Source organism: Stegostoma tigrinum, chromosome 11 (genome assembly GCF_030684315.1).
Source record: "Stegostoma tigrinum isolate sSteTig4 chromosome 11, sSteTig4.hap1, whole genome shotgun sequence".
Lineage (NCBI taxonomy): Eukaryota > Metazoa > Chordata > Chondrichthyes > Orectolobiformes > Stegostomatidae > Stegostoma > Stegostoma tigrinum.
The window spans coordinates 2,946,219-3,018,114 of record NC_081364.1 but is presented as its reverse complement, the minus strand read 5'-3'; the positions used below and the strand labels follow the sequence as shown (position 1 = coordinate 3,018,114).

The following is a 71,896-nucleotide window of genomic DNA, read 5'->3' as shown; positions in this document are numbered from 1 at the left end:
GGGTCAGTGCTGAGGGAGTGCCACACTGCCGGAGGGTCAGTGCTGAGGGAGCGCCGCACTGTCGGGGGGTCGGTGCTGAGGGAGTGCTACACTGTCGGAGGGTCAGGACTGAGGGAGTGCCGCACTGTCAGAGGGTCAGTGCTGAGAGAGTGCCGCACTGTCGGAGGGTCAGTACTGAGGGAGTGCCGCACTGTCGGAGGGTCAAGTGCTGAGGGAGTGGGCACTGTCGGATGGTCAGTGCTGAGGGAGTGCCACACTGCTGGAGGGTCAGTGCTGAGGGAGCGCCGCACTGTCGGAGGGTCAGTGCTGAGGGAGTGCCGCACTGTCGGAGGGTCAGTGCTGACGGAATACGAAGGATCAACTGGCAAGTGAGAGGCTTTCAAAAGTGAGATAACAAGAGTTCAGAGTCATATGTCCCTGTTATAGTGAAGGGTAAGGCTGGTAGAAGTAGGGAAGGATAAATGAATAAAAATATTGAGGTTTTCATCAAAAGTAAGAAGGTTGCATGCATTAGGGATAGGCATTTGGGATCAAGTGAGTCTCTTGAAAAGTCTAGGTGTGTAAGGGCATTCATAAAAGGGAAATCAGCAGGCCAAAGAGGGGAAATGAGATAGCCTTGACAGATAAGGTTAAAGATAATCCAAAGAGATTCAACAAGAATATTAAGAGCAAAAGAGCCACTAGGGAGTGAATAAGACTCCTTAAAGATTAACGAGGTAATCTATGTGTAGAACAACAAGAAATGGGAGCAATATTAAATGAAAATTTTGCATTAGTTTTTACTTTGGAGAAAGAAGTGGAGGGTCGGGAATTCAGGAAGTAAATATTGATGCTTTGAAAATAGCCCAAATTACAGAAAAGAGATGGGCTGGAGGCCTTATAAAATCATAAAGTGGATAAATCTCCAGGACCTGAGATGTAGATACCAAATGTATTCCAGGGTGTTGTGGGAAGCTGAGGAAGAAATTACAGGACACCCAACAGAGATATTTGTATCATTTACAGCCAAAGGTGAGGTGCTGGAGGAATGGAGGGTGGCTGATGTTGTGCCGTTATTTAAGAAAGGCCGTAAGGAAATGCCAGGGAACTGTAATCCGGTGAGTCTGACATTTCTGGAGGTAAGTTGTTAGAGGGGATTCTGAGGGACAGGATTTACACGCACGGACTGATTAGGGAGAGTAGGCATGGCATTGTATGTGGCAACTCAGGTCTGACAAATTTAACTGAACTTTTAGAAGAGGTAATCAAGAAGACAGATGGAGGCAGATCAGTAGACATTATCTGCATGGATGTTTGGAAAGCCTTTGATAAAGTTCTGCATCGTAGACTGTTTAGTAAAGTTAGATCACATGGGATTCGGGGTAACTTGCCAATTGGATACAAAATTGGCTTAACGGCAGGAGGCAGACGATGGTAGTAGAGGGTTGTTTCTTGGCCTGTAATCAGCAGTGTGCCACAGGGATTGGTGCTGGGTCCACTTTTGTTTGTAATTTGTATAAATGATTTGGATGAGAATTTAGTAGGCATGGTTAGTAAGTTTGTGGAAGACACTAAAATTGGTCGTAAAGTGGTCAATAAAGATTATCTAAGATTACAAAGTGATCTGGATCAATTGGGCCAACAAGCTGAGGAGTGGCAGATGCAGTTTAATTTGGATAAATGTGAGGCATTGCATTTTGGTAAATAAAACAAAGGCAGGATTTATGCCATTAATGGTAGGGCCCTGGATCGTGTTGTTGAAAAGAGGCCAAGGGGTTCAGATACGTAATTCTTCGAAAATTGCTTCACAGGTAGACAGAATGGTTAAGAAGGCATATTGGCATGTTTGCCTTCAACGTTCAGACCATCTTGAGTGTAGGAGTTGAGATGTTATGTTGAGGTTGTACAGCATGTTGGTGAGGCTGCTTTTGGAGGACTGTGTACAGTTCTGTACCCTTATATGGAAAGGATATTATTAAATTAGAGAGGGTTCAGAAAACATCTACCAGGATGTTGCTGGGATTGGAGGGCTTGAGTTATAAAATCATGGAAAGCATAGATAAGGTAAATAGCAAAGATCTTTTCCCTGGGGTGTATGAGTTCAAAACTAAGCGCATATTTTTAAACATAGAACTTTACAGCACAGTACAGGCCCTTCGGCCCTCGATGTTGTGCCGACCTGTCATACCGATCTCAAGCCCATCTAACCTACACTATTCCATGTACGTCCATATGCCTATCCAATGGCGCCTTTAATGTACCTGAAGTTGGCGAATCTACTACCGTTGCAGGCAAAGCGTTCCATTCCCTTACTACTCTCTGAGTAAAGAAGCCACCTCTGACATCTGTCCTATATCTTTCACCACGCAATTTAAAGCTATGCTCCCTTGTGCTCGCCATCACCATCCTAGGAAAAAGGCTCTCCCTATCCACCCTATCTAACCCTCTGATTATTTTATATGTTTCAATTAAGTCACCTCTCAACCTTCTTCTTGCTAACGAAAACAGACTCAAGTCACTCAGCCTTTCCTCATAAGACCTTCCCTCCATACCAGGCAACATCCTAGTAAATCTCCTCTGCACCCTTTCCAAAGCTTCCACATCCTTCTTATAATGCGGTGACCAGAACTCTACACAATACTCCAAGTGCGGCCGCACCAGAGTTTTGTACAGCTTCACCATAACCTCTTGGTTCCGGAACTCGATCCCTCTATTAATAAAAGCTAAAACACTGTATGCCTTCTTAACAGCCCTGTCAACCTGGGTGGCAACTTTCAAGGACCTGTGTACATGGACACCGAGATCTCTCTGCTCATCTACACTACCAAGAATCTTACCGTTAGCCCTGTACTTTGCCTTCCGATTACTCCTACCAAAGTGCATCACCTCACACTTGTCCGCATTAAACTCCATTTTCCACCTCTCAGCCCAGCTCTGCAGCTTATCTATGTCTCTCTGCAACCTACAGCATCCTTCGTCACTATCCACAACTCCACCGACCTTAGTGTCGCATGCAAATTTACTAATCCATCCTTCTACGCCCTCATCCAGGTCATTTATAAAAATGACAAACAGCAGTGGACCCAACACCGACCCTTGCGGTACACCAGTGGTAACTGGTTTCCGGGATGAACATTTCCCATCAACTACCACCCTCTGTCTTCTTTCAGCAAGCCAATTTCCGATCCAAACTGCTATGTCTCCCACAATTCCATTCCTCCGCATTTTGTACAATAGCCTACTGTGGGGAACCTTATCGAACGCCTTGCTGAAATCCATATACACCACATCAACCGGTTTACTCTCATCTACCTGTTTGGTCACCTTCTCAAAGAACTCAATAAGGTTTGTGATTAAAGTCTGAGGAGAAAGATTTAAAAGGGCCCTGAAGAGCAATTTTTTCACACTGAGGGTGGTTCGTGTGTGGAATGAGCTGCCAGAGAAAGTGATGGACGCAGGTATAGTTACAACGTTTAAAAGACATTTGGATAGGTGCATGGATAGGAGAGGTTTAGAGGGATATGGACCAAATGCAAGCTAGCTTAGTTTGGGAAACTTGGCGGCCGTGACTGAATTGCACCGGAGGGTCTCTAAGGAAATACAGCCGACACTGCATACAGCAAGTTCCCACAAGCAGAAATGAGATATGTGACCAGCTAACGTAGAACCATAGGAAATTCACAGCCCAGAAGGAGACAGTTTACTCCATCATTTTGATACTTAACATGTTGCTCAAGACTGTTGACTATTATTGCATGATGATTACTAATGATTATCGAGAGCTCAGCCTGAATGGGGATTTGAGAGATCAGCTATGATCCTCTGGAGTGGTGGAGAACGTTTCATGTACTGAATGGACTATACCCCTTCCTAGATAATAAAATGTGAGGCTGGATGAACACAGCAGGCCAAGCAGCATCTCAGGAGCACAAAAGCTGACGTTTCGGGCCTAGACCCTTCATCAGTGCTCCTGAGATGTTGCTTGGCCTGCTGTGTTCATCCAGCCTCACATTTTATTATCTTGGAATTCTCCAGCATCTGCAGTTCCCATTATCTCTTATACCCCTTCCTAATTGGCTTGTTCATACACCAGCAACAATGGAGCTGTTCAGCCTAACCATATCATCCTGCTCTTGGTCTATTTCCTTTCAATGTGTTTGGCTTTTCGGTATCGAGATTCCTTTCAGTCAGTGATTTCCAGATCCCCTCCCTCAGGGTCAAATATTTTCCTTATTATTCATTTATACGATGCCTAGAAGGCAGTTAAGAGTCACCCACATCACTGTAGACCAGACCAGGTAAGGCCAACAACAGTGAAGGAGCCACAGTGTATTTCCAAATCATTTGGTGAATGGCTGGCGCTGTTTGATACGGATGGCATAGATACAAGAGAAGGGAGCATGTAGATATTTTCTCATCATAGAAACATAAAAAATAGGAGAAGGAGTGGGCTATTCAGCCCTTTGGGCCAGCTCCACCATTCAACATGAGTTGATTATCCAGCTCACTCCCCTGTTCCCACTTTCTCCCCATACCCTTGAATCCCTTTAGCCTCCTGTACTATATCTAACCCCCTTCTTGAAAACATCTAATGTTTTGAATTAAAACCCTTTCTGTGACACAGAATCCCACAGGCTCCCCACTCTGTCAGGGAAGACATTTCTCCTCGTCTCAGTCCAAAATGGTCTAGCCATATCCTTAGACTGTACTCTGTCAACCTGACCACCAGGATCACCATTGTTATTACACATCTTTGAAGCAGGTGGGGCTTGAACTCAGACCTCCTAGCCCAGAGGTAGGGACAATACCACAATGCCACAAGACCCCTACAAGGGAGGGTTTATAAAAGGAACAGGCCATTGGAAACAGTGGGTAATGGGAGTGGAGGATTGGAGAAATTTCTTCTGCAAATCTGGGTGTCAGTCAATGTGATGAGCACAGTCAGTAACAGCTGTACATATGAGCTGAGCGAGTGTGGCTCTCAGTAAACTGTCAGCTGTTCCCACGCAATATATTGCCCTGTATTTGAATGCTAATATACAGACGAATTGAACAGATTGCATAAGCTTGAATAAAACAAAATTGTTATTAATGCTGAACAGGTCTTGCAAGTGGAGACATCCAGAGTTTATGTCTCAAGTTAGCGATAGGCTCAAAACTGAAGGGCCACCTCCTGGTCCTGTGTAACACATCTGCAGCATTCTCCAGCATCCGCAGTTCCCATTATCTCTGCATTGAGCCAGGGGGATTTTATTTTTCCAGATCCCTGTATGGATGTGGGCATCACCAGCTGGTTCAGCACTTATTGCCCATCCCTAATTAAGAGTCAACGACATTACTGTGGGTGTGGAGTTTTGTGTAGACTGGACCAGGTAAGGATGGTAGAAAAGTGAATCACATATGTCTTTCCTCAACAATAGTTTCATTCTCATGATTAGACTCTTAATTCCAAACTATTATTGAATTCAAATTCCACAATTTGCCATGGCAGCATTTGAACCCAGGCCCCCAGAACATTACCCAGCTTTCTAGATCAACAGCGTTTAGCAATAATACCACCAGACTGTCACCTCCCCAGTGTTCAGAGATAATGGGAACTGCAGATGCTGGAGAATCCGAGATAACAAAGTGCGGAGCTGGGTGAACACAGCAGGCCAAGCAGCGTCTTAGGAGCACAAAAGCTGACGTTTTGGGCCTAGATTTTTGGGCCTTGACCCTTCATCACTGATGAAAGGTCTAGGCCCGAAACGTCAGCTTTTGTGCTCCTGAGATGCTGCTTGGCCTGCTGTGTTCATCCAGCTCCACACTTTGTTACCTCCCCAGTGTTACTGGGTTACCAGGACTGTGGGCTCAGGTTTGTGTTAAATGCTGTGTAATGCTTACTGAAGCAGAGTTATGGAATTTCAAAAGTGACGGGGATTGAATGAATGTCATTAATTTTAAACAAGCTGAGTTTGGCTTTGGGCAGTCAAGCATTTGACAGCAAATCATCAGATGAAAAGGTTGTTGTGAATTTGAAGTCTGATGTATCTCAGTGTCCCTGGAATTAGTCAGATGGTTCAAGAAACTTGAAGGAAATTGGCACCAACTGTCAATCGGCTGAATACCCTGGATTCAGCCCTTAGCCTTTCGCATCGACTTTATTGTGGTCACCTTCAGCTCGCTGTGGAACACATCTGAAGTACTGCATATTATGGGAAAACATTAACTCCTCACTATGGGGACCACTGGGTCACTGTAATGACCCCATTCTTCCGAAGGTAGGGACTGCCTAGTGATCAACCACAGCTTTAAAGACACATGTGTTGTTCATTTCTTTTGCAGGGATTAATTGGCTTGTCTTTTTAAATTTACCCAAAATGTACAGTTTTAGTTTCTTCAGTTATACCTTCATCTCACAGATCCATCACAAACAGTTATTAACTAAATTACAAGTTACATGACATTACTCTGGATGTGAGGATATATAATGGTTCCTGTAATTACGAGGGACACTGTGTCACGGCATGTCTGAGCCAGTTGATTAAAATAACCTTAACCCAGACTGAGCACCAAAGTAGCATAGCCAAGCAATTTAAGGCACTGATTTTGATTTCCTGATTCTACAGATCTGAATCCCAGTGCTGCTTAAATTTGGGAGGACTCTTGCAGTGTACTGGCATTGGCCTTGCCTCTGGGCTAGAAGATCTGGATTCAAGTCCCACCTGCCCTTGATACATGCCCGATCAGGTTGATGTGTAAATAGTTATCTGCAAATGAACATTCAGACATCTGCCTCAATTAGAACCTTGCTCCCCGAAAACAACAAAGCACATCAGGTTTGATTATGCTGTAGCTGCTGCTCTTAGATATGTTGCAAGCCAATACTCGGAGTCCTCTCAATTCATGCTCTTACTGCTCCCATTTCGAGGTGATGGCAACTAGTTGATCCCTTTTGAAAAATCTCTGTTCACCTTTGCACCATTTCAGTCAATCTCTTCTGCATCCATTTACACTGTCTGTTTTGCTGTACTGATCACAAGATACACAATATGCCCATTGATTCGCAGTTGAGCAATGTCTCACTGTAATATTCTCAACCTTGTTTTCACTTGCCGTTTATCTGTAATCGCCTTCAGCACCACAAAACTCTAGAGTCTCTGCACTTCTCAAATGCTGTCTTGCACATCTCTCACTTCCATTGGTAACTGTACCTGAGTCCTAAGTTCTGAGGAATTCCCTCTGTAACCCTCTCCACTTGTCTCCTCCTGCAATACACTCCCTAAAACTGACCTGATGAGCCAAGTTTAACCAATATCACCTCAGCTGGGCTTGTCAAATCATGTTTAATAATCTCTCTTCTAAAGCTTCTGGGGTTGTTTCACAACACTAATTGTGCTACATAAATTCAAGTTATTTGGGTTTTTTTTTGTCTGGATACAGTCCACGGCTTGAATATCCTTTCAGTATGGAATTCTCCTTCCTTCTCATTCATGATTTCACTTGTTCTGTGTGAAACACCCACCATTTTCTTTTGAAAGTTCTCTTGAAAGATTTGGTTTGTTGATGAAGACCTTTAAATGTCAGCTTTTCCACAGTGAGTCTCAGTACATTTAACCTGTACTTTTAAGATATTTCTCTCTCAATTTTTAATTAGAAGCTCAGCAGAGTGTGGAAGTTCTGTCTAAGTGCCATTATGATCACGTAGCAGCAGTTTGGACACACTGTAGTAACGGAGACTTTGTAGTGATTGGGCTCAGACAAATAGCTAACATTTCAGACAATCGCACTTATTGCTTTGCCTTCAAACTTTTCGATATAATCTGGATGGCTGAGGAACAATCTTCATTTACACAAATTACTTCATGTGGCCTAGTGATATTATCGCCGGACTGTTAATCCAGAGACCCAGGCAATGTTCTAGGACCTGGCTTCAAAACCTGCCACGGCTGATGGTTGGGTATAAATTCAACCTTAATCTTAAAATAAGAGTCAAGTGATGACCATAAAACTGTTGTTGATTGCGAGGGTGGGGAAAAAAAACATCTGGGTCACTAATGCCCTTTAGGGAAGGAAACTGCCATCCTTACCTGCTCTGGCCTACATGTGACTCCAGACCCACAGCAATGTGGTTGACTCCGAACTGCCCTCTAGGCAATTAGGGATGGGCAATAAATGCTGCCCTGGCCAGTGATGCCCTCGCCTCATGAATGAATATTACTTTTAAAAATCCATAACAGGCAACTGGTGCTGTGTGCTTGAAATGAGTTGGTCAACATTGCAACCCAAATCCCATGATTTGCAGAAAACTAGTACGCAGGTACTAAAAAGGCAAATGATATTTCAGTATTGATTGATGAAGAAATAGTGTATGGATGTAGGGAAGCTACACCACACCTGGAGTATTGTGTACAACTTTGGTCCCTTTACTTGAGGAAGGATGTAATTACATTAGAGACGGTTCAGAGAAAATTCACTAGATTAATTCCAGGGATGAGGACGGGTTTAGCAGTTTAGGCATTTACTCAGAGATAACAAAGTGTGGAGCTGGATGAACACAGCAGGCCAAGCAGCATCTTAGGAGCACAAAAGCTGACGTTTCGGGCCTAGGCCCTTCATCATGCTTGGCCTGCTGTGTTCATCCAGCCCCACACTTTGTTGTTTCAGTTTCTCCAGCATCTGCAGTTCCCACAATCTCTAGGCATATACTCACATGGGTTTGGAAGAATGAGAGATAATTTAATTGAGGTCTGTGAGATGCTAAAGGGAATTGACAAAGTAAACATAGAGAGGATGTTTCCTAATGTGGGGCAATCTAGAACAAGCGATTATAACTTTAGGATAAGGGGATAGCAGATTTAAAGCAGAGATGGGGAGAAAGTATTTAGAGCCATAGAGTTGTACAACATGGAAACAGACGCTTGGTCCAACTCGTCCATGCTGACTGGATATCCTAAACTAATCTAGTCCCATTTGGTCCAGTTCCCTCTAAACCCTTTCCATTCATGAACCCATCCAGATGCCTTTTAAATGCTGTAATTGAGCCAGCCCCCACCACCTCCTCTGGCAGCTCATTCTATACGCACATCATCCTCTGCGTGAAAAAGTCGCCCTTTAAGTCACTTTTAAATCTTTCCCCTCTCACCTTAAACCCATGCCCCTCTAGTTTTGGACTCCCCTACCCTGGGGAAATGACCTTGGCTATTTGCCCTGCCTATACCCCTCATGATTTTATAACCTTTATAACATCACCCCCCAGCCTCTGACACCCAACAGAAAATAGCCCCAGAGTATTCAGCCTCTCCCTACAGCTCAAACTCTCCAACCACATTGAATTCTCCAAATATGTGCTGAATTACAAGCAGGCTTGAGGGGCTGAATGGCATCCTTCTGTTCTTAAGTTCTCAGGCATATCCTAATGGTTCAACTTCACAGCAGTTGGGGAAAAAAGGAACATTTCATTGATGCAAATAAAAATGATATTGTGTTTAATGTTCAGTCATTTGTAGGTTGATTATGTGTTTCTGGTGTCTGTAATCTGTGTGTGATTGGGTAAAACATCATGCAGAGAGCAAGAAAAATAAACTGAGGCCAACAGCTGGAAGCATGAGGGCAGACATTCTAAAACATTAACTAACGGTCCTGCACACATTGAACCTGATGTGTCACGTCTGCTTATCTCCAAGGCAAAACATACAACAAATCAGCCCATCCCTTCAGCCCATCTCCCACTGCTTTGAGATAAATGTGGATCTCACTGGTATGTTTTGGTGAAATCCCCCTGTTGACCTGCACATTGTATGTTGTGGTCATATTCACAAGAACCATCTGAGCTGCCTTTGGGTAGACTGGCGCAGTCATTAATCTTTCTGGCTATCAGTCTCAGTTACTGTTATGAAACAGGAGAGCTGCCACACACAGTCTTTAGCAGAAAACAGGCTCAATCTTGGAAAACACTAAGCATTTACTACTCAGCATCTAATAGCTATTGACATTACATCGGAGATACACAATGTTCTTGTGTGAAACTATCAAGCTTAACATTGGAGAAGCCCACATTACTGTTAATAATATTGATGTTAGCACTGTCCCTGGTAATGAAACACTGGAACACTCAAACACACAGGCTAACTCCTCCTAGCAACATGGGAGCTAATGACCTAATGGTATGACTGCGAGCAGATCAATCCAGCGATCCAGGTAATGATCTGGGAACAAAAAACAGAAGTTGCTGGAAAAGCTCAGCAGGTCTGGCAGCATCTGTGAAGGAAAAATCAGAGTGAATGTTTTGGGTCCGGTGACCCTTCCTCAGAACTGAAGTAGTCTCGGGACCCAGGGTTGGATCCTGCTATGGCTGATGGTGGAATAGGAACTTCATAAAAATCTGGAATTTAAAGTCTAATGATGAGCATGAAGCTGTTGTTGTCGCCCTTGCCTGGTCTGGCCTACATGTGACTCCAGACCCATAATGATGTGGTTGACTCTTAACTGCCCTCTGGGCAATTAGGGATGGGCAATAAATGCTGCACTTAAACAGTAATGCCATCATCCTGTGAATAAGAAAAAGTCTTTCATAAGTTGATGAGTCAAGTTTATCCCGATAGTTTAGTTTATCCTTCTGGGCACTAACTTCAATACACAAAACCTACCACTTCTTCACTTATTGACTCACTGCAACCTCTCCAATAATCAATAACTTTCCCAGTCAGTTTACTGTATCATGTGAAATATTTCCTAATGTTAACACTTCCCTTGTCGCTGTATACAAGCCTTTCCTATCAAGGCTAAAGACTTCACATTTTCAGGCTCTGGGTCAACCCTGTCAATGTAGAGCCTGGAAATTGTTGGTGAATTTTCCCAAGCTCTTTACAACATGGGCCTATGGGAAGAAATTCAGAAGAATCAAGATGTCAAGTAAAGTCTTTCTTGATGTCAACACCAAAAACTCAGACTTTCCAACCATGTCTCAGATATCCAAACAAGTGAGGGACGATAGGTCCGTTAGCATGGACTATCATTCATTATTAGTCTCATTTCTACCTGATCGCATCATATTGATGTACAGCCTCCCACTCTCCCACCTGCTGCATTGAAGCTAGATGTGGTGAATTTACCAAGGCTCCTCATTTCCACCTTCCAAACCCACAGCTACTTCCATCTAGAAGGACAAGGGCAGCAGATACATGGGACCACCACCCCGTGCAAGTTCCCCTCCACGCCCCTCACCATCCTGACTTGGGAATATATCGCCATTCCTTCACTGTCACTGGGTCAGAATCCGGGAATTTCCTTCCTAAGGGACATTGTGGGTCAACCCACAGCACATGGACTGCAGGGGTTCAAGAAGGCAACTCACCCCCACCTTCTGAAGGGGCAATAAATTCTGGCCCAATCAGTGATGTCCATGTCCCACAAGTGAATAAAATAACATTCCTGACATGGATGTGACACTCTGACATCCAAACATGTGCAGGTTAGATGGACTGGCTATGCTAAATGCAGGGATCACAGAGGTAGGGGCTGGGTCTGGGTGGAATGCTCCCCAGAAGGTTGGTGCAGACTCAACAGGCCAAATTGCCTCTTTCTGGGCTTTAGGGATTCCACGACTCTATAGAAATCAGACGGGTTCCTGACGATACCAGCTCACTGCCCAGTCCCCTGGACCCCCATCTTGGAAGGTACTACTGTTTCAGGGCATCCTGCAGGACAGTGACCACACACACCCCACACCCACGGATTTAGCACCCAACACATGCCAGCCTCTCTGCAACATCAAGGCATATCTCGGATCAATATGTTGTATGTTTCTCCGCTGCATGCTATGTTTTGGGTTCACCAATACCTCACCTTGCAATACTGCTTAAGAGAGGCACAGAGCTCACAGAACCAGGGGTTGTATCTCTCTTACTCTTTTATCATGCACTCACTTCACACTTACCTGCGAGCTCACAGCATCTTTGCTTGCCTTGTGTTCCAATGCTTTAGTCTCACAGCCACAGCTTAAAGGATCACACAGTGTTGTTGGCTTGTCTTCCCCTTTAGTGCAAACTCAAGGTCAGGCAGCTGGCTGTGTTTGTTAGCAATGACCAGTCACAGGATGGACATGTTGCTGAATGGCACAGTCCTATATCAATCTCACACCTGGACCACATGCCAACTACGTTTTCCTCAAACATTCTGCATACAGTTTGACCGAGTGGCCACACATCAATCTCTAATGGGACTGGTTCTTCGGTCAAGTCCAAAGAGACAACAATCAGTCGGAGGATCCCACCACAGTAAGTCAGAGGCCATTCCTGATTTCAGACCAGGGGCTGTGGCACTGTCGGTTGGCAGGGCAGGACAGTTAGGGTCAGGGGTCCTGAGCTCTGTGCTTCCTCAGTCCAGGGAGTGGGCCACGATCAGCTCGATGGCTCCAATGGAGCTGCCCTGGGAGTCACAGGGACATAGCTGTACAGAAATTGCATGCAGCCCCTTGGCTTCCATGGGGATGGATGTGGGGAGACAGGCTCTAATAGGCCTGGCATGTGAATTAGCTCAGTTGGCTGGACAGCTGGTTTGCAATGCAGAGTGACGCCAGCAGCAAGGGTTAAATTTCCACACCCACTGAGGTCACCACGAAGGTGACACTTTCCCAACCTCATTCCTCGCCTGAGGCGCAGCGGCCCTCGGGTTATAACCTCACTCTCTGTATCGTTGAGTGTGGCCCTCTGGGACAGTGGCAACTTTAGCAGTGATGGAGAGAGGCTGGATAAGCTCGGGGTGGCTTCTCTAGAGCAGTGACAGTTCAGGAGTGACTTGAGAAAGGTATATCAGATTATAAGGGGCAATGATGGGGGGAATAGAAAGCAGCTGTTCCCCTTAGTTGAAGGGTCAATAACAAGGGGGCATAATTTTAAAGTGAAAGGCAGGAGGTTCAGAGGGGAATTGAGGAAAACCTTTTTCGCCCAGAGGGTGGTGGGGGTCTGGATTGCACTGCCTGGGAGGGCAGTTATGGTGGGAAATCTCCCAAACTTTAAAAAGTGCTTGGTTCAGCATTTGAAATGTCATAACATTCAAAACCTACTGCAGGAAAGTGGGACTGGTGGAGGTTCAGTCTAGCACTGGCACACAGACCTGATGGGCCAAAGGGTCATCTCAACTGTACAATTCCATGATTCTATGTTTACTCGATATACCGTAAAATGGGCAGATTGACAGGTTATGTTGGATGGGTTAGGTGGTAATTCAGTGCAAAACATTAAGCGGGGTAGGGGGGGAGTACCAGGAAGGGGATTCTCCAAGACAGACAGACTGAGCTCGAGACTCACTGCTGAAGGTGTTGCTGCCTTTCATCGTACAGCAGATAACTAGTGGGCAATGGAGATGAAAGCAGCTGTGACCACACACCGAATCAGCAGGGTATGTGCTTCACTTTAAAATGTTGCACTCTTCAAGTTTCAGCGACATGAGGCCATTCAAAGGGAAAGCAGGTTTTGGGAACCTTGGGCAATTGTCTCATCCAGGAGGGACTCATCATGGCTAAAAGCTCCTCCTGACCACGTAATGCAAGATAACAAATAAATGTTGCACTAGGAATGTGATCGTAGGAACTGCAGATGCTGGAGAATCTGAGATAACAAGGTGTGGAGCTGGATGAACACAGCAGGCCAAGCAAACTCACAGGAGCAGGAAGGCTGATGTTTCGGGTCTTTTTCTGAAGAAGGGTCTAGGCCTGAAACATCAGTCTTCCTGCCCCTCTGATGCTGCTTGGCCTGCTGTGTTCATCCAGCTCCACACCTTGTTATCTCTGGCACTAGGAATGTTTTGTTGACCTGGAAACAGGGAGTTGAGCTGCCAAAGGAACCGTTACCTGCAAAGTACCTGCTGCCTGTCACAGAGCAGCAGCCCCTTCTTTGAGCCAGGGAAACATTGTGGAGGGCCCAGGGTGGTCCAGCTCTGAACATGTGATGTTGGTGGTGTAGCTACACAGATAGCCATACGGCCAGAGAGCATGCAGTTACAAATGTAATTGCAGTAAAAAACCACAGAATATTCACCTCCTCCCTTCCCCTCGCTCTGTCTCAGTGCAGTCCCAGATCCGATAGCTGGCCAGCGGAGGGTTTAACGGGGTGGTCCCCGGGGTGTTAGTGTCTGGATGGTCCATGCATACCCAGAGGTAGATGCACCCTCCTGAGCTTGGCCTCCCACAGGCCTGAGACGGCAACGCACACAATCGTGGTGGAGGGCTCATCCTCCTCCGCAATACCCTGAGAGGAGATTTCTGAGGGAGCCTGGATGTGGTTCCTCCTCCATCTCACTGCCTCCTGGTACCACACCATCCTCTTCAGACGGAGGGGTTATGCAGTGGGTTCAGGGTCCCTTGATGCTCTGTGTACATCTTCAGTGTGTATCTCCCTCACTCTGAGACTGTATGGTAACAGGGTACAGCCCTGTGTGTATCTCTCTCACTCTCCGACTGTATGGTAACGGGGTACAGCCCTGTGTGTATCTCCCTCACTCTGAGACTGTACGGTAACAGGGTACAGCCCTGTGTGTATCTCTCTCACTCTGAGACTGTACGGTAACAGGGTACAGCCCTGTGTGTATCTCTCTCACTCTGAGACTGTATGGTAACAGGGTACAGCCCTGTGTGTATCTCTCTCACTCTCAGACTGTATGGTAACAGGGTACAGCCCTGTGTGTGTCTCTCTCACTCTGAGACTGTATGGTAACGGGGTACAGCCCTGTGTGTATCTCTCTCACTCTGAGACTGTATGGTAACAGGGTACAGCCCTGTGTGTATCTCTCTCACTCTGAGACTGTATGGTAACGGGGTACAGCCCTGTGTGTATCTCTCTCACTCTCCGACTGTACGGTAACGGGGTACAGCCCTGTGTGTATCTCTCTCACTCTGAGACTGTATGGTAACGGGGTACAGCCCTGTGTGTATCTCTCTCACTCTCCGACTGTATGGTAACAGGGTACAGCCCTGTGTGTATCTCCCTCACTCTGAGACTGTATGGTAACAGGGTACAGCCCTGTGTGTATCTCTCTCACTCTGAGACTGTATGGTAACGGGGTACAGCCCTGTGTGTATCTCCCTCACTCTGAGACTGTATGGTAACAGGGTACAGCCCTGTGTGTATCTCTCTCACTCTGAGACTGTATGGTAACAGGGTACAGCCCTGTGTGTATCTCTCTCACTCTGAGACTGTATGGTAACAGGGTACAGCCCTGTGTGTATCTCCCTCACTCTGAGACTGTATGGTAACAGGGTACAGCCCTGTGTGTATCTCTCTCACTCTCCGACTGTATGGTAACAGGGTACAGCCCTGTGTGTATCTCCCTCATTCTGAGACTGTACGGTAACGGGGTACAGCCCTGTGTGTATCTCTCTCACTCTGAGACTGTATGGTAACGGGGTACAGCCCTGTGTGTATCTCTCTCACTCTGAGACTGTACGGTAATGGGGTACAGCCCTGTGTGTATCTCTCTGACTCTCCGACTGTACGGTAACGGGGTACAGCCCTGTGTGTATCTCTCTCACTCTCTGACTGTACGGTAACGGGGTACAGCCCTGTGTGTATCTCTCTCACTCTGAGACTGTACGGTAACGGGGTACAGCCCTGTGTGTATCTCTCTGACTCTCCGACTGTACGGTAACGGGGTACAGCCCTGTGTGTATCTCCCTCACTCTCCGACTGTACGGTAACGGGGTACAGCCCTGTGTGTATCTCTCTCACTCTGAGACTGTACGGTAACGGGGTACAGCCCTGTGTGTATCTCTCTCACTCTCCGACTGTACGGTAACGGGGTACAGCCCTGTGTGTATCTCTCTCACTCTGAGACTGTATGGTAACAGGGTACAGCCCTGTGTGTATCTCTCTCACTCTGAGACTGTACGGTAACAGGGTACAGCCCTGTGTGTGTCTCTCTCACTCTCAGACTGTACGGTAACAGGGTACAGCCCTGTGTGTATCTCCCTCACTCTGAGACTGTACGGTAACAGGGTACAGCCCTGTGTGTATCTCCCTCACTCTGAGACTGTATGGTAACGGGGTACAGCCCTGTGTGTATCTCTCTCACTCTGAGACTGTATGGTAACGGGGTACAGCCCTGTGTGTATCTCTCTCACTCTCCGACTGTACGGTAACAGGGTACAGCCCTGTGTGTATCTCTCTCACTCTCCGACTGTACGGTAACGGGGTACAGCCCTGTGTGTATCTCTCTCACTCTGAGACTGTATGGTAACAGGGTACAGCCCTGTGTGTATCTCTCTCACTCTCCGACTGTACGGTAACAGGGTACAGCCCTGTGTGTATCTCTCTCACTCTCCGACTGTACGGTAACAGGGTACAGCCCTGTGTGTATCTCCCTCACTCTGAGACTGTATGGTAACAGGGTACAGCCCTGTGTGTATCTCTCTCACTCTCAGACTGTATGGTAACAGGGTACAGCCCTGTGTGTATCTCCCTCACTCTGAGACTGTATGGTAACAGGGTACAGCCCTGTGTGTATCTCTCTCACTCTCAGACTGTATGGTAACAGGGTACAGCCCTGTGTGTATCTCTCTCACTCTGAGACTGTATGGTAACGGGGTACAGCCCTGTGTGTATCTCTCTCACTCTGAGACTGTACGGTAACGGGGTACAGCCCTGTGTGTATCTCTCTCACTCTGAGACTGTATGGTAACGGGGTACAGCCCTGTGTGTATCTCTCTCACTCTGAGACTGTATGGTAACGGGGTACAGCCCTGTGTGTATCTCTCTCACTCTGAGACTGTACGGTAACGGGGTACAGCCCTGTGTGTATCTCTCTCACTCTGAGACTGTATGGTAACAGGGTACAGCGCTGTGTGTATCTCTCTCACTCTGAGACTGTACGGTAACGGGGTACAGCCCTGTGTGTATCTCTCTCACTCTCCGACTGTACGGTAACAGGGTACAGCCCTGTGTGTATCTCTCTCACTCTGAGACTGTATGGTAACGGGGTACAGCCCTGTGTGTATCTCTCTCACTCTGAGACTGTACGGTAACGGGGTACAGCCCTGTGTGTATCTCTCTCACTCTCCGACTGTACGGTAACGGGGTACAGCCGTGTGTGTATCTCTCTCACTCTCCGACTGTATGGTAACGGGGTACAGCCCTGTGTGTGTCCCTCTCACTCTCAGACTGTATGGTAACAGGGTACAGCCCTGTGTGTATCTCTCTCACTCTCCGACTGTATGGTAACGGGGTACAGCCCTGTGTGTATCTCTCTCACTCTGAGACTGTATGGTAACGGGGTACAGCCCTGTGTGTATCTCTCTCACTCTGAGACTGTACGGTAACAGGGTACAGCCCTGTGTGTGTCTCTCTCAATCTGAGACTGTATGGTAACGGGGTACAGCCCTGTGTGTATCTCTCTCACTCTGAGACTGTACGGTAACGGGGTACAGCCCTGTGTGTATCTCTCTCACTCTCCGACTGTACGGTAACAGGGTACAGCCCTGTGTGTATCTCTCTCACTCTGAGACTGTACGGTAACGGGGTACAGCCCTGTGTGTATCTCTCTCACTCTGAGACTGTACGGTAACAGGGTACAGCCCTGTGTGTGTCTCTCTCACTCTGAGACTGTATGGTAACAGGGTACAGCCCTGTGTGTATCTCCCTCACTCTGAGACTGTACGGTAACAGGGTACAGCCCTGTGTGTATCTCTCTCACTCTCCGACTGTATGGTAACGGGGTACAGCCCTGTGTGTATCTCTCTCACTCTCCGACTGTACGGTAACGGGGTACAGCCCTGTGTGTATCTCTCACTCTGAGACTGTATGGTAACAGGGTACAGCCCTGTGTGTATCTCCCTCACTCTGAGACTGTACGGTAACGGGGTACAGCCCTGTGTGTCTCTCTCACTCTGAGACTGTATGGTAACAGGGTACAGCCCTGTGTGTATCTCCCTCACTCTGAGACTGTATGGTAACGGGGTACAGCCCTGTGTGTATCTCTCTCACTCTCCGACTGTACGGTAACGGGGTACAGCCCTGTGTGTATCTCTCTCACTCTCCGACTGTATGGTAACAGGGTACAGCCCTGTGTGTATCTCCCTCACTCTGAGACTGTATGGTAACAGGGTACAGCCCTGTGTGTATCTCTCTCACTCTGAGACTGTACGGTAACGGGGTACAGCCCTGTGTGTATCTCTCTCACTCTGAGACTGTACGGTAACAGGGTACAGCCCTGTGTGTGTCTCTCTCACTCTGAGACTGTATGGTAACAGGGTACAGCCCTGTGTGTATCTCCCTCACTCTGAGACTGTACGGTAACAGGGTACAGCCCTGTGTGTATCTCTCTCACTCTCCGACTGTATGGTAACGGGGTACAGCCCTGTGTGTATCTCTCTCACTCTCCGACTGTACGGTAACGGGGTACAGCCCTGTGTGTATCTCTCTCACTCTGAGACTGTACGGTAACGGGGTACAGCCCTGTGTGTATCTCTCTCACTCTGAGACTGTATGGTAACAGGGTACAGCCCTGTGTGTATCTCTCTCACTCTCAGACTGTATGGTAACAGGGTACAGCCCTGTGTGTATCTCTCTCACTCTCCGACTGTACGGTAACGGGGTACAGCCCTGTGTGTATCTCTCTCACTCTCCGACTGTATGGTAACGGGGTACAGCCCTGTGTGTGTCTCTCTCACTCTGAGACTGTACGGTAACGGGGTACAGCCCTGTGTGTATCTCTCTCACTCTCAGACTGTATGGTAACAGGGTACAGCCCTGTGTGTATCTCTCTCACTCTGAGACTGTATGGTAACAGGGTACAGCCCTGTGTGTATCTCCCTCACTCTGAGACTGTACGGTAACAGGGTACAGCCCTGTGTGTATCTCTCTCACTCTGAGACTGTATGGTAACAGGGTACAGCCCTGTGTGTATCTCTCTCACTCTGAGACTGTATGGTAACAGGGTACAGCCCTGTGTGTATCTCCCTCACTCTGAGACTGTACGGTAACGGGGTACAGCCCTGTGTGTATCTCCCTCACTCTGAGACTGTATGGTAACGGGGTACAGCCCTGTGTGTGTCTCTCTCACTCTGAGACTGTACGGTAACGGGGTACAGCCCTGTGTGTATCTCTCTCACTCTCCGACTGTACGGTAACGGGGTACAGCGCTGTGTGTGTCTCTCTCACTCTCCGACTGTATGGTAACGGGGTACAGCCCTGTGTGTATCTCTCTCACTCTCCGACTGTACGGTAACGGGGTACAGCCCTGTGTGTATCTCTCTCACTCTGAGACTGTATGGTAACGGGGTACAGCCCTGTGTGTATCTCTCTCACTCTCCGACTGTACGGTAACAGGGTACAGCCCTGTGTGTATCTCTCTCACTCTCCGACTGTACGGTAACGGGGTACAGCCCTGTGTGTATCTCTCTCACTCTGAGACTGTATGGTAACGGGGTACAGCCCTGTGTGTATCTCTCTCACTCTGAGACTGTATGGTAACGGGGTACAGCCCTGTGTGTATCTCTCTCACTCTGAGACTGTACGGTAACAGGGTACAGCCCTGTGTGTATCTCTCTCACTCTGAGACTGTACGGTAACAGGGTACAGCCCTGTGTGTATCTCTCTCACTCTCCGACTGTACGGTAACGGGGTACAGCCCTGTGTGTATCTCTCTCACTCTCTGACTGTACGGTAATGGGGTACAGCCCTGTGTGTATCTGTCTCACTCTGAGACTGTATGGTAACGGGGTACAGCCCTGTGTGTATCTCTCTCACTCTGAGACTGTATGGTAACGGGGTACAGCCCTGTGTGTATCTCTCTCACTCTGAGACTGTACGGTAACGGGGTACAGCCCTGTGTGTATCTCTCTCACTCTCTGACTGTACGGTAACGGGGTACAGCGCTGTGTGTGTCTCTCTCACTCTGAGACTGTACGGTAACGGGGTACAGCCCTGTGTGTATCTCTCTCACTCTCCGACTGTACGGTAATGGGGTACAGCCCTGTGTGTATCTCTCTCACTCTGAGACTGTATGGTAACGGGGTACAGCCCTGTGTGTATCTCTCTCACTCTCAGACTGTACGGTAACGGGGTACAGCGCTGTGTGTATCTCTCTCACTCTGAGACTGTACGGTAACGGGGTACAGCCCTGTGTGTATCTCTCTCACTCTCCGACTGTACGGTAACGGGGTACAGCCCTGTGTGTATCTCTCTCACTCTGAGACTGTATGGTAACGGGGTACAGCCCTGTGTGTATCTCTCTCACTCTGAGACTGTATGGTAACGGGGTACAGCCCTGTGTGTATCTCTCTCACTCTCAGACTGTACGGTAACAGGGTACAGCCCTGTGTGTATCTCTCTCACTCTGAGACTGTACGGTAACGGGGTACAGCCCTGTGTGTATCTCTCTCACTCTGAGACTGTATGGTAACAGGGTACAGCCCTGTGTGTATCTCCCTCACTCTGAGACTGTATGGTAACGGGGTACAGCCCTGTGTGTATCTCTCTCACTCTGAGACTGTATGGTAACGGGGTACAGCCCTGTGTGTATCTCTCTCACTCTGAGACTGTACGGTAACGGGGTACAGCCCTGTGTGTATCTCTCTCACTCTCTGACTGTACGGTAACGGGGTACAGCGCTGTGTGTGTCTCTCTCACTCTGAGACTGTACGGTAACGGGGTACAGCCCTGTGTGTATCTCTCTCACTCTCCGACTGTACGGTAATGGGGTACAGCCCTGTGTGTATCTCTCTCACTCTGAGACTGTACGGTAACAGGGTACAGCCCTGTGTGTGTCTCTCTCACTCTCCGACTGTATGGTAACGGGGTACAGCCCTGTGTGTATCTCTCTCACTCTCTGACTGTACGGTAACGGGGTACAGCCCTGTGTGTATCTCTCTCACTCTGAGACTGTATGGTAACAGGGTACAGCCCTGTGTGTATCTCCCTCACTCTGAGACTGTATGGTAACGGGGTACAGCCCTGTGTGTATCTCTCTCACTCTCAGACTGTATGGTAACAGGGTACAGCCCTGTGTGTATCTCTCTCACTCTGAGACTGTACGGTAACAGGGTACAGCCCTGTGTGTATCTCCCTCACTCTCCGACTGTATGGTAACAGGGTACAGCCCTGTGTGTATCTCCCTCACTCTGAGACTGTATGGTAACAGGGTACAGCCCTGTGTGTATCTCCCTCACTCTCTGACTGTACGGTAACGGGGTACAGCCCTGTGTGTGTCTCTCTCACTCTGAGACTGTATGGTAACAGGGTACAGCCCTGTGTGTATCTCTCTCACTCTCTGACTGTATGGTAACGGGGTACAGCCCTGTGTGTATCTCTCTCACTCTGAGACTGTACGGTAACAGGGTACAGCCCTGTGTGTATCTCTCTCACTCTCCGACTGTATGGTAACGGGGTACAGCCCTGTGTGTATCTCTCTCACTCTGAGACTGTACGGTAACGGGGTACAGCCCTGTGTGTATCTCCCTCACTCTGAGACTGTACGGTAACGGGGTACAGCCCTGTGTGTATCTCTCTCACTCTCCGACTGTACGGTAACGGGGTACAGCCCTGTGTGTATCTCTCTCACTCTCAGACTGTATGGTAACAAGGTACAGCCCTGTGTGTATCTCTCTCACTCTCCGACTGTACGGTAACGGGGTACAGCCCTGTGTGTATCTCTCTCACTCTGAGACTGGACGGTAACGGGGTACAGCCCTGTGTGTGTCTCCCTCACTCTGAGACTGTACGGTAACGGGGTACAGCCCTGTGTGTATCTCTCTCACTCTGAGACTGTACGGTAACGGGGTACAGCCCTGTGTGTATCTCTCTCACTCTCCGACTGTACGGTAACGGGGTACAGCCCTGTGTGTATCTCTCTCACTCTGAGACTGTACGGTAACGGGGTACAGCCCTGTGTGTATCTCTCTCACTCTGAGACTGTACGGTAACGGGGTACAGCCCTGTGTGTATCTCTCTCACTCTCCGACTGTACGGTAACGGGGTACAGCCCTGTGTGTATCTCTCTCACTCTCCGACTGTACGGTAACGGGGTACAGCCCTGTGTGTATCTCTCTCACTCTGAGACTGTACGGTAACGGGGTACAGCCCTGTGTGTATCTCTCTCACTCTCCGACTGTACGGTAACGGGGTACAGCCCTGTGTGTGTCTCTCTCACTCTGAGACTGTACGGTAACGGGGTACAGCCCTGTGTGTATCTCTCTCACTCTCCGACTGTACGGTAACGGGGTACAGCCCTGTGTGTATCTCTCTCACTCTCCGACTGTACGGTAACGGGGTACAGCCCTGTGTGTATCTCTCTCACTCTGAGACTGTATGGTAACGGGGTACAGCCCTGTGTGTATCTCTCTCACTCTGAGACTGTACGGTAACGGGGTACAGCCCTGTGTGTATCTCTCTCACTCTCCGACTGTACGGTAACGGGGTACAGCCCTGTGTGTATCTCTCTCACTCTCCGACTGTAAGGTAACGGGGTACAGCCCTGTGTGTATCTCTCTCACTCTGAGACTGTATGGTAACGGGGTACAGCCCTGTGTGTATCTCTCTCACTCTGAGACTGTATGGTAACGGGGTACAGCCCTGTGTGTGTCTCCCTCACTCTGAGACTGTACGGTAACGGGGTACAGCCCTGTGTGTATCTCTCTCACTCTGAGACTGTACGGTAACGGGGTACAGCCCTGTGTGTATCTCTCTCACTCTCCGACTGTACGGTAACGGGGTACAGCCCTGTGTGTGTCTCTCTCACTCTGAGACTGTACGGTAACGGGGTACAGCCCTGTGTGTATCTCTCTCACTCTCCGACTGTACGGTAACGGGGTACAGCCCTGTGTGTATCTCTCTCACTCTCCGACTGTACGGTAACGGGGTACAGCCCTGTGTGTATCTCTCTCACTCTCCGACTGTACGGTAACGGGGTACAGCCCTGTGTGTGTCTCTCTCACTCTCCGACTGTACGGTAACGGGGTACAGCCCTGTGTGTATCTCTCTCACTCTCCGACTGTACGGTAACGGGGTACAGCCCTGTGTGTATCTCTCTCACTCTCCGACTGTACGGTAACGGGGTACAGCCCTGTGTGTATCTCTCTCACTCTGAGACTGTATGGTAACAGGGTACAGCCCTGTGTGTATCTCTCTGACTCTCCGACTGTACGGTAACGGGGTACAGCGCTGTGTGTGTCTCTCTCACTCTGAGACTGTACGGTAACAGGGTACAGCCCTGTGTGTATCTCTCTCACTCTCCGACTGTACGGTAACGGGGTACAGCCCTGTGTGTATCTCTCTCACTCTCTGACTGTACGGTAACGGGGTACAGCCCTGTGTGTATCTCCCTCACTCTGAGACTGTACGGTAACGGGGTACAGCCCTGTGTGTATCTCCCTCACTCTGAGACTGTACGGTAACGGGGTACAGCCCTGTGTGTATCTCTCTCACTCTCCGACTGTACGGTAACGGGGTACAGCCCTGTGTGTGTCTCTCTCACTCTGAGACTGTATGGTAACGGGGTACAGCCCTGTGTGTATCTCTCTCACTCTGAGACTGTACGGTAACAGGGTACAGCCCTGTGTGTATCTCTCTCACTCTCTGACTGTACGGTAATGGGGTACAGCCCTGTGTGTATCTCTCTCACTCTGAGACTGTACGGTAACGGGGTACAGCCCTGTGTGTATCTCTCTCACTCTGAGACTGTATGGTAACAGGGTACAGCCCTGTGTGTATCTCTCTCACTCTCTGACTGTACGGTAACGGGGTACAGCCCTGTGTGTATCTCTCTCACTCTGAGACTGTACGGTAACGGGGTACAGCCCTGTGTGTGTCTCTCTCACTCTGAGACTGTATGGTAACGGGGTACAGCCCTGTGTGTATCTCTCTCACTCTGAGACTGTACGGTAACGGGGTACAGCCCTGTGTGTATCTCTCTCACTCTCCGACTGTACGGTAACGGGGTACAGCCCTGTGTGTATCTCTCTCACTCTCCGACTGTACGGTAACGGGGTACAGCCCTGTGTGTATCTCTCTCACTCTGAGACTGTATGGTAACGGGGTACAGCCCTGTGTGTATCTCTCTCACTCTCCGACTGTACGGTAACGGGGTACAGCCCTGTGTGTGTCTCTCTCACTCTGAGACTGTACGGTAACGGGGTACAGCCCTGTGTGTATCTCTCTCACTCTGAGACTGTACGGTAACAGGGTACAGCCCTGTGTGTATCTCTCTCACTCTCTGACTGTACGGTAATGGGGTACAGCCCTGTGTGTATCTCTCTCACTCTGAGACTGTATGGTAACGGGGTACAGCCCTGTGTGTATCTCTCTCACTCTGAGACTGTACGGTAACAGGGTACAGCCCTGTGTGTATCTCTCTCACTCTCTGACTGTACGGTAACGGGGTACAGCCCTGTGTGTATCTCTCTCACTCTGAGACTGTACGGTAACGGGGTACAGCCCTGTGTGTATCTCTCTCACTCTCCGACTGTACGGTAACAGGGTACAGCCCTGTGTGTATCTCTCTCACTCTGAGACTGTACGGTAACAGGGTACAGCCCTGTGTGTATCTCTCTCACTCTGAGACTGTATGGTAACAGGGTACAGCCCTGTGTGTATCTCTCTCACTCTGAGACTGTATGGTAACGGGGTACAGCCCTGTGTGTATCTCTCTCACTCTGAGACTGTACGGTAACAGGGTACAGCCCTGTGTGTGTCTCTCTCACTCTGAGACTGTATGGTAACGGGGTACAGCGCTGTGTGTATCTCTCTCACTCTGAGACTGTACGGTAACGGGGTACAGCCCTGTGTGTATCTCTCTCACTCTGAGACTGTACGGTAACGGGGTACAGCCCTGTGTGTATCTCTCTCACTCTCCGACTGTACGGTAACGGGGTACAGCCCTGTGTGTATCTCTCTCACTCTCCGACTGTACGGTAACGGGGTACAGCCCTGTGTGTGTCTCTCTCACTCTGAGACTGTATGGTAACGGGGTACAGCCCTGTGTGTATCTCTCTCACTCTGAGACTGTACGGTAATGGGGTACAGCCCTGTGTGTATCTCTCTCACTCTCTGACTGTACGGTAACGGGGTACAGCGCTGTGTGTATCTCTCTCACTCTGAGACTGTACGGTAACAGGGTACAGCCCTGTGTGTATCTCCCTCACTCTGAGACTGTATGGTAACAGGGTACAGCCCTGTGTGTATCTCTCTCACTCTGAGACTGTACGGTAACGGGGTACAGCCCTGTGTGTATCTCTCTCACTCTCCGACTGTATGGTAACGGGGTACAGCCCTGTGTGTATCTCTCTCACTCTGAGACTGTATGGTAACGGGGTACAGCCCTGTGTGTATCTCTCTCACTCTCTGACTGTACGGTAACGGGGTACAGCGCTGTGTGTATCTCTCTCACTCTGAGACTGTATGGTAACAGGGTACAGCCCTGTGTGTATCTCTCTCACTCTCCGACTGTATGGTAACGGGGTACAGCCCTGTGTGTATCTCTCTCACTCTCCGACTGTATGGTAACGGGGTACAGCCCTGTGTGTATCTCTCTCACTCTCCGACTGTACGGTAACGGGGTACAGCCCTGTGTGTATCTCCCTCACTCTGAGACTGTATGGTAACAGGGTACAGCCCTGTGTGTATCTCTCTCACTCTGAGACTGTACGGTAACGGGGTACAGCCCTGTGTGTATCTCTCTCACTCTCCGACTGTACGGTAACGGGGTACAGCCCTGTGTGTATCTCTCTCACTCTGAGACTGTATGGTAACGGGGTACAGCCCTGTGTGTATCTCTCTCACTCTGAGACTGTATGGTAACAGGGTACAGCCCTGTGTGTATCTCTCTCACTCTGAGACTGTACGGTAACGGGGTACAGCCCTGTGTGTGTCTCTCTCACTCTGAGACTGTACGGTAACGGGGTACAGCCCTGTGTGTATCTCTCTCACTCTCCGACTGTATGGTAACGGGGTACAGCCCTGTGTGTATCTCTCTCACTCTCCGACTGTATGGTAACGGGGTACAGCCCTGTGTGTATCTCTCTCACTCTGAGACTGTACGGTAACAGGGTACAGCCCTGTGTGTATCTCTCTCACTCTGAGACTGTATGGTAATGGGGTACAGCCCTGTGTGTGTCTCTCTCACTCTCAGACTGTATGGTAACGGGGTACAGCCCTGTGTGTATCTCTCTCACTCTCAGACTGTACGGTAACGGGGTACAGCCCTGTGTGTATCTCCCTCACTCTCCGACTGTACGGTAACGGGGTACAGCCCTGTGTGTATCTCTCTCACTCTGAGACTGTACGGTAACAGGGTACAGCCCTGTGTGTATCTCTCTCACTCTGAGACTGTATGGTAACAGGGTACAGCCCTGTGTGTATCTCTCTCACTCTGAGACTGTATGGTAACGGGGTACAGCCCTGTGTGTATCTCTCTCACTCTGAGACTGTACGGTAACGGGGTACAGCCCTGTGTGTATCTCTCTCACTCTCAGACTGTACGGTAACAGGGTACAGCGCTGTGTGTGTCTCTCTCACTCTCCGACTGTATGGTAACGGGGTACAGCCCTGTGTGTATCTCTCTCACTCTGAGACTGTACGGTAACGGGGTACAGCCCTGTGTGTATCTCCCTCACTCTCCGACTGTACGGTAACGGGGTACAGCCCTGTGTGTATCTCTCTCACTCTGAGACTGTACGGTAACAGGGTACAGCCCTGTGTGTATCTCTCTCACTCTGAGACTGTACGGTAACGGGGTACAGCCCTGTGTGTATCTCTCTCACTCTCTGACTGTATGGTAACGGGGTACAGCCCTGTGTGTATCTCTCTCACTCTGAGACTGTACGGTAACAGGGTACAGCCCTGTGTGTATCTCTCTCACTCTCCGACTGTACGGTAACGGGGTACAGCCCTGTGTGTATCTCTCTCACTCTGAGACTGTACGGTAACGGGGTACAGCCCTGTGTGTATCTCTCTCACTCTCCGACTGTACGGTAACGGGGTACAGCCCTGTGTGTATCTCTCTCACTCTCAGACTGTATGGTAACAAGGTACAGCCCTGTGTGTATCTCTCTCACTCTCCGACTGTACGGTAACGGGGTACAGCCCTGTGTGTATCTCTCTCACTCTGAGACTGTACGGTAACGGGGTACAGCCCTGTGTGTATCTCTCTCACTCTGAGACTGTACGGTAACAGGGTACAGCCCTGTGTGTGTCTCCCTCACTCTGAGACTGTACGGTAACGGGGTACAGCCCTGTGTGTATCTCTCTCACTCTGAGACTGTACGGTAACGGGGTACAGCCCTGTGTGTATCTCTCTCACTCTCCGACTGTACGGTAACGGGGTACAGCCCTGTGTGTATCTCTCTCACTCTGAGACTGTACGGTAACGGGGTACAGCCCTGTGTGTATCTCTCTCACTCTGAGACTGTACGGTAACGGGGTACAGCCCTGTGTGTATCTCTCTCACTCTCCGACTGTACGGTAACGGGGTACAGCCCTGTGTGTATCTCTCTCACTCTCCGACTGTACGGTAACGGGGTACAGCCCTGTGTGTATCTCTCTCACTCTGAGACTGTACGGTAACGGGGTACAGCCCTGTGTGTATCTCTCTCACTCTGAGACTGTACGGTAACGGGGTACAGCCCTGTGTGTATCTCTCTCACTCTCCGACTGTACGGTAACGGGGTACAGCCCTGTGTGTGTCTCTCTCACTCTGAGACTGTACGGTAACGGGGTACAGCCCTGTGTGTATCTCTCTCACTCTCCGACTGTACGGTAACGGGGTACAGCCCTGTGTGTATCTCTCTCACTCTCCGACTGTACGGTAACGGGGTACAGCCCTGTGTGTATCTCTCTCACTCTCCGACTGTACGGTAACGGGGTACAGCCCTGTGTGTATCTCTCTCACTCTGAGACTGTACGGTAACGGGGTACAGCCCTGTGTGTATCTCTCTCACTCTCCGACTGTACGGTAACGGGGTACAGCCCTGTGTGTATCTCTCTCACTCTCCGACTGTACGGTAACGGGGTACAGCCCTGTGTGTATCTCTCTCACTCTCCGACTGTACGGTAACGGGGTACAGCCCTGTGTGTATCTGTCTCACTCTCCGACTGTATGGTAACGGGGTACAGCCCTGTGTGTATCTGTCTCACTCTGAGACTGTATGGTAACAGGGTAAAGCCCTGTGTGTATCTCTCTGACTCTCCGACTGTACGGTAACGGGGTACAGCCCTGTGTGTATCTCTCTCACTCTGAGACTGTACGGTAACAGGGTACAGCCCTGTGTGTGTCTCTCTCACTCTGAGACTGTATGGTAACAGGGTACAGCCCTGTGTGTATCTCTCTCACTCTGAGACTGTACGGTAACAGGGTACAGCCGTGTGTGTATCTCTCTCACTCTCTGACTGTACGGTAACGGGGTACAGCCCTGTGTTTATCTCTCTCACTCTGAGACTGTACGGTAACGGGGTACAGCCCTGTGTGTATCTCTCTCACTCTGAGACTGTATGGTAACGGGGTACAGCCCTGTGTGTACCTCTCTCACTCTCCGACTGTATGGTAACGGGGTACAGCGCTGTGTGTATCTCTCTCACTCTCCGACTGTACGGTAACGGGGTACAGCGCTGTGTGTATCTCTCTCACTCTCCGACTGTACGGTAACGGGGTACAGCCCTGTGTGTATCTCTCTCACTCTCAGACTGTATGGTAACAGGGTACAGCCCTGTGTGTATCTCTCTCAGTCTCCGACTGTACGGTAACGGGGTACAGCCCTGTGTGTATCTCTCTCACTCTCCGACTGTACGGTAATGGGGTACAGCCCTGTGTGTATCTGTCTCACTCTGAGACTGTACGGTAACGGGGTACAGCCCTGTGTGTATCTCTCTCACTCTGAGACTGTATGGTAACGGGGTACAGCGCTGTGTGTGTCTCTCTCACTCTGAGACTGTACGGTAACGGGGTACAGCGCTGTGTGTATCTCTCTCACTCTCCGACTGTATGGTAACGGGGTACAGCGCTGTGTGTATCTCTCTCACTCTCCGACTGTACGGTAACGGGGTACAGCGCTGTGTGTGTCTCTCTCACTCTGAGACTGTACGGTAACGGGGTACAGCGCTGTGTGTGTCTCTCTCACTCTCCGACTGTACGGTAACGGGGTACAGCCCTGTGTGTATCTCTCTCACTCTCCGACTGTACGGTAACGGGGTACAGCCCTGTGTGTATCTCTCTCACTCTGAGACTGTATGGTAACGGGGTACAGCCCTGTGTGTATCTCTCTCACTCTGAGACTGTACGGTAACAGGGTACAGCCCTGTGTGTATCTCTCTCACTCTGAGACTGTACGGTAATGGGGTACAGCCCTGTGTGTATCTCTCTCACTCTCTGACTGTACGGTAACGGGGTACAGCCCTGTGTGTATCTCTCTCACTCTCTGACTGTACGGTAACGGGGTACAGCCCTGTGTGTATCTCCCTCACTCTCTGACTGTACGGTAACGGGGTACAGCCCTGTGTGTATCTCTCTCACTCTCCGACTGTACGGTAACGGGGTACAGCCCTGTGTGTATCTCTCTCACTCTCCGACTGTACGGTAACAGGGTACAGCCCTGTGTGTATCTCTCTCACTCTGAGACTGTATGGTAACGGGGTACAGCCCTGTGTGTATCTCTCTCACTCTCCGACTGTATGGTAACGGGGTACAGCCCTGTGTGTATCTCTCTCACTCTGAGACTGTACGGTAACAGGGTACAGCCCTGTGTGTATCTCTCTCACTCTCAGACTGTATGGTAACGGGGTACAGCCCTGTGTGTATCTCTCTCACTCTGAGACTGTACGGTAACGGGGTACAGCCCTGTGTGTATCTCTCTCACTCTCAGACTGTATGGTAACAGGGTACAGCCCTGTGTGTATCTCTCTCACTCTGAGACTGTACGGTAACGGGGTACAGCCCTGTGTGTATCTCTCTCACTCTGAGACTGTACGGTAACAGGGTACAGCCCTGTGTGTATCTCTCTCACTCTCAGACTGTATGGTAACGGGGTACAGCCCTGTGTGTATCTCTCTCACTCTCCGACTGTACGGTAACGGGGTACAGCCCTGTGTGTATCTCTCTCACTCTCTGACTGTATGGTAACGGGGTACAGCCCTGTGTGTATCTGTCTCACTCTGAGACTGTATGGTAACGGGGTACAGCGCTGTGTGTATCTCTCTCACTCTGAGACTGTACGGTAACAGGGTACAGCCCTGTGTGTATCTCTCTCACTCTCCGACTGTACGGTAACGGGGTACAGCCCTGTGTGTATCTCTCTCACTCTCCGACTGTACGGTAACGGGGTACAGCCCTGTGTGTGTCTCTCTCACTCTGAGACTGTACGGTAACGGGGTACAGCCCTGTGTGTATCTCTCTCACTCTCCGACTGTACGGTAACGGGGTACAGCCCTGTGTGTATCTCTCTCACTCTCCGACTGTACGGTAACGGGGTACAGCCCTGTGTGTATCTCTCTCACTCTGAGACTGTACGGTAACAGGGTACAGCCCTGTGTGTATCTCTCTGACTCTCCGACTGTACGGTAACGGGGTACAGCGCTGTGTGTATCTCTCTCACTCTCCGACTGTACGGTAACGGGGTACAGCCCTGTGTGTATCTCTCTCACTCTCCGACTGTACGGTAACGGGGTACAGCGCTGTGTGTGTCTCTCTCTGGCTCTCCAGCACCTGCAGGCCAAAAGCAGCATGGTTACAGTGACATCTCTGCATTTCTGCAGTCTCTGTGTCTGTTTTCCCCTGACATCTTCCCTGCTGCTGCTGCCCATCCCTGTCTAAATGGATGAATCCCCTGATTGTCAGCGTCCTCGATTCTTCTGCTGCCTGGACGTGAGCATGTTCCTGTTCATGGCTGTGCTCCCAGTGCCCGTGCCATGGGCCGTTTCTCCCTTGGCCAGCCGCAGCGAATGTACAGTGAGGTACCCACTGGCGGATCAGCCGACTGTACTCCTACTATCTGAGGGTGAATGGCTGGTCCTGTCTGTGACGAGGTGGCGAAGTGCACATGGCCTGAGGTGTTAATGGTGTGGAGGTATTGGGGAGGGTAAGGCCAGGTGGAGGAGGATGTGGCAAGCAATGCTGAGCGTGGTACAGCATGAGCCTGGGCGAGAGGTGGTTGCGGGAGCAGAGATAGAGTAAGAGCGAGGTATTAGAGAGAAGGAAGCAACACTGTCCCTGGTGGAGTGGAGGAGGTCACTGACTTCCCTCCTGCATTGCTGGGCGTTCTGCCTCACTTTGGAGAGCACACTGGTCCCATAGCTCTGAGGCCATATCCTATTCTGCTGGCCATCCAGGAAGGACAATGTCCATCCCTGCACAGCCACACAACGGTCTTTTAAAGGTGGCTCGGCCCCTGTGACAGGGATACCCATATATCCTGGGAATTGCCCGCATGGTGAGTACTTCCAACTCCAGGGAATGATAGAATCAGACATCTGGGGCACCACAGGGGTTGAGTTAGTAGTTTGGATTGGATGAGAAATCTTGGAAGGCCTCATGGAGAGAAACCCTACAGAAATATTCACAGGAGTGATGTTTAGTCCAAACGTGTGAAGGCCCAGGGTTTGAGCGAAGATTGGTAGCTCGGGCACTGGTTGTGGATGTTGGCATGTTCATCTTGCTGGGACATGCCAGACTACTCAGACTGCGAGGAATCATGACAGCACACAAACTGGCTGTAACACCAACACAGAATCTGGCCAGGGTTGAAGACTCAGTAGATACCACGGGCAGGACGAATGTAGTTTACAGGCTGCACAAAACACTTTATGGGACTGACAGGCAAACAACCAGCAACCCACAATCACAAACCAGCCAGCAACTAAACAATACGACCAGATGTCCTTAGCCTCATTACACACAGACGAGAAAAACCACACCAGTTGGACAACACTAGTATCATTGGACAAGCCAAACAGAGGGACAGCCAGGGAATTCTTGGAGGCTTGGCATTCATCCACGGACTCCATCAGCAAACACGATGAATTCGACCCGGTATACCGACCGTTACAACGCACAGCCAGAACTGGCACCTACCAGAAGCAGCAGAAACCCGGACCATATCGATTCGAACTGGCACAAGACAACAGCGCTTCACAAGAGACTCCCCAAGCACCAAGGATGTCACTGAGTAAGGGGATGCAACGTCTGCTAACAAACCTCCCAGCATGAAGGCCCAGCCTAGCAATAACTTGCATTTGTATAGCACCCTTCCCCAATTGATGTGTATTCCCAATTTCAGGATGGTTTATCTCAAGGAAGCATGATCACTGTTGTAATAAATATTGCTGCCTTTTTGTGCATGTTTAGCGATATGCAAATGGCCAGGGAATCTGCTTTTCTTTCCATTGTTGATTGACAGCTAAAAGTCTCACCATCGATAGGCGAAAACTGCACCTCCCAGTCGCGAACCATTTTAACTCCCCCGTCCCATTCCTTAGACGACATGTCCATCATGGGCCTCCTGCAGTGCCACAATGATGCCACCTGAAGGTTGCAGGAACAGCAACTTATAATCCGCCTGGGAACCCTGCAGCCCAATGGCATCAATGTGGACTTCACAAGCTTCAAAATCTCCCCTTCCCCCAATGCATCCCAAAACCAGCCCAGGTCGTCCCCTCCACCCACTGCATCCCAAAACCAGCCCAGCTCGTCCCCGCCTCCCTAACCTGTCCTTCCTCTCACCCATCCCCTCCTCCCATCTCAAGCCGCACCTCCGTTTCCTACCTACCAACCTCATCCCGCCCCCTTGACCTGTCCGTCCGCCCTGGACTGACCTATCCCCTCCCTACCTCCCCACCCATACTCTCCTCTCCACCTATCTTCTTTTCTCTCCATCTTCGGTCCGCCTCCCCCTCTCTCCCTATTTATTCCAGAACCCTCTCCCCCTCCCACTTTTCTGATGAAGGGTCTAGGCCCGAAATGTCAGCTTTTGTGCTCCAGAGATGCTGCTGGGCCTGCTGTGTTCATCCAGCTTCACACTTTGTTATCTTGGATTCTCCAGCATCTGCAGTTCCCATTATCTCTGAGGCGAAAACTCCCTGTTAGTTTGAAATAATTGGGCATAATTGGGGTTTAAAATCACATCCAAGAGACAGACTCTCTGACAGTGCCACACCCCTTCAGTCCTGCATTGTGACTAACAGCCTGGATTATAGAATCAAACCTCTGGAATGGGAATTTATCCCGGCAGATTAGAGAGTGAGAGCTGAGGATACTCCAGATCAGGGTTTCAGACCACAACCCCCAACCCTGCACTTAGCAGCTGGTATAGGGACAGTCAGTCTGGAACCAGGGCTGGGTCTAACAGTTGGAGAATTTGTTTGATCAGCTCTGTCATGCCAGCCTCAATTGTGTGTCAAATTTTGGGGCACAATTCATTATGAAGTAAAGTAAAGACAGGCACCAACTTGGCAGTCCCGACACTCATTTACATTCAGCAGAAATGCTTCCACCAGCCTTGACAACAGTTTTGAAACCTAAATAAAAACCGAAAGAACTGCGGATGCTGAAAATCAGGAACAAAAGCAGAAGAATTCTGGAAAAGCTCAGCAGGTCTGGCAGCATCTGTGAAGGAAAAAAATCAGAGTTAATGTTTCAGGTCCCATTCTGAGGAAGGGTCACTGGTCCCGAAACGTTAACTCTGTTTTGTCTTCACAGATGCTGCCAGACCTGCTGAGCTTTTCCAGCAACTTCTGTTTTAAAACCTTGTCTGCAGCACTTGTGTGGATAGCAGCCAGGGAAGGGCCGAATGAATCGTGGCACAAAGTGGGAGAATGCAGGGTAGGGTTGGAATCTCACTCATGACACCCTAGGCTATATTTAAGAGAGAGCGTATAAAAGGATGGCTCTATCTCAGTGGGTCTCTTGACATGCCGCTGAGTTGATCACTTCAGCTGCTGGCTGTTTGCTGGAAGATGCAAAACGCAGGCTCACAGCCCAAAAGTTTAACAGAGGTAGTGCAGAAAATTCAACTGCACAAACAAGCCACAGTGAAACGTGATACCCAGGGCTCACTGGCTCTGCTCGCGCACCAATCTTCATATTTCACTGTTCAATCATCTGCTATTTAAAGGGAAGCTCAGACATTTTGGATCTGGTTCAATTTCCTGGAATAGCCCGTGTTAAGAAGCCTGAGGCAGGCATTCGCCGGACAGAAGATTGCAAGTTATGTCACTGTTACACAAAACTCTGATCATGTCCGGGAAGAACTGGGTCCCGTTCTGAGCTCTGCACCTCTGGAAGGAGATACAGGCCTTGGGGGGAGAGCAGAGCGGGACCACCAGAATGACCCTGGGGTGGAAAGGGTGAAGCGATGAGGCCGGTTCATGCAGGTTAATCTTGAGCAGATTAAGAGGTGCTTGGAATTAAGGTGCATGTCATGATTAAAGGTTTTCATAGAACAGAAAGAGGGAGGTAGTTATGCTGGAGACAGTGCAGTCCAGAGGTGGGGTCCTATTCACCAGGATGTTTGCCTGAACACACAGGAAGTAAATAATGAACTGTCTTTTCCACCCAAAAAAAACAGGCCAAGCCAATGCCTAGTTTGTGGTCAAGGGTCACCAGACTCAAAACAATACATCTGTCCCCTCCCCTAGATGTATTGCTAAGATTCAACATCACTGTCTATGTTTTTGTTTTGCTTCAAATCTCCAGCATTTCCTTTCTTCGGTGATAATGTCACGGCTTTGGTGAATTTTAAAGCAGGTTTAAAATATTCCACAAAGCTTTCCACATTCCAATTCTCCAGAATGAGGATATTGCGCAGCAGGAGGTAACAAAATGCAGTTTACACTCAAACCAAAGACAAGGAACAATTTATATCCAGTGGATTCAGCACAAAATCTGGCCTGTAGTACTGTACAGTGTCACAGAGTCAGTGCTGAGGGAGTGCTGCACTGTCGGAGGGTGAGTGCTGAGGGAGTGCCGCACTGTCGGAGGGTCAGTGCTGAGGGAGTGCCGCACTGTCGGAGGGTCAGTGCTGAGGGAGCGTCGCACTGTCGGAGGGTCAGTGCTGAGGGACTGCCGCACTGTCGGAGGGTCAGTGCTGAGGGAGTGCCGCACTGTCGGAGGGTCAGTGCTGAGGGAGGGCCGCACTGTCGGAGGGTCAGTGCTGAGGGAGTGCCGCACTGTCGGAGGGTCAGTGCTGAGGGAGGGCCGCACTGTCGGAGGGTCAGTGCTGAGGGAGTGCCGCACTGTCGGAGGGTCAGTGCTGAGGGAGGGCCGCACTGTCGGAGGGTCAGTGCTGAGGGAGTGTCGCACTGTCGGAGGGTCAGTGCAGAGGGAGGGCCGCACTGTCGGAGGTTCAGTGCTGAGGGAGTGCCGCACTGTCGGAGGGTCAGTGCTGAGGGAGGGCCGCACTGTCGGAGGGTCAGTGCTGAGGGAGTGCCGCACTGTCAGAGGGTCAGTGCTGAGGGAGTGCCGCACTGTCAGAGGGTCAGTGCTGAGGGAGGGCCGCACTGCCGGAGGGTCAGTGCTGAGGGAGTGGGCACTGTTGGAGGGTCAGTGCTGAGGGTGTGCCGCACTGAGGGTCGGTGCTGAGGGAGTGCCGCACTGTCAGAGGGTCAGTGCTGAGGGAGTGCCGCACTGTCGGAGGGTCAGTGCTGAGGGAGTGGGCACTGTTGGAGGGTCAGCGCTGAGGGAGTGCCGCACTGTCAGAGGGTCAGTGCTGAGGGAGTGGGCACTGTTGGAGGGTCAGCGCTGAGGGAGTGCCGCACTGTCGGAGGGTCAGTGCTGAGGGAGTGCCGCACTGTCGGAGGGTCGGTGCTGAGGGAGTGCTGCACTGTTGGAGGGTCAGTGCTGAGGGAGTGGGCACTGTTGGAGAGTCAGTGCTGAGGGAGTGGGCTCTGTTGGAGAGTCAGTGCTGAGGGAGTGGACTCTGTTGGAGGGTCAGTGCTGAGGGAGTGCCGCACTGTCGGAGGGTCAGTGCTGAGGGAGTGCCGCACTGTCGGAGGGTCAGTGCTGAGGGAGCGCCGCACACTCGGAGGGTCAGTGCTGAGGGAGTGCCGCACTGTCGGAGGGTCAGTGCTGAGTGAGTGGGCACTGTTGGAGGGTCAGTGCTGAGGAAGTGCCGCATTGTCAGAAATGCTGTTTTTGGGGTGAGATGTCTCTTTGGCCTATCATGTGGATGTGGAAGATCGTCTGGTGCTATTTTGAGGTCGAGAGGGAGAGCACTTCCCCTGTGTACATTGTTCTCATCCCGAATGCAGACAGGTTGAGGGCACTATTGCAGTGTCAAACTTTCCAAGGTGTCCATCTGGGAAATATATTCATGGGCTCTTTGTAAAGACTGGGTTAGTAAATGAAGGGGGTACAGATTTGTTGGAGGCTATTTGTGATTGATGAATTAATGGAGGTTGTTAATGAGGATAATTCAGTTGATGTTGCTGACGGTGAGTTTGAAATAAAGCTCCAAATGACAGTCTTGTTCAAACCCCTGAGGTTAGAGGGACAGAGCTGCCTGAAATATGACACTGGCTCAGAGGCAGGAAGCAGAGGTACTGATTAATGGTCGTTTTTCAGGCCAGGCACATTACCAGTGGTGTTCTGGTATATATTAATAACATGGGTATGTGCCTTTGTTTAAAAATGAGCACATGACATAAAACTCCTAAACAGGCAGGAATATAATACATATAATACTACAGTTGAAAGGGAGCGACATACAAGTGAAAATTAGCACTAATAATTGTGAGGTGATGCACTTTGCTGGGTAGAAGGGGAGAGGTGAAACGGAAAAGAAATGAAGTTACAATTTAAAACAGGGTCCAAGAATTCAGCAAGATCTGGATCACATCAGGCTTGAACTGACAAGTAGTCTACACGAGCGCCAAGCGAAGATCATCCAACAACTGAAAATAACTCTCTCATGCAATGCTAGTATCCTTTCCTCTGCATCAAGGGGCCCAGGTTCAAGTCCTGCACGCACCAGAGACTTACCATAACATCTCTGAATGGGCTGATGAGGAAAACATTCACAAACACCTCCTCTTGGTGTTTTCACGCATTGCTGTCACTTTTATATTTGGTAATCACTCACTAATGAGTGTGATCCTCTCTCTAGGAATTCCATGTTACCGGTCCTGGGTTCTATGGGCCCCTGAGTGGCTGATGAGCCTGATCCTAGAGCCACGTCTCTGAGCACACATTTGGCAGGTGTTTCCGGGAGGGGAACGTAGTCTGTAGCCGCAAGATCCCTTCCGTCAGTGCCTTTTCTGTACTTCCTCTCGTCACCTTCATTCAGGAGTTTCCTCCAAGTTGGTTTCTTCAAAATGAGGGTCTCCCATGCATTGACATTGATGCTGCATTTTTTGAGGGAAGCCTTCAGGGGATATCTGAATAGCTTCCTATGTCCTGTCCTTCGAGTGCGTTCCTTGCTCTGGGCGAAGATTTCCTTTGGCAGTCAGAACTCAGGCTTCCTAAGCATGTAGCTCACCCAACAGAGCAGGTTTTGGATGATCATGGCCTTGATGCTGGTGCTGCTGGCTGCGTTAAGACACTTCTGTTAGGCTGCCTGTCCTCCCAGGGGATGTGGAAAATCTGTCTCAAGCACTGTTCATGGCACTTCTCAAGGATCTTGAGAACCACTGCCAGACCAACCAAGGTAAACACTGAGGGGTTTTGCCATTGATCAGAAACTGAACTGGACGAGACACAGAGGTACTGCGAGTACGACAGGGCAGAGGCGAGGATGCCTGCAGCAAATAATTTACTTCATGACTGTCTAAAGCCTGTCTGTCATCGACAAGGTAGAGACCAGGTGTATGATGGTGTACTTTTCACTTGCCTGCATGGGTGAGCTCCAAAATGCTTGTTAGAGGATCAGAGCTGAGGGTGACTGACTCTGAGTGAGTGCTGAGGGAGTGCCGCACTGTCGGAGGGTCAGTACTGAGGGAGTGCCGCACTGTCGGAGGGTCAGCACTGAGGGAGTGCCGCACTGTCGGAGGGTCAGTACTGAGGGAGGGCCGCACTGTCGGAGGGTCAGTACTGAGGGAGTGCCGCACTGTCGGAGGGTCAGCACTGAGGGAGTGCCGCACTGTCGGAGGGTCAGCACTGAGGGAGTGCCGCACTGTCGGAGCGTCAGTACAGAGAGAGCGCTGCACTGTCGGAGGGTCAGTACTGAGGGAGTGCCGCACTGTCAGAGGGTCAGTACTGAGGGAGCGCTGCACTGTCGGAGGGTCAGTACTGAGGGAGCGCCTCACTGTCAGAGGGTCAGTGCTGAGGGAGTGTCACACTGTCAGAGGGTCAGTACTGAGGGAGTGACACACTGTCGGAGGGTCAGTGCTGAGGGAGCGCCGCACTGTCAGAGGGTCAGTACTGAGGGAGCGCCGCACTGTCAGAGGGTCAGTGCTGAGGGAGTGCCGCAGTGTCGGAGGGTTAGTACTGAGGGAGTGCCGCACTGTCAGAGGGTCAGTAGTGAGGGAGTGCCGCACTGTCAGAGGGTCAGTGCTGAGTGAGTGCCGCACTGTCGGAGGGTCAGTGCTGAGGGAGTGCCACACTGTCGGAGGGTCAGTGCTGAGGGAGTGCCACACTGTCGGAGGGTCAGTGCTGAGGGAGTGCCGCAGTGTCGGAGGGTCAGTGCTGAGGGAGGACCGCACTGTCGGAGGGCTAGGACTGAGGGGGTGCCGCACTGTCGGAGGGTCAGTGCTGAGGGAGTGCCGCACTGTCGGAGGGTCAGTGCTGAGGGAGTGCCGCAGTGTCGGAGGGCTAGGACTGAGGGGGTGCCGCACTGTCGGAGGGTCAGTGCTGAGGGAGCGCCGCACTGTCAGAGGGTCAGTACTGAGGGAGGGTCAGTGCTGAGGGAGGGTCAGTGCTGAGGGAGTGCCGCACTGTCGGAGGGTCAGTACTGAGGGAGCGCCGCACTGTCAGAGGGTCAGTACTGAGGGAGCGCCGCACTGTCGGAGGGTCAGTGCTGAGGGAGCGCCGCACTGTCGGAGGGTCAGTGCTGAGGGAGCGCCGCACTGTCGGAGGGTCAGTGCTGAGGGAGTGCCGCACTGTCGGAGGGTCAGTACTGAGGGAGCGCCGCACTGTCAGAGGGTCAGTACTGAGGAAGCACCGCACTGTCGGAGGGTCAGTACTGAGGGAGCGCCGCACTGTCGGAGGGTCAGTACTGAGGGAGCGCCGCACTGTTGGAGAGTCAGTGCTGAGGGAGTGCCGCACTGTCAGAGGGACAGTACTGAGGGAGTGGGCACTGTCAGAGGGTCAGTACTGAGGGAGCGCCGCAGTGTCGGAGGGTCAGTGCTGAGGGAGTGCCGCACTGTCGGAGGGTCAGTGCTGAGGGAGCGCCGCACTGTCAGAGGGTCAGTGCTGAGGGAGTGCCACACTGTCAGAGGGTCAGTACTGAGGGAGCGCAGCACTGTCAGAGGGTCAGTACTGAGGGAGCGCCGCAGTGTCGGAGGGTCAGTGCTGAGGGAGTGCCGCACTGTCGGAGGGTCGGTGCTGAGGGAGCGCCGCACTGTCAGAGGGTCAGTGCTGAGGGAGCGCCGCACTGTCAGAGGGTCAGTGCTGAGGGAGTGCCGCACTGTCGGAGGGTCAGTGCTGAGGGAGTGCCGCACTGTCGGAGGGTCGGTGCTGAGGGAGCGCCGCACTGTCAGAGGGTCAGTGCTGAGGGAGTGCCGCACTGTCGGAGGGTCAGTGCTGAGGGAGTGCCGCACTGTCGGAGGGTAAGTGCTGAGGGAGTGCCTCACTGTCAGAGGGTCAGTACTGAGGGAGCGCCGCACTGTCGGAGGGTCAGTGCTGAGGGAGCGCCGCACTGTCGGAGGGTCAGTACTGAGGGAGCGCCTCACTGTCAGAGGGTCAGTAGTGAGGGAGTGCCGCAGTGTCGGAGGGTCAGTACTGAGGGAGCGCCTCACTGTCAGAGGGTCAGTAGTGAGGGAGTGCCGCAGTGTCGGAGGGTTAGTACTGAGGGAGTGCCGCACTGTCAGAGGGTCAGTGCTGAGTGAGTGCCGCACTGTCGGAGGGTCAGTGCTGAGGGAGTGCCACACTGTCGGAGGGTCAGTGCTGAGGGAGTGCCGCAGTGTCGGAGGGTCAGTACTGAGGGAGTGCCGCAGTGTCGGAGGGCTAGGACTGAGGGGGTGCCGCACTGTCGGAGGGTCAGTGCTGAGGGAGTGCCGCAGTGTCGGAGGGCTAGGACTGAGGGGGTGCCGCACTGTCGGAGGGTCAGTACTGAGGGAGTGCCGCACTGTCAGAGGGTCAGTACTGAGGGAGTGCCGCACTGTCGGAGGGTCAGTGCTGAGGGTGCACTGCACTGTCGGAGGGTCAGTGCTGAGGGAGTGCCGCACTGTCGGAGGGTCAGTACTGAGGGAATGCCGCACTGTTGGAGGGTCAGTGCTGAGGGTGCACTGCACTGTCGGAGGGTCAGTGCTGAGGGAGTGCCGCACTGTCGGAGGGTCAGTACTGAGGGAGCGCCGCACTGTTGCAGGGTCAGTGCTGAGGGAGCGCCGCACTGTCGGAGGGTCAGTACTGACGGAGTGGGCACTGTCAGAGGGTCAGTGCTGAGGGAGCGCCGCACTGTCAGAGGGTCAGTACTGAGGGAGTGCCGCACTGTCGGAGGGTCAGTGCTGAGGGAGCGCCGCACTGTTGGAGGGTCAGTGCTGAGGGAGTGCCGCACTGTCAGGGGGGTCTGTACTGAGGGAGTGGGCACTGTCAGAGGGTCAGTGCTGAGGGAGCGCCGCACTGTCAGAGGGTCAGTACTGAGGGAGTGCCGCACTGTCGGAGGGTCAGTGCTGAGGGAGTGCCGCACTGTCAGAGGGTCAGTGCTGAGGGAGCGCCGCACTGTCAGACGGTCAGTACTGAGGGAGTGCCGCACTGTCGGAGGGTCAGTGCTGAGGGAGCGCCGCACTGTTGGAGGGTCAGTGCTGAGGGAGTGCCGCACTGTCAGGGGGGTCTGTACGAAGGGAGCGCCGCACTGTCGGAGGGTCAGTGCTGAGGGAGTGCCGCACTGTCGGAGGGTCAGTGCTGAGGGAGCGCCGCACTGTCAGAGGGTCAGTGCTGAGGGAGTGCCGCACTGTCAGAGGGTCAGTGCTGAGGGAGTGCCGCACTGTCAGAGGGTCAGTGCTGAGGGAGTGCCGCACTGTCAGAGGGTCAGTACTGAGGGAGGGTCAGTGCTGAGGGAGGGTCAGTGCTGAGGGAGTGCCGCACTGTCGGAGGGTCAGTACTGAGGGAGCGCCGCACTGTCAGAGGGTCAGTACTGAGGGAGCGCCGCACTGTCGGAGGGTCAGTGCTGAGGGAGTGCCGCACTGTCGGAGGGTCAGTGCTGAGGGAGCGCCGCACTGTCGGAGGGTCAGTGCTGAGGGAGCGCCGCACTGTCGGAGGGTCAGTGCTGAGGGAGCGCCGCACTGTCGGAGGGTCAGTACTGAGGGAGCGCCGCACTGTCGGAGGGTCAGTACTGAGGGAGCGCCGCACTGTCGGAGGGTCAGTACTGAGGGAGCACCGCACTGTTGGAGGGTCAGTGCTGAGGGAGTGCCGCACTGTCAGAGGGACAGTACTGAGGGAGTGGGCACTGTCAGAGGGTCAGTGCTGAGGGAGCGCCACACTGTCGGAGGGTCAGTGCTGAGGGAGTGCCGCAGTGTCGGAGGGTCAGTACTGAGGGAGTGCCGCAGTGTCGGAGGGCTAGGCCTGAGGGGGTGCCGCACTGTCGGAGGGTCAGTGCTGAGGGAGTGCCGCAGTGTCGGAGGGCTAGGACTGAGGGGGTGCCGCACTGTCGGAGGGTCAGTACTGAGGGAGTGCCGCACTGTCAGAGGGTCAGTACTGAGGGAGCGCCGCACTGTCAGAGGGTCAGTACTGAGGGAGTGCCGCACTGTCGGAGGGGCAGTACTGAGGGAATGCCGCACTGTTGGAGGGTCAGTGCTGAGGGTGCACTGCACTGTCGGAGGGTCAGTGCTGAGGGAGTGCCGCACTGTCGGAGGGTCAGTGCTGAGGGAGTGCTGCACTGTCAGAGGGTCAGTGCTGAGGGAGCGCCGCACTGTCAGAGGGTCAGTACTGAGGGAGTGGGCACTGTCAGAGGGTCAGTGCTGAGGGAGCGCCGCACTGTCAGAGGGTCAGTACTGAGGGAGTGCCGCACTGTCGGAGGGTCAGTGCTGAGGGAGCGCCGCACTGTCAGTGGGTCTGTACTAAGGGAGCGCCGCACTGTCGGAGGGTCAGTGCTGAGGGAGCGCCGCACTGTCGGAGGGTCAGTACTGAGGGAGCACCGCACTGTTGGAGGGTCAGTGCTGAGGGAGTGCCGCACTGTCAGAGGGACAGTACTGAGGGAGTGGGCACTGTCAGAGGGTCAGTGCTGAGGGAGCGCCACACTGTCGGAGGGTCAGTGCTGAGGGAGTGCCGCAGTGTCGGAGGGTCAGTACTGAGGGAGTGCCGCAGTGTCGGAGGGCTAGGCCTGAGGGGGTGCCGCACTGTCGGAGGGTCAGTGCTGAGGGAGTGCCGCAGTGTCGGAGGGCTAGGACTGAGGGGGTGCCGCACTGTCGGAGGGTCAGTACTGAGGGAGTGCCGCACTGTCAGAGGGTCAGTACTGAGGGAGCGCCGCACTGTCAGAGGGTCAGTACTGAGGGAGTGCCGCACTGTCGGAGGGGCAGTACTGAGGGAATGCCGCACTGTTGGAGGGTCAGTGCTGAGGGTGCACTGCACTGTCGGAGGGTCAGTGCTGAGGGAGTGCCGCACTGTCGGAGGGTCAGTACTGAGGGAGCGCCGCACTGTTGCAGGGTCAGTGCTGAGGGAGCGCCGCACTGTCGGAGGGTCAGTACTGAGGGAGTGGGCACTGTCAGAGGGTCAGTGCTGAGGGAGCGCCGCACTGTCAGAGGGTCAGTACTGAGGGAGTGCCGCACTGTCGGAGGGTCAGTGCTGAGGGAGCGCCGCACTGTTGGAGGGTCAGTGCTGAGGGAGTGCCGCACTGTCAGGGGGGTCTGTACTGAGGGAGTGGGCACTGTCAGAGGGTCAGTGCTGAGGGAGCGCCGCACTGTCAGAGGGTCAGTACTGAGGGAGTGCCGCACTGTCGGAGGGTCAGTGCTGAGGGAGCGCCGCACTGTTGGAGGGTCAGTGCTGAGGGAGTGCCGCACTGTCAGGGGGGTCTGTACTAAGGGAGCGCCGCACTGTCGGAGGGTCAGTGCTGAGGGAGCGCCGCACTGTCGGAGGGTCAGTGCTGAGGGAGTGCCGCACTGTCAGAGGGTCAGTGCTGAGGGAATGCCGCACTGTTGGAGGGTCAGTGCTGAGGGAGTGCAGCACTGTCAGAGGGTCAGTGCTGAGGGAGTGCCGCACTGTCGGAGGGTCAGTGCTGAGGGAGTGCCGCACTGTCGGAGGGTCAGTGCTGAGGGAATGCCGCACTGTCGGAGGGTCAGTGCTGAGGGAGCGCCGCACTGTCAGAGAGTCAGTACTGAGGGAGTGCCACACTGTCAGAGGGTCAGTACTGAGGGAGGGTCAGTGCTGAGGGAGGGTCAGTGCTGAGGGAGTGCCGCACTGTCGGAGGGTCAGTACTGAGGGAGCGCCGCACTGTCGGAGGGTCAGTACTGAGGGAGCGCCGCACTGTCGGAGGGTCAGTGCTGAGGGAGTGCCGCACTGTCGGAGGGTCAGTGCTGAGGGAGCGCCGCACTGTCGGAGGGTCAGTGCTGAGGGAGCGCCGCACTGTCGGAGGGTCAGTACTGAGGGAGCGCCGCACTGTCGGAGGGTCAGTACTGAGGGAGCGCCGCACTGTCGGAGGGTCAGTACTGAGGGAGCACCGCACTGTTGGAGGGTCAGTGCTGAGGGAGTGCCGCACTGTCAGAGGGACAGTACTGAGGGAGTGGGCACTGTCAGAGGGTCAGTGCTGAGGGAGTGCCACACTGTCAGAGGGTCAGTACTGAGGGAGCGCAGCACTGTCAGAGGGTCAGTACAGAGGGAGCGCCGCACTGTCAGAAGGTCAGTGCTGAGAGAGTGCCGCAGTGTCGGAGGGTCAGTGCTGAGGGAGCGCCGCACTGTCAGAGGGTCAGTGCTGAGGGAGTGTCGCACTGTCAGAGGTCGGTGCTGAGGGAAAACCGCACTGTTGGAGGGTCAGTGCTGAGGGAGCGCCGCACTGTCAGAGGGTCAGTACTGAGGGAGCGCCGCACTGTCGGAGGGTCAGTACTGAGGGAGTGCCGCACTGTCGGAGGGTCAATACTGAGGGAGTGCCGCAGTGTCAGAGGGTCAGTGCTGAGGGAGTGCCGCACTGTCGGAGGGTAAGTGCTGAGGGAGTGCCTCACTGTCAGAGGGTCAGTACTGAGGGAGCGCCGCACTGTCGGAGGGTCAGTGCTGAGGGAGCGCCGCACTGTCGGAGGGTCAGTACTGAGGGAGCGCCTCACTGTCAGAGGGTCAGTAGTGAGGGAGTGCCGCAGTGTCGGAGGGTCAGTACTGAGGGAGCGCCTCACTGTCAGAGGGTCAGTAGTGAGGGAGTGCCGCAGTGTCGGAGGGTTAGTACTGAGGGAGTGCCGCACTGTCAGAGGGTCAGTGCTGAGTGAGTGCCGCACTGTCGGAGGGTCAGTGCTGAGGGAGTGCCACACTGTCGGAGGGTCAGTGCTGAGGGAGCGCCGCACTGTCAGAGGGTCAGTAGTGAGGGAGTGCCGCAGTGTCGGAGGGTTAGTACTGAGGGAGTGCCGCACTGTCAGAGGGTCAGTGCTGAGTGAGTGCCGCACTGTCGGAGGGTCAGTGCTGAGGGAGTGCCACACTGTCGGAGGGTCAGTGCTGAGGTAGTGCCGCAGTGTCGGAGGGTCAGTACTGAGGGAGTGCCGCAGTGTCGGAGGGCTAGGACTGAGGGGGTGCCGCACTGTCGGAGGGTCAGTGCTGAGGGAGTGCCGCAGTGTCGGAGGGCTAGGACTGAGGGGGTGCCGCACTGTCGGAGGGTCAGTACTGAGGGAGTGCCGCACTGTCAGAGGGTCAGTACTGAGGGAGCGCCGCACTGTCAGAGGGTCAGTACTGAGGGAGTGCCGCACTGTCGGAGGGGCAGTACTGAGGGAATGCCGCACTGTTGGAGGGTCAGTGCTGAGGGTGCACTGCACTGTCGGAGGGTCAGTGCTGAGGGAGTGCCGCACTGTCGGAGGGTCAGTGCTGAGGGAGCGCCGCACTGTCGGAGGGTCAGTACTGAGGGAGTGGGCACTGTCAGAGGGTCAGTGCTGAGGGAGCGCCGCACTGTCAGAGGGTCAGTACTGAGGGAGTGCCGCACTGTCGGAGGGTCAGTGCTGAGGGAGCGCCGCACTGTTGGAGGGTCAGTGCTGAGGGAGTGCCGCACTGTCAGGGGGGTCTGTACTGAGGGAGTGGGCACTGTCAGAGGGTCAGTGCTGAGGGAGCGCCGCACTGTCAGAGGGTCAGTGCTGAGGGAGCGCCGCACTGTCGGAGGGTCAGTACTGAGGGAGCGCCGCACTGTCGGAGGGTCAGTACTGAGGGAGCGCCGCACTGTCGGAGGGTCAGTACTGAGGGAGCACCGCACTGTTGGAGGGTCAGTGCTGAGGGAGTGCCGCACTGTCAGAGGGACAGTACTGAGGGAGTGGGCACTGTCAGAGGGTCAGTGCTGAGGGAGTGCCACACTGTCAGAGGGTCAGTACTGAGGGAGCGCAGCACTGTCAGAGGGTCAGTACAGAGGGAGCGCCGCACTGTCAGAAGGTCAGTGCTGAGAGAGTGCCGCAGTGTCGGAGGGTCAGTGCTGAGGGAGCGCCGCACTGTCAGAGGGTCAGTGCTGAGGGAGTGTCGCACTGTCAGAGGTCGGTGCTGAGGGAAAACCGCACTGTTGGAGGGTCAGTGCTGAGGGAGCGCCGCACTGTCAGAGGGTCAGTACTGAGGGAGCGCCGCACTGTCGGAGGGTCAGTACTGAGGGAGTGCCGCACTGTCGGAGGGTCAATACTGAGGGAGTGCCGCAGTGTCAGAGGGTCAGTGCTGAGGGAGTGCCGCACTGTCGGAGGGTAAGTGCTGAGGGAGTGCCTCACTGTCAGAGGGTCAGTACTGAGGGAGCGCCGCACTGTCGGAGGGTCAGTGCTGAGGGAGCGCCGCACTGTCGGAGGGTCAGTACTGAGGGAGCGCCTCACTGTCAGAGGGTCAGTAGTGAGGGAGTGCCGCAGTGTCGGAGGGTCAGTACTGAGGGAGCGCCTCACTGTCAGAGGGTCAGTAGTGAGGGAGTGCCGCAGTGTCGGAGGGTTAGTACTGAGGGAGTGCCGCACTGTCAGAGGGTCAGTGCTGAGTGAGTGCCGCACTGTCGGAGGGTCAGTGCTGAGGGAGTGCCACACTGTCGGAGGGTCAGTGCTGAGGGAGCGCCGCACTGTCAGAGGGTCAGTAGTGAGGGAGTGCCGCAGTGTCGGAGGGTTAGTACTGAGGGAGTGCCGCACTGTCAGAGGGTCAGTGCTGAGTGAGTGCCGCACTGTCGGAGGGTCAGTGCTGAGGGAGTGCCACACTGTCGGAGGGTCAGTGCTGAGGTAGTGCCGCAGTGTCGGAGGGTCAGTACTGAGGGAGTGCCGCAGTGTCGGAGGGCTAGGACTGAGGGGGTGCCGCACTGTCGGAGGGTCAGTGCTGAGGGAGTGCCGCAGTGTCGGAGGGCTAGGACTGAGGGGGTGCCGCACTGTCGGAGGGTCAGTACTGAGGGAGTGCCGCACTGTCAGAGGGTCAGTACTGAGGGAGCGCCGCACTGTCAGAGGGTCAGTACTGAGGGAGTGCCGCACTGTCGGAGGGGCAGTACTGAGGGAATGCCGCACTGTTGGAGGGTCAGTGCTGAGGGTGCACTGCACTGTCGGAGGGTCAGTGCTGAGGGAGTGCCGCACTGTCGGAGGGTCAGTGCTGAGGGAGCGCCGCACTGTCGGAGGGTCAGTACTGAGGGAGTGGGCACTGTCAGAGGGTCAGTGCTGAGGGAGCGCCGCACTGTCAGAGGGTCAGTACTGAGGGAGTGCCGCACTGTCGGAGGGTCAGTGCTGAGGGAGCGCCGCACTGTTGGAGGGTCAGTGCTGAGGGAGTGCCGCACTGTCAGGGGGGTCTGTACTGAGGGAGTGGGCACTGTCAGAGGGTCAGTGCTGAGGGAGCGCCGCACTGTCAGAGGGTCAGTGCTGAGGGAGCGCCGCACTGTTGGAGGGTCAGTGCTGAGGGAGTGCCACACTGTCAGGGGGGTCTGTACTAAGGGAGCGCCGCACTGTCGGAGGGTCAGTGCTGAGGGAGCGCCGCACTGTCGGAGTGTCAGTGCTGAGGGAGTGCCGCACTGTCGGAGGGTCAGTGCTGAGGGAGCGCCGCACTGTCAGAGGGTCAGTACTGAGGGAATGCCGCACTGTTGGAGGGTCAGTGCTGAGGGAGTGCAGCACTGTCAGAGGGTCAGTGCTGAGGGAGTGCCGCACTGTCGGAGGGTCAGTGCTGAGGGAGTGCCGCACTGTCGGAGGGTCAGTACTGAGGGAGTGCCGCACTGTCGGAGGGTCAGTGCTGAGGGAGCGCCGCACTGTCAGAGGGTCAGTGCTGAGGGAGCGCCGCACTGTCGGAGGGTCAGTACTGAGGGAGGGCCGCACTGTCAGAGGGTCAGTACTGAGGGAATGCCGCACTGTTGGAGGGTCAGTGCTGAGGGAGTGCAGCACTGTCAGAGGGTCAGTGCTGAGGGAGTGCCGCACTGTCGGAGGGTCAGTGCTGAGGGAGTGCCGCACTGTCGGAGGGTCAGTACTGAGGGAGTGCCGCACTGTCGGAGGGTCAGTGCTGAGGGAGCGCCGCACTGTCAGAGGGTCAGTGCTGAGGGAGCGCCGCACTGTCGGAGGGTCAGTACTGAGGGAGGGCCGCACTGTCAGAGGGTCAGTGCTGAGGGAGCGCCGCACTGTCAGTGGGTCTGTACTAAGGGAGCGCCGCACTGTCGGAGGGTCAGTGCTGAGGGAGCGCCGCACTGTCGGAGGGTCAGTGCTGAGGGAGTGCCACACTGTCGGAGGGTCAGTGCTGAGGGAGTGCCGCAGTGTCGGAGGGTCAGTGCTGAGGGAGTGCCGCAGTGTCGGAGGGTCAGTGCTGAGGGAGTGCCGCAGTGTCGGAGGGCTAGGACTGAGGGGGTGCCGCACTGTCGGAGGGTCAGTACTGAGGGAGCGCCGCACTGTCGGAGGGTCAGTGCTGAGGGAGTGCCGCAGTGTCGGAGGGTCAGTGCTGAGGGAGTGCCGCACTGTCAGAGGGTCAGTGCTGAGGGAGCGCCGCACTGTCAGAGGGTCAGTGCTGAGGGAGCGCTGCACTGTCAGAGGGTCAGTACTGAGGGAGTGCCGCACTGTCGGAGGGTCAGTGCTGAGGGAGCGCCGCACTGTCGGAGGGGCAGTACTGAGGGAGTGCCGCACTGTTGGAGGGTCAGTGCTGAGCGAGTGCCACACTGTCAGAGGGTCAGTGCTGAGGGTGCACTGCACTGTCGGAGGGTCAGTGCTGAGGGAGTGCCGCACTGTCGGAGGGTCAGTGCTGAGGGAGTGCCGCACTGTCGGAGGGTCAGTACTGAGGGAATGCCGCACTGTTGGAGGGTCAGTGCTGAGGGAGTGCCGCACTGTCGGAGGGTCAGTGCTGAGGGAGTGCCGCACTGTCGGAGGGTCAGTACTGAGGGAGTGCCGCACTGTCGGAGGGTCAGCGCTGAACGAGTGGCACATTGTCGGAGGGTCAGTGCTGAGGGAGCGCCGCACTGTCGGAGGGTCAGTGCTGAGGGAGCGCCGCACTGTCGGAGGGTCAGTGCTGAGGGAGCGCCGCACTGTCAGAGGGTCAGTGCTGAGGGAGCGCCACACTTTCGGTGGGTCAGTACTGAGGGAGCGCCGCACTGTCGGAGGGTCAGTGCTGAGGGAGCGCCGCACTGTCGGAGGGTCAGTGCTGTGGGAGCGCTGCACTGTCGGAGGGTCAGTGCTGAGGGAGTGCCGCACTGTCAGAGGGTCAGTGCTGAGGGAGCGCCGCACTGTCGGAGGGTCAGTGCTGAGGGAGTGCTGCACTGTCGGAGGGTCAGTGCTGAGGGAGTGCTGCACTGTCGGAGGGTCAGTGCTGAGGGAGTGCTGCACTGTCAGAGGGTCAGTGCTGAGGGAGTGGGCACTGTCGGAGAGTCAGTGCTGAGGGAGTGCCGAACTGTCGGAGGGTCAGTGCTGAGGGAGCGCCGCACTGTCGGAGGGTCAGTACTGAGGGAGTGCTGCACTGTCGGAGGGTCAGTGCTGAGGGAGTGCCGCACTGTCAGAGGGTCAGTGCTGAGGGAGTGCCGCACTGTCGGAGGGTCAGTGCTGAGGGAGTGGGCACTGTCGGAGGGTCAGTGCTGAGGGAGTGCCGCACTGTCGGAGGGTCAGTGCTGAGGGAGTGCCGCACTGTCGGAGGGTCAGTGCTGAGGGAGTGCCGCACTGTCGGAGGGTCAGTGCTGAGGGAGTGCCGCACTGTCGGAGGGTCAGTGCTGAGGGAGCGCCGCACTGTTTGTGGTTATGTATTTCAGATGCAATGCTGAATCAATGCCCTCTCTGACCTGAAACTGACTGAGTAAACCGCACTGAATTATTTTCAAAGAGGATTGCTTCCCCAGTGTATTCAGCACTTTATTGTCTCTCAAATACCACGACAAGAAGTGATTACCTGGTTGCTGTCACATTGCTGCTTGTGTTAACTTACTGTAAGTATATTAGCTGTGGCATTTCCCATATCACAACAGGAACAAAGCTTTAACACGGCAGTCATTGGATGTAATTCAGTTTGTGACATCCTGGGGTTAAAAATGCACCATAAACAAGCAATTGTTTATTTTGTTCTTTACTTCATCTATCAAGATGCTGTGTGACCACTCTCATTCAGTTCCTAGTGGTGGTGAGTAAGGCTGACCTTGAAGAATCCTTTGTTTGTAGGTTTTAACATTCCTTGTTGTCAGTTTGGCCCAAGACATTGCACCAGGGACACTCAGAGACCTCTCTTCCTGTTACTGATTGTTCCCATCCTAATTAAGGCAAGAGAGAGGGTGAGAAGATGAATGAATTCAGGGTGAGCAGGCTGATTGATAGCTTGGATTGCAATGTCAGTCTTGATTAAGTGTCGAGAGGGCTTCACTTCTAAACAAATGTCATCATCTCACCAGCCACCGCATACCGAGCATTTGTTTATCACTGACAGTTAAAGTGGCTTGTATTACATGAGGTTGAAGAGACTATCCATTACACTCATTTCATTTCCACTCTGGTTCCCCAGCTGTTGTTTGGCAGGAACATGAATGTAGAAAATCTCATAAATCCTTGGTGAAACCAGGAGCCACCATCCAATGCCCTTCCCAGCCCGCTTCAAGGTTTCCAGTCTCACGTTATTTAATTGGAGAATGTCAATGCTTACATACACACGAACTACAGACAGGAAGCAAACTGCTGCTTCTTCTGGTCAGTCTAATGCATCTCAAATCCTACCCAGAAGAGTAGTAACAGCGATGTAAAGAGACACACACAGCACAGGCTCATTAGGGAGATAAATATTTAGGAAACTCCCCATTGACCACAGCACACTATCCAATCCCTCCCCCAAGAATACAAGAAATAGCAGGCCTTTCAGCCCACTATGCCTGCTACATCATTCCATGTGGTTATCATTATGACCTCAGCCTTCCTGCCCTATCCCTCGATTCCCTGAGAGTTATGTCTGTCCCGGTTTTAAATATATTCAATGATGGAGCATCCACATCCCTTTGTAGTAGAGAATTCTAAATATTATCAGTCCTCTTAATCAATGAATTTCTCCTCATCCCAATCCCGAATAACAGCTTCAGGATAAGAGACAGTGTTTTAGATAGCCCTCCCAACCCTGGCCCACGACCAGCAGAAACCACCTCTTGGTGTTTGTCTATACCTTAATCTTCGATAACTCAACAAGGTCATTTTGTATTCATCTCAACTCACACCAAGGAAATTGGCAGTCCAGTGATATTATCACGAGACTATTAATTCCGAGACCCAGGTAGTATTCTGGGGCCATGGGTTTGAATCGCACCGCGGCAAGTGGTGGAATTCGAATTCGATAAAAAATATCTGAAAACAAGAGTTTAATGATAACCATGAAACCATTTTGGATTTTCAGGGGTAAGGCTCATTTGGTTCACTAATGTACTTTAGGGAAGGAAACTGCCATCCTTACCTGGTCTGGCCTATGTGTGACTCCAGGCCCATAACAAGGTCGTTGACTCTTAACTGCCCTCTGGGCAATTAGGGATGGACAATAAATGCTGCCTGTCCAGCAACTCCCTCATTCTATGAATGGATAAAAATAAATTGGTGATCCACGGGATCACATTAGACCTGAATAATCTTTCCAGCTACTTCCCTCTTGTAAAAGGTGATCTAGACAGAAATGGATCCAGTTCATTTTTTTCTTTTATTCATTCACATGATGAGGGTGTCACTGGCCAGGGCAGCATTTATTGCCCATCCCTAATTGCCCAGAGTCAACCACATTGCTGTGGGTCTAGAGTCACATGTAGGCCAGACCAGGTAAGGATGGCAGTTTCCTTCCTAAAGGACATTAGTGAACCAGAGAACAATTGGCAATGGACTCAATTAGATTCTTAATTCCAGATATTTTTGTTGAATTCAAATTTCACCATCTCCCACGGCAGGATTTGAACCCAGGTCCCCAGAATGTTATCCAGGAGTCTAGATTAACAGTCTACCAATAACACCACTAGGCCATTGCTGCCCCATACTTGACAAGATTTGGTGAATGCTTTCACAACATCAGCAAGCAGTCAGACTGCTATTCCCTGGGAAAGGAATGAGACCGCTGTTTTATTCAGAAAAGAGAGGCACAGAGCATTAAAGCAGTGTCAGTAACTCCTTTTTTTAATTCATTTGTGTGGGATGTGGGCATTGCTGGCTGCATTTACTGCCCGGTCCCTAGTTGCCCCCTTGAGAAGGTGGGGGTGAGCTGCCTTCTTGAACCGCTGCAAAACACATTCTGTGGGTTGACCCACAATGCCCTTAGGGAGGGATTTCCAGGATTTTTGACCCAGTGACAGTAAAGGAACGGCAATATACTTCCAAGTCAGGATGGTGAGTGGCCTTGGAAGGGAACTTGCAGGGGGTGGTGTTCCCATGGATCTGCTGCCCTTGTCCTTCTAGATGGAAGTGGTCGTGGGTTTGGAAGGTGCTACCTGTGGATCTTTGGTGAATTTCTGCAGTGCATCTTGTAGATGGTACACACTGCTGCTACTGAGTGTTGGTGGTGGAGGGAGTGGGATGTTTGTGGATGTGGTGCCAATCAAGCGGCTGCTTTGTCCTGGATGGTGTTGAGCTTCTTGAGTGTTGTGGGGGCTGCCCCCATCCAGGCAAGTGGGGAGTATTCCATCACACTCCTGACTTGTGCCTTGTAGATGGTGGGACAGATTTTGGGGAGTCAGGAGGGAAGTTACTCGGCTGCAGTATTACCAGCTTCCGACCTGCTCTTGTAGCCGCTGTGTTCATGTGGTGAGTCCAGTTCTGTTTCTGGTCAATGGTAACCCCCAGGATGCTGATCGTGTGGGATTCAGAAATGGTCTCACTATTAAATGTCAAGAGGTGGTGGTTCGATTGTCTCTTATAGGTGGTGGTCATAGTGTGGCATTTGTGTGGCACAAATGTTATTTGCCACTTGTCAGTCCAAGCCTAGGTGCTGTTCAGATCTTCTTGCACTTGGACATGGACTGCTGCAGTGTCTGAGGTGTGGTGAATGGTGCTGAACATTGTTCAATTTTGCATTGTGTAATTCGGGAATGTAACTTGGTATGGAAACAGAAGGCTATGATTTTCAGCTTGATGATTTTGTAAATGCAAATCCCTAAATTCAGCTCCTTGTTTGCTGGTGATTAATCTATCACTCATTCTAAAGGAGGGGCGTTCTTCAGTAATATGCAGCATTGTTTGTTTATCTCTGAAAGTGCATGAGGGGTTTGTGCTGAGGCACCAGGCATGGTGTGTGTCTGTACCGGGGGCCCTGGCTTGTCCTGAGCATACTTAGCAAGGGCCACTCTCGCTTTCATAGATCAAAGTCTACCACTCATTGGATGGGGCTTGTCACAAGGATCTTGTTAATGGGTTCCTTCCCAATTCCTTGATCAAAAGGATATAGCTGCTAAGCCTTGCTCAGGAAAGTTGTTCTATATGGGCCAGTAGGTGGGTTTAACAGGGCCATCATTGAGACGAGGGGGTTCAATTAGCTGGGACAGTTGGCTTGTGATGCAGAGTGACGTCAACAGTGTGGGTTCAATTCCCATACCGGCTGAGGCTACCATGAAAATGGACTCTCCTTCTCAAGTCCTCCCCCTGCCCGAGGTGTGGTGATCCTCAGGTTAAACCAGCTTCAATTGCCCCTCTCTGAAGGTACAGCAGCCCTATGATCCTCTGGGACTATGGTGTCTTTACATTTATCTAGAGAGTGTGTGTGAAATATATCACCAATGGCTTTAACTAGTAGATATGTAAAAGTGACGATTGTGAGGACCGGAAGCCAGGGGAGGGGTGAATGGATATTTTTCTGATTAGAAACAAGAGTTCAATGCCCACCAGCAATCATTTCCATTTCTTGTAAGATATGAATGACCTTGATTCGGGAATAGTGGGGTAGTCAGGGATCTGAATGGGTTAGCCCCACCCCAGCCCTTTTACAAAGGCATTACAGGGTTCTATGCTCAGGCATGGGGCTTCTAGCCACAGCCAATGGCTGAAGCAATTGCTGTTCAGCTGTGACGGCAGAATAGCTAGAACCTCGATGGGCCTCCAGATGTTTACAGGCAGAGGGTCCTTCCTGATGAGGGCTTGTGTTTCCATCAAACCCACATGAAGAAGGCATCAGGCCAACCTTGGGTATTATTTTCCTGAGTCAATTTGTGCATTGAAATTGAATTTCAAAATGGGAAGCTCCTCTGAACAGCCCGCAGATTGTGGGAAAGCGATCAGAACTGCCTGTGGTGCCATTGCTGGGAATGAGGGTGGGGTGGGGGTGGGGGGAGGGGTGGGTGGTGGTGTGTGAGTGGCCACAGTCTCAAAGCTTGTCATTAATATTTAACTTGGCAACATAGTAAATAGTGTGTGTGATAATGGCAGACTCAGGGGGCATTGTGAACTGGGCAAACACACGGTTAATACAATTTAGTACAGAGAAGTTGAAGTAATGTATTTCTGGAGGAACAACATGGTGAGACTATAATTTAATCTGGAGGTAGGCAGGTGTAAGTGCAGTAGGAAATTGAGTGTACTTATGAATGTCAGTGTGAGATTGCTAGGGTGTTCAAACAATATGGGGTTTATGAGTAGGGATATTGATTTGAGAAATAAGACTGACACGCTAAACTTTTTCCATCACTTCAGCTGCAAAGCAATGACCAGCTCTGGACACAATACTTCAGGAAGGATGTGCAGGTCTTGGATCAGGTACGTAAGAAATTTATGAGCAATGTGCTAAACAGGAGGGATGGCAGATATGAACAGAAACAGATGAAGCTGTGTTAGCGCTCAGCACAGCAGGGAAGGCGAAGGGGAGATTTAATACAGGCGTCCAAAATGGTGAGAATTTTTGATGTAATAGTTGTGAATGAGGAGTGTTATAGTCGGGGAGTAGATTTGGAGTAGATGTGAATTAAAGACAGGATGGAATCTTATAGAGGTTTGCGTGACATTGGCCATGTCAAGACTTCTGACCAAATCAGATGAGACAATTCCAGCAAAGCTCAACTCAACATCGGGAATATCTCACTGCATCGTTTATGCTTTGGACAAGTCGAATGGTAAGTTTCTCACTAGTCAGTGACGAGTTGCTAATTAAATGGGATTACTACTTACTAAATAAAAACCAAAAGAACTACAGATGCTATAAAGCAGGAACAAAAACAGTAGTTGCTGGAAAATCTCAGCAGGTCTGGCAGCATCTGTGAAGGAAAAAACAGAGTTAACATTTTGGATCCAGTGACCCTTCCTCAGAACTGATGGTGGCTGGGAAAACGTCAATTTACATGCAGATAAAAGGAGAGGGAATGGGATACGGAATAAACAATAGGATAGGGCCTACAGTGAAATTAATGCTGGTGGGCAAGAAGAGAGATTGGAACAGAAATCCCGTCAGAGAGAGGAGCAGAACTTCTTCAGGGGGGGCATGCCTAGAAGAGATACTAAATGCTTTGCTAAGACTCCAACCCATCCCATTAACTGTTTATTAATTCGCATGTGGGGTATGAACATCGCTGGTTGGCCCAGCATTTATTACCATCCCAAGTTACCCTAGCTCGGGCATATCTGTATTCCCTTCTTGAACCGCTGCAGTCCATGTGCTGTAGGCTGACACACAATGCCCTTAGGGAGGGAGTTGCAGGATTTTGACCCAGCAACAAGGAGCAGCGATATATTTCCCAGTCAGGTTAGCGAGTGGCTCGGAGGGGATACTTGCAGGGAATACTGCTTCCATGTACCTGCTTCCCTTGTCCTAGATAAGGTCAAAAATTACACCACACCAGGTTATAGTCCAACAGGTTTATTTGAAAACACGAAGCTTTCTAAGCGCTGTTACTTCATCACTTGGGTACAAACATATTCCCTTGGCTTGTCTCTGGTTCGCTCCCACTCTTTTCTAAGTAAGAGTCAATGGTTCAAACCACTGAATGACAAAGCTAGGAGTGTGAGACCCTTTCAAACTCATGGCTCCTCACTTTCCAAAGTGATAAGTAGTTCAGCAGACAGACACCTTTACCAGTGCATCATATATGCTTCTTTATGGACTGTGCAGGATACTTTTTTTAGACTCTAATGTGAGATAGGCATCACTGGCAAGACCAACATCTGTTATCCATCCCTAACTGCCTTTGAACTGAATGGCTTGCTTGGCCATTTCAAAGGTGACCACATTGCTGTGGGTCTAGAGTCACATGGAGGCCAGAACAGGTTAAAGACAGCATTTTCTTTCCAGGAAGAATATTAGTGAACCAGATGGGTTTTTACAACAATCTGGTGATAGTTTCATTGGTCACCATCACTAAAACTGCATTCCATGCTCTATTGAATTCCTCCAGTGTGGAAAAGACCATTCAGCCTATTGAGCTTCCAACAATCCTCTGAAGAGCATCCCACACAGACTCACCCAGTCCCCTAACTTATCCCTGTAACCCTACATTTCCCATGGCTAACTCACTTAGTCTGTGCAGAACACAATGGGATATTTAGTGCGGCTGATCCACCTAAATTGCACATCTTTGGACTGTGGGAGGAAACCAGAGCATCTGAACAAAACCATAAGACCATAAGACATAGGAGTGGAAGTAAGGCCATTCGGCCCATCAAGTCCACTCCGCCATTTAAATCATGGCTGATGGGCATTTCAACACCACTTCCCTGCACTCTCCCCGTAGCCCTTGATTCCTTTTGAGATCAAGAATTTGTCGATCTCTGCCTCGAAGGCATCCAACGTCCCGGCCTCCACTGCACTCCGTGGCAATGAATTCCACAAGCCCACCACTCTCTGGCTGAAGAAATGTTGTCTCATTTCAGTTTTAAATTGACCCCCTCTAATTCTAAGGCTGTGCCCACGGGTCCTAGTCTCCCCGCCAAACGGAAACAACTTCCTAGCGTCCACCCCTTCTAAACCATACACCTTCTAAACCTTCTAAAACCCACACAGACACAGGGAGAACATGCAAACTCTACACAGTCACCTGAGCATGGGATTGAACCTGGGTTCCTGGTGCTGTGAGGCAGCAGTGCTAACCAGAGTCACCGTGCTGCCCTTTTATTAGCTGAATTTAGAATCCACCATCTTCCGTGGTGTGACTCGAACCATTAGTCTGGGACTCTTGATTACTCATCCAGCAACATGACAACTGCATCACTGGTGTTCTGAAACACTCAGGCAGGCATATCCTATCATTGTACAGTTGGTGAGGATTGGTCCGCATCTCTGATGGTTCCATCCTACGTTTCTGGACCTCCTTGCTTCTAGATTTACCAAGTTCCTCTCCGTTCTTGGCTTGCCTGTGGTAACCTTTTAAAAAACCTGTCATGGGATGTGGGCATCACTGGCTGGGCAAGCATTTATTGCCCATCCCTAGTTGCCCCTTGAGAAGGTGGGGGTGAGCTGCCTTCTTAAACCACTGCAGTCCATGTGCTGTAGGTTGACCCACAATGTCCCTTGGGGCGGAATTCCAGGATTTTGGCCCAGTGACGCAGAGGGAACAGTAATGTATTTCCAAGTCAGGGAGATGAGCGAATGACTACTCAAATCTTCTTGGCTTGACTACCCAAACAGCATGCTTTTTTTGTGGGAGAGATCATCCATCAGTATCTTGATCAAGTTTTTTGAGGAGGTGACGAAGATGATTGATGAGGGAAAAGCAGTAGATATTGTCTACATGGACTTCGGTAAAGCCTTTGACAAAGTCCCTTATGGTAGACGGTACAAAAGGTGAAGTCACATGTAATCAGGGGTGAGCTGAATACAAACTGGCTTAATCATAGGAGATAGAGCGTAGCGGTGGAAGGATGCTTTTCAGAATGGAGGGCTGTAACTAGCGATGTTCCACAGGGATCAGTGTGGGACCTCTGCTGTTGTTGATCTATATAAATGATTTAGAAGAAAATGTAGCTGGTCTAATTAGTAAGTTTACAGATGATACAAAAATTGGTGGAGTTATGCATAGTGAAAAGGAGTGTTAGAAGACACAGCAGGATATAGATCAGTTGGAGGCTTGGGCAGAAAAATGGCAGATGGAGTTTAATCCTCAACATGTGAAGTGCTGCATTTGGAAAGACAAGTATAGGTGAAACATATACAGTGAATGGCAGAGCCCTTAGGAGTATTGATACGCAGAGGGATCTGGGTGTGCAGGTCCACAATTCACTGAAGGTGGCAGCGCACGTAGGTCAGGTATTAAAAAAGACCTAAAGCATGCTTACCTTCATTGGAAGGGGCACTGAGTATAAGGATAGACAAGTTCTGGATGTGAGTTTGCTCGCTGAGCTGGAAGGTTAGTTCTCAGACGTCTCGTCACCATTCTAGGTAACATCATCAGTGAGCCTCCGACAAAGCGCTGGTGTTATGTCCCACTTTCTATTTATCTGGTTAGGTTTCCTTGGGTTGGTGATGTCATTTCCTGCGTTGGTGATGTCATTTCCTGTTCTTTTTCTCAGGGGATGGTAGATGGGCTCCAAATCAATGTGTTTGTTGATGGAATTCTGGTTGGAATGCCATGCTTCTAGGAATTCTCGTGCATGTCTCTGTTTGGCTTGTCCTAGGATGGATGTGTTGTCCCAATCAAAGTGGTGTCCTTCCTCATCTGTATGTGAGGATACTCGTGATAGTGGGTCATGTCGTTTTGTGGCTAGTTGATGTTCATGTATCCTGGTGGCTAGCTTTCTGCCGGTTTGTCTAATGTAGTGTTTGTCACAGTTCTTGCAAGGTATTTTGTAGATGACGTTCGTTTTGCTTGTTGTCTGTATAGGGTCTTTTAAGTTCATTAGCTGCTGTTTTAGTGTGTTGGTGGGTTTGTGGGCTACCCTGATGCCAAGGGGTCCGAGTAGTCTGGCAGTCATTTCCGAAATGTCTTTGATGTAGGGGAGCGTGGTTATGGTTTCTGGGCCCGTTTTGTCTGTTTGTTTGGGTTTGTTGCTGAGAAATCGGCGGACTGTGTTCATAGGGTACCCATTCTTTTTGAAGACAAGTTATGCTGCAGCTTTATAGAACTTCAGTTAGACTACACTTGGGATATTGTGTACAGTTCTGGTCACCACACTATCAGAAGGATGTGGATGCTTTGGAGAGGGTACTGAAAAGGTTTACCAGCAGATTTACTGATTTGGGGGATTGTAGCTACGAAGAAAGATTGGATAGACTGGGTTTGTTTTCACTGGAACGTAGGAGGTTGAGGAGCGACCCGACAGAATTTTATAAGATTGTGAATGGCGTGGTTAGAGTGGAAAGTACGAGGCTTTTTCCCAGGGTGGAGGTGTCAATTACTAGGGGGCACAGGGGCAAGATGCAAGTGGTGAGGAAACAAGTTTAAAAGAGATGTACGAGGCAAGTTTTTCACACAAGGGGTGGTGAGTGCCTGGACCATGGGGGTGGAAGCAGGCACAATAGCAGCATTCGAGAAGCACCTGGACAAATACATGAACAGGAAGGGAACAGAGGGATAAGGATCCTGTAAGTGAAGACAATTTTAGGATATAAGGGCAAACTGTTGGTGCAGGTTTGGAGGGCCGAAGGGCCTGTTCCTGTGCTGTACTGTTCTTTGTTCCTGCCTTGTTTTCTGGACACACCCAGTTTTGCCTTGCACTGCCTTTTCTTCTGTTATTCAGTCTCTTCCATTCCTCCACTGTATCGCCCAGTACTGCCCTTCCCCTGTCTCTGTACTTCCTGAACTTCCAGACCTGCCAGGTCTACCTTGAACTCCCAGTTTTTATACCTGGGTCATCAGGGATTGGCATTAAATGTGAACACTGCCATTGGTATTCACTTTCTGAGAATCAATAAAGCATATTTTTTGGACTTAAGGATTTGACAATGTTGGCAATTGAAATTTAAATCTATATGATGCTGTAATCATCTCCTACATTCGTTAACAAAGAGTAGAAACACTTGATCGGAGTGCATACTTACAGATAATCCGATCACTACTGTATTTATATCATGCGGTAATTTAGCAGGCAGCCAGGTTACAGTAAGCACAGGATTGTGAATCTGGCAGGATGCACTGTGTCGATATCCTGCACAGCAGAATCAGTCAGATTCCTCGGGAACAAGGTGTTCATGAGTGGTGATCTTTCAGCTGGCAAAACACTGGAAAATATTTCCTTAAAACAGGCAGTGATTCAACACAGCAATGTGGTTGACTTTTAACTGCTCTCTGAAATTTCCACGCACGTCATTCAGCTCAAGGGTAACTAGGGATGGGCTGCAAATATTGGCCCAGCCTGCAACATCTACATGCCGTAGAAATGTAAAGACACGAAATTCAACTAAACCGCATGCTGCTGTTAATCATACTATCACTTTTAGTTCAGAGACCAGTCAGAGCACATTCTGTACTGATTGCTTAAAAAGAAAAGTCAAAGCTTTTTGTCTTGCACTTATCAGGTTTGAAACACAGGAAAACTGAGCAAAGTAACAATAATTTATCCATTGTGAGAGGAGCGTTCTGCCTGGTTGGACAGTGGTTATATGGCATAGTGATGTAGCAGGAAGTGTTCACTAATTCAAACCAGGCAAGTTGACTCTGAATGTTCAGAGAATTATCCTGGGGTTGCTGAAGGGATTGGCTGATTCTACAGTCCTTTTCTCACTGATGAAGGTGCAACATTTGGACATATTCCTTGTGCCTATTATAAAGAATGCTGAAACAAACATTAAAATAATGTCGAGCATTTTCAATACTTTCTTTTTTCACCCCAGTTTCCAGAAACTGTTTACACCTCCTGAGGTAAATCTGTCTTCTGCCTTTCAAGGTTTTACTTAAATGGCCATTCCTCGGGTTGATTTCCCAGGCAGTGAGTATCAGATCGCTACACTAAGATATTCTCACTATGATTCATGAACCATCAGACCCCAGGCCTTCACACTCTGACTCCTGTCCTAATTTGTGACAATTGACAACCAATCAATACTCACTGACCTCATCAGGCCCTGGTCCAGCAACATCTTAGCCCAGGGCTGGCACAGAGGCTCAGTGATTAGCACAGCTGCCTCACAGCACCAGGAACTGGGGTTTGATTCCACCCTTGGGTGACTGTCTGTGTTCCATTTGCATGTTCTCCCTGCGTCTGTGTGGGTGTGCTCTGGTTTCTTCCCACAGTCCAAAGATGTGCAGGCTAGTTGTATTGGCCTTGCTAAATTGCCTGTAGTGTTCGGGGACGTGTGGGTTACAGGGTGGTGGGTCTGGGTGGGATGGCCCTGAGGGTCAGTGTGGACTTGTTGGGCTGAAGGGCCTGTTTCCACACTGTAGGGATTCAATGATTTTGATTCCATCAAAGTATAAGAATTGGGAGCAGGAGTAGTCCATTTGGATCCTTCTTCTGCAAGGTATTTTGTAGATGACGTTCGTTTTGCTTGTTAATACCTGCAAGAACTGTGACAAACACTACATTGGACAAACAGGCAGAAAGCTAGCCACCAGGATACATGAACATCAACTAGCCACAAAATGACATGACCCACTATCACTCGTATCCTTACATACAGATGAGGAAGGACACCACTTTGATTAGGACAACACATCCATCCTAGGGTAATAAAATGTGAGGCTGGATGAACACAGCAGGCCAAGCAGCATCTCAGGAGCACAAAAGCTGACGTTTCGGGCCTAGACCCTTCATCAGAGAGGGGGATGGGGAGAGGGAACTGGAATAAATAGGGAGAGAGGGGGAGGCGGACCGAAGATGGAGAGTAAAGAAGATAGGTGGAGAGAGTATAGGTGGGGAGGTAGGGAGGGGATAGGTCAGTCCAGGGAAGACGGACAGGTCAAGGAGGTGGGATGAGGTTAGTAGGTAGCTGGGGGTGCGGCTTGGGGTGGGAGGAAGGGATGGGTGAGAGGAAGAACCGGTTAGGGAGGCAGAGACAGGTTGGACTGGTTTTGGGATGCAGTGGGTGGGGGGGAAGAGCTGGGCTGGTTGTGTGGTGCAGTGGGGGGACGGGACGAACTGGGCTGGTTTAGGGATGCAGTGGGGGAAGGGGAGATTTTGAAACTGGTGAAGTCCACATTGATACCATTAGGCTGCAGGGTTCCCAGGCGGAAAATGAGTTGCTGTTCCTGCAACCTTCGGGTGGCATCATTGTGGCAGTGCAGGAGGCCCATGATGGACATGTCATCTAAACAATGGGAGGGGGAGTGGAAATGCATCCTAGGACAAGCCAAACAGAGACACACATGAGAATTCCTAGAAACATGGCATTCCAACCGGAACTCCATCAACAAACTCATTGATTTGGAGCCCTTCTACCACCCCCTGAGAAAAAGAACAGGAAATGACATCACCAACGCAGGAAATGACATCACCAACCCGAGGAAACCTAACCAGATAAATAGAAAGTGGGACATAATACCAGCGCTTTGTCGGAGGCTCACTGATGATGTTACCTAGAATGGTGACGAAACGTCTGAAAACTAACCTTCCAGCTCAGCCAGCAAACTCACATCCAGAACCTCAACCTGAGCCACAAATCTTCTTGTCCATTCTGTAACCTCTCCCTACCTCTTAACCTCCACACGCCCCGGACAATTCTTCGTTGTCCATTCTGTAACCTCTCCCTACCTCTTAACCTCCACACGCCCCGGACAATTCTTCATTGTCCATTCTGTAACCTCTCCCTACCTCTTAACCTCCACACGCCCCGGACAATTCTTCGTTGTCCATTCTGTAACCTCTCCCTACCTCTTAACCTCCACACGCCCCGGACAATTCTTCATTGTCCATTCTGTAACCTCTCCCTACCTCTTAACCTCCACACGCCCCGGACAATTCTTCGTTGTCCATTCTGTAACCTCTCCCTACCTCTTAACCTCCACACGCCCCGGACAATTCTTCGTTGTCACTGGTTAGATTTAAGGACGATGTTGCCTTGGATGAAGTGTTTCTGTTACGAAAGGAGGTTGGGCAGATTGGGGTTGTTTTCCTTAGAGAAGAGGAGACTGAGTGGGGCGTGACTGAGATGTATAAAATTCCGAGCGATTTGGAGGAATCCTTCCCCTTGATGGAGGGATCGATGACTGGGATGGGGGGAATAGATTGAAGGTAAGGGCCAGGAGGCTCAGTGGGATGTGAGGAAAAGCTTTTTCACCCGGAGGCTGGTGGGAATCTGGAACTGAGTGGCTGCAGGGACAGACGACAGAAACCCTCATTGCTCTGAAGTAGTATTTAGATGTACATTGCAATAGCACGACATACACGCCTCTGGGCGAAGTGCTGCAAAATGGGATAAGGATAGATATAAAAACAGAAGTTGCTAGAAATGTTCGGCCAGTCTGGCAAGCATCTGTAGAAGGGTCACTGGATTCAAAATGTTAATTCAGATTTGTCTCCACAGATGCTGCCAGACTTGCTGAGCTTTTCCATCAACTTCTGTTTTTGTAGCTGATTTAGAGCATCTGCTGTTCTTTCGGTTTTTAATCAAAGTAGTTAGGTGGTGGTTTTTGACTGGTATGGACATGATGGTCCAAATGGTCTTTTTCTGTGCAGTAGATCTCTATGGCTCTATATCAGCATTGGCTCTGGTTTTGCAGATGGAGTCAGGTCTATTGTGGCCTTGCTGAGAATTGATAGGAGGAGAGGAGGCAGGTTGTAGGTTCCAGCAACTGTCTTCCATTTACCATCTCTCACTGTTCTCTCTCAGGGACTGCTCTTGTTTATTGGAAGTTCTCAACCCCATCTTTGATGATGAATCACCTCTTTGGCCACAATAATGACTGACAGAAAAATCTACTGCAATGTGCAAGCCATCCTAACTGTTTGGAACAGGCTATAGAGACTACAGTGTTAATGGGAACTGCAGATGCTGGAGAATCCAAGATAACAAAGTGTGAATCTGGATGAACACAGCAGGCCCAGCAGCATCTCAGGAGCACAAAAGCTGACGTTTCGGGCCTAGACCCTTCATCAGAGAGGGGATGGGGAAAGGGAACTGGAATAAATGGGGGAGAGGGGGAGGCGGACCGAAGATGGAGAGAAAAGAAGATAGGTGGAGAGGAGAGTATAGGTGGGGAGGTAGGGAGGGGATAGGTCAGTCCAGGGAAGATGGACAGGTCAAGGAGGGGGGATGAGGTTAGTAGGTAAGAAATGGAGGTGCGGCTTGGGGTGGGAGGAAGGGATGGGTGAGAGAAGAACAGGTTAGGGAGGCAGAGACAGGTTGGACTGGTTTTGGGATGCAGTGGGTGGAGGGGAAGAGCTGGGCTGGTTGTGTGGTGCAGTGGGGGGAGGGGACGAACTGGGCTGGTTTTGGGATGCAGTGGGGGAAGGGAGATTTTGAAGCTGGTGAAGTCCACATTGATACCATTGGGCTGCAGGGTTCCCAAGCGGAATATGAGTTGCTGTTCCTGCAATCTTCGGGTGGCATCATTGTGGCAGTGCAGGAGGCCCATGATGGACATGTCATCTAAAGAATGGGAGGGGGAGTGGAAATGGTTTGCGACTGGGAGGTGCAGTTGTTTGTTGCGAACTGAGCGGAGGTGTTCTGCAAAGCGGTCCCCAAGCCTCCGCTTGGTTTCCCCAATGTAGAGGAAGCCACACCGGGTACAATGGATACAGTATACCACATTGGCAGATGTGCAGGTGAACATCTGCTTAATGTGGAATGTCATCTTGGGGCCTGGGATAGGGGTGAGGGAGGAGGTGTGGGGGCAAGTGTGGCATTTCCTGCAGTTGCAGGGGAAAGTGCCGGGTGTGGTGGGGTTGGAGGGCAGTGTGGAGCGAACAAGGGAGTCACGGAGAGAGTGGTCTCTCCGGAAAGCAGACAGGGGTGGGGATGGAAAAATGTCTTGGGTGGTGGGTTCGGGTCGTAGATGGCAGAAGTGTCAGAGGATGATGCGTTGTATCCGGAGGTTGGTGGGGTGGTGTGTGAGAACGAGGGGGATCGTCTTTGGGCGGGTGTGGCAGGGGCGGGGTGTGAGGGATGTGTTGCGGGAAATGCGGGAGACGCGGTCAAGGGCGTTCTCAACCATTGTGGGGGGAAAGTTGCAGTCCTTGAAGAACTTGGACATCTGGGATGTGCGGGAGTGGAATGCCTCATTGTGCGAGCAGATGCGGCGGAGGCGGAGGAATTGGGAATAGGGGATGGAATTTTTGCAGGAGGGTGGGTGGGAGGAGGTGTATTCTAGGTAGCTGTGGGAGTCGGTGGGCTTGAAATAGACATCAGTTACAAGCTGGTTGCCTGAGATGGAGACTGAGAGGTCCAGGAAGGTGAGGGATGTGCTGGAGATGGCCCAGGTGAACTGAAGGTTGGGGTGGAAGGTGATGGTCAAGTGGATGAACTGTTCGAGCTCCTCTGGGGAGCAAGAGGTGGCGCCGATACAGTCATCAATGTGTAACGGTGGAAGAGGTGGGGTTTGGGGCCTGTGTAGGTGCGGAAGAGGGACTATTCCACATAACCTACAAAGAGGCAGGCATAGCTGGGGCCCATGTGGGTGCCCATGGCCACCCCCTTAGTCTGTAGGAAGTGGGAGGAATCGAAAGAGAAGTTGTTGAGGGTGAGGATGAGTTCGGCCAGGCGGATGAGGGTGTCGGTGGAGGGGGACTGGTCGGGCCTGCGGGACAGGAAGAGGCAGAGTGCCTTGAGGCCATCTGCATGCGGAATACAGGTGTATAGGGACTGGATGTCCATGGTGAAAATGAGGTGTTGGGGGCCAGGGAATTGGAAGTCCTGGAGGAGGTGGAGGGCGTGGGTGGTGTCACGGATGTAGGTGGGGAGTTCCTGGACCAAAGGGGAGAAAATGGAGTCCAGATAGGTGGAGATGAGTTCAGTGGGGCAGGAGCAGGCTGAGACGATGGGTCGACCAGGGCAGGCAGGTTTGTGGATTTTAGGAAGGAGATAGAAACGGGCCGTGCGGGGTTGGGGAACAATGAGGTTGGAGGCTGTGGGTGGGAGGTCCCCTGAGGTGATGAGGTCATGAATGGTGTTGGAGATGATGGTTTGGTGCTCGGGTGTGGGGTCATGATCGAGGGGTGGTAGGAGGTGGTATCGGAGAGTTGGCATTTGGCCTCGGCGATGTCGAGGTCAGTGCGCCATACTACCTACTCTCCTCTCCACCTATCTTCTTTTCTCTCCATCTTCGGTCCGCCTCCCCCTCTCTCCCTATTTATTCCAGAACCCTCACTCCATCCCCCTCTCTGATGAAGGGTCTAGGCCCGAAACGTCAGCTTTTGTGCTCCTGAGATGCTGCTGGGCCTAGTGTGTTCATCCAGCTTCACACTTTATTATCAGAGTCTACAGTGTCTTCCCTTTCTGTTTCTTGTTTGTGCGCATGTGGACTTCAACAACAATTTGCATTTATAAAGCACTGACAATGCAATTAAATGTCCTAAGATGCTTTGCAGGGTCTCTGTAAAGAGGAATTTGACATCAAGTCGCATAAATCAATATGGGACTGGATGTCTGAAAGCTTGTTCAAAGGGAGATAAGTTTTCACAAGTTTCTAGAGGAGAATTGAGGCAGAGAGGTTTATAGAGGAAATTCTAGAGCTTAGAGTCAAGGCAGATGAATGACTGGCCACAAAGTTTAGAGGGATTAAAATCAGGGATACTCAAGAGGCCAGAACTGGAGGAGTACAGAGATCTCAGAGGCGGTACAGAAATATGAGAGCACTTCAAAAGCATTCGTTGGCAGTCAAGTGGTTTGGAAAGTGCTGTGTTAGTGAAATGCACTATCTTTATGCAAATTCTTTTTTCTCTTTCCTTCCTGGCTCCCTGTGAGCTAGCAGCAGTAGCAGAGCTGATAATGTAAGTTAATCTTTTGCAGGTAATTTGCTGAACTGCTTTCGGGAATGAATGAACATGGGAAGGATTCCACAACAAAGTCAAATTTGGAACCACATCCTGGAAACCGTCACGGCATGTCTAACGTATTCACTATGTCAGCCCATACCTGGAAGCAATAAACAGAACACAGGCTGTACTGGCTATTTCCATGTTTTCTGTTTCAGAGTATGATATAATCAGTGGTATTATCCCAGTGGTCAGTGTTTAAAAAATTCAATTCTCAAACCTTATAGATGGTTATAGGTCAGTACAGTACCACATTATAACCAAGGAAAAACACTCGCCTCCACAGAATCCCTCAAAATGCTGTGCATTCAATGAAGTATTTTTTAAAATTACAATCGCGGCTGTATTGCAGGAAACATTGCTGCCATTTTGCATAAAGCAAGTTACCCCAAAGCAATAATGTGATAATGACCAGATAATGCGTTTTAGTGATGTTGGTTATGGGATAAATATTAGCCCCAGAACATTATAGAGGACACCCACTACTGACAGTAGTGCCATAGGGATTTTTACTTTCATTGACAGGGAAGGCAGGGCCTTGATGTGACAACTGAGCACAAAGACAGCAGCCTCTAAAAGTGCAGCACTCATTTAGCACTGTATTTGTGTGTCACTGTTGGTGTGATACTCGGATTACAGCACTTAAAACCTACAGCCTTCTGGCTCAAAGGCAAAAACACGAGCACTGAGCTACAGCTGAAAATCTATAGCTTTGCATATCTGTCATCATATTACAATGTCTGTTGTTCAATATCCTTCCTTTCTTCAGCGCAAGCTTGGAGGGCTGAAGGGCCTGTTCCTGTGCTGTAATTTTCTTTGTTCCTTGTTTCTTTCAAAATGTTAATGTCCCAGCTTCCTCTGCTGGGTGGTGATGGAGACATTACGGTAATCTGCATTTACAAGTTCACTGACGACACCATTGTAGGCCAGATATCAAATAGTGGTGAGACTGAATACAGCAAAGATATAGAATGCTTGGTGACATATTGCAAAGACAACAATCTCGCCAGCTATATTAGCAAAACTAAAGAGCTCATCATTGACTTCAGGAAGCAAGAGGAGGACACGTCCCTATTTACATCAATGGAGCTGAGGTGGAGATGGTCGAGAGGGTCAAGTTCCTAGGAGTGATGATCATCAACAATCTGCCCTGGACCACTATGTGGATGCAACAGTCATGAAGGCAGAACAATGCCTCTTCTTCCTCAGGAGGCTACGGAAATTCAGCATGTCCATAAGGACCCTCGCCAACTTTTACAGACGCGTCATAGTAAGCATTCTATCTGGATATATCACCACCTGGTATGGCAACTGCTCAGCCCAGGACCATAAGAAGCTACAGAAAGTTGTTTACACAGCCCAGACAATCACATAAGCCAACCGTCCATCCATAGACTCTATCTACATTTCTCGCTGCCTCAGAATGGTAGCCAATGCCTTCAATAACCCTTCCCACTCTAGTTATATTCTCTTCTAACCAACTTTGTCAGAGATAAGATACAGAAGCTTGAACACATCCCAACAAGCTCAAGAACAGCATCTTCTCTGCTGTTATTAGACTTCTGAATGGACTTCTCAAATTTCAAGTCTAATGTTGATTTTACTTGTGTGGACCTTCTCTGCAGCTGTAATTTTGGATTCCTCACTCTGTTCAATCACCCTGTGATCTTTGTGTCATTGTATGTTCTGATCTGCCTGTACTACATGCAAAAGAGAACTTTTCACTGTATTCATGTACACATGACAATAATAAATCAAATCAAATCAAATCAAAATGTCATGACCTGACATAGACTAGAGACATAGGCTAATGCTCTGGGGACTTAGGCTCAAATCCTGCTTCAATAGCTAGTGGAATTAAAATTCATTTGATAAAACCTGGAATTGAAAGTGAGCCTCACTAAGGGTATCCGTGAACTGTCACCAATTGTTGTAAAAACCATCTGGCTTACTGATGTCCTTCAGGGAAGGAAGTCTGCCATTCTTGCCAGTCCAGTCTACAAGTCACCCTGGATCTATAGCAATGTCTTCACTGTCCTCTGAAATGGCTGCAGCAAGCGACTCAATTCCAGGGTGATTAGGGACGGCCACAATTACGTCCCGTGAAAGGATAAGAAAAAGCTATGTCTGAAAGAAAGTCATCCTTCCATCATATTTCTCCTTCCTAAAATCTACAGCTTTAGAAACAAACCCAAATTAAAATAAAATCTGAAAGCAGGATGGAGAAATGCTAAAACCATGGGACTGTGTCCATCAGCTATCCTGCTAAAGGATGTACAATCCTGTTAATGATTCATCGGCTTTCTTTTTCATTATAAAAATCTAACCATGTTTTGCTGCAGGTCTTCTTTCGGACTTTCACTGTTCTAGTATTCTAAAATCTCTCTGGTGCTGCTCTATCAGTACTTATGTTTGCTGAGCATGTAATTGCCTGTTAGAGTTGATTGTCTAATGGGATTATATAAGATCACTTAAGCTCCTCCTGCAATGTATTTCTTTTAACTCATAGAGTCAGAGTCGTAGAGGTATGCAGCACAGAAATAGACCCTTCCGTCCAACTTGTCCATGCCGACCAGATATAATAAATAAATCTAGTGCCATTTGCCAGAATTTGGCCCATATCCCTCTCAACTCTTCCTCTACATATACTCATCCAGATGCCTTTTAAATGTTGTAAATATACCAGCCTCCACCACTTCATCTGGCACCATATACACACCACTCTCTGCGTGAAAATACTGACCCTTGGTCCCTATAAATCTTTCTCCTCCTACCTTAAAGCTATGCCCTCTGGCTTTGGACTCCCCCACCCCAGGGAATAGACCTTGTCTATTTACCCTATCCAAGCCCCTCATGATTTTACAAACCTCTGTAAGGACACCCCTCATCCTCCAACGCTCCGGGGATAATAGCCCCAGCCTATTCAGCCTCTCCCTGTAGCTCAAACACTCCAACCTTGGCATCATCCTTGTAAATCTTTTTTGAACCTCTTCAAGTTTCACAACACCCTTCCTATAGCATGGAGACCAGAGCTGAATGCAGTATTCCAATACTGGCCTAACCAATGTCCTGTACAGCTGCAACATAGTCTCCCAACTCCTGCACTCAATGTACTGGCCAATAAAGGCAAGCATACCAAATACCTTCTTCACTATCCTATCTACCTGTGACTCCACTTTCAAGGAACTATGAACCTGTATTCCACGGTCTCTTTGTTCAGCAACACTCCCCAGGACCTTACCATAAACTGCATAAGTCCTGCTCTGATTTGTCTTTCCAAAATGCAGAACCTCACATTTATCTAAATTAAACTCCATCTGCAACTCCTCAGCCCATTGGTCCATCTGATCAAGATTCTGTTGTACTCTAAGGTAACCTTCTTTGCTGTCCACTGTCTACTGCACCTCCAATTTTGGTGTCATCTGCAAACCTACTAACCATACCTCCTATGTTCACATAAATGACAAAAAGCAGTGGGCCTAGCACCGATCATTGTGGCACACCACTGGTCATAGGCCTTCAGTCCGAAAGGCAACCCCCCACCACCACCCTATGTCTTCTACCTTTGAGCCAGTTCTATACCTAAATAGCTAGTTCTCCCTCTATCCTGTGTGATCTAATCTTGCTAACCAGTCTACCATGAGGAACTTTGTGAAACACATGGCTGAAGGCCATATAGATCATGTTCACCGCTCTTCCCTCATCAATCCTCTTTGCTACTTCTTACGAAACCTCAATCAAGTTAGTGAGAGATGATTTTCCATGTACAAAGCCATGTTGACTATCCCTAATCAGTCCTTGCCTTTCCAAATACATATAAATCCTGTCCCACAGGACTCCCTCCAACAATTTGCCTACCACTGATGTCACGCTCACTGGTCTATAGTTCCCTGGCTTTTCCTTACCACCTTTCTTAAATAGTGGCACCACTTTAGCCACCTTCCAGGCACCTCACCTGTGGCTATTCATGATACAAATATCTCAGCAAATGCTCTTTGAACTCTTTGATTGCGTCTTTCATTTCAAGCAATGTTATTCTGCCCTCAGCAAAGGGCATCATCTGGTTTGTGTTCATTAGAGACTTGAAACCAAACTGCACAGAATGAGGTCATGCAACCTATTTCGTCCATGCTGGCTAATTGAGATGCACATCCAATCCAATTTGATGTGCAAGTTTTCTCTTTTTTTCCCTTTAATCATTCATGGAACGAGGGCATTGCTGGCTAGGCAGCATTTATTGCCCATCCCTCATTGTCCATCCCGGAGGGCAGTTAAGAGTCAACCACATTGCTGTGGGTCTGCAGTCACATGCAGGCCAGGCGAGGTAAGGACGGCAGTTTCCTCCCCTAAAGAACATTAGTGAACCTGATGGGTTTTTCCCAACAATCGACAATGGATTCACGCTCGTCATTAGATTCTTATTCCAGATATTTACCAAATTCAAATTCCACCTTCTGCCATGCCAGGATTTGCTCCGGGGCCCCAGACATTATCTGGGTCTCTGGATTAACAGTCCAGCGATAATACCACTAGGCCATCGCCTCACCTTGCAATTTAATCCTCTTCAATCATACGGAGAAAGCAAGGACTGCAGATGCTGGAAGTCAGAGTTGATAAAATGTGGAGCTGGAGAAGAACACGTCAGACATCTCAAAGTATCTCAGAAGCAGGAATGTCAACGGTTTTGGTTGGGACCCTTCATCCTGGAACCCAAAACGTCGACTTTCCTGCTCCTTGGATGCTGTCTGATCTGCTGTGCTTCTCTACCTCCACATTTTATTGACTCTGACTTTCAGCATCTGCAGTTCTCTCTATCTCCTAGTCACTGAAAACCCTCCTGCAAAGTGTGCCCACCTTGAAGTTGTCCTCCTCCCTCTGAAGAGATCATAATGGGTCTCTCTCTCACTGAAACCCCCTGGTTATCTCTTCCAACCTGAAACTCTTCGACTATACCCTAAAACATACCTACTACTACAGCCACATCTCCTCCCTCAGTACCTGCCTACACAGCTGGCTTATCCCCCATGGACTCCAAACAATGTTCAGATTATCCCAATTTGGACCAAACTGCAACAACCATTATCTACAGTGCCTCCACAAATGGTTCTCCCTATGGATCCTCAGTTCCATGCTCACAGCCATGTGCTGACATCTTCTCTCAGGACAGTCAGCACTACCCCAGCTCACAGCTCTCTTTCCCAGATCTGGAACGGATCTATTCAATTTATTTATTCTTTGCAGGATCCAAGATGAAGGGTCCCAACGCGAAATGTCAACTTTCCTGCTCCTCAGATGCTGTACTCCTCCAGCTCCATGCCTTATCACCTCTTCAATTATATGTCAAGTTGCCTTTAGAAAGTTCTCTCTTGTACCATCCAACCCTCTCTCAAATTCATTTTTTGGATATGGGCATCTCTGGATAGACCAGCATTTATTGTCCATTCCGAAATGCTCTTGAGAAGATGGTGATGCATTGCCTTCTTGAGCAATCAGTGTCCATGTGGTGTAGACTGACTCACACTGTTGTTTGGGCCTGAGTTCCAGCATTTTGA

The 71,896-nt window shown here is 50.9% G+C and overlaps 1 long non-coding RNA gene across 1 annotated transcript; it reads left to right on the top strand.

Annotated features, from left to right (window-relative positions):
* Positions 1-34,623: 34,623 nt before the first annotated feature.
* On the top strand, positions 34,624-67,999 carry LOC125460538 (uncharacterized). Its single transcript, XR_007249274.1, has 3 exons — positions 34,624-34,738; positions 54,207-54,269; positions 66,319-67,999. It is a non-coding gene; the product is annotated as an uncharacterized LOC125460538 (long non-coding RNA).
* Positions 68,000-71,896: the final 3,897 nt, after the last annotated feature.